This window comes from Nuphar pumila, chromosome 4, assembly GCF_984573655.1.
Source record: "Nuphar pumila chromosome 4, dmNupPumi1.hap1.1, whole genome shotgun sequence".
Classification (NCBI taxonomy): domain Eukaryota; kingdom Viridiplantae; phylum Streptophyta; class Magnoliopsida; order Nymphaeales; family Nymphaeaceae; genus Nuphar; species Nuphar pumila.
This window is the reverse complement of record NC_143252.1, coordinates 27,501,232-27,573,320: the sequence shown is the minus strand read 5'-3', so window position 1 is coordinate 27,573,320 and position 72,089 is coordinate 27,501,232. Positions and strand designations below refer to the sequence as shown.

General features: G+C 36.6%; 2 protein-coding genes across 2 annotated transcripts; one reads left to right on the top strand and one right to left on the bottom strand.

Annotated features, from left to right (window-relative positions):
• Positions 1-24,524: 24,524 nt before the first annotated feature.
• On the top strand, positions 24,525-25,569 carry LOC149839735 (transcription factor MYB48-like). Its single transcript, XM_090004212.1, has 2 exons — positions 24,525-24,595; positions 25,086-25,569. Exons 1-2 carry the CDS (start codon positions 24,540-24,542, stop codon positions 25,567-25,569), a joined length of 540 nt encoding a protein of 179 aa, XP_089860338.1. The 5' UTR covers positions 24,525-24,539.
• A 3,031-nt stretch (positions 25,570-28,600) lies between these two features.
• LOC149839734 (diaminopimelate epimerase family protein) lies at positions 28,601-68,443 on the bottom strand. Its single transcript, XM_090002786.1, has 9 exons — positions 68,022-68,443; positions 67,765-67,932; positions 64,930-65,000; positions 61,851-61,908; positions 34,053-34,232; positions 33,807-33,891; positions 32,217-32,276; positions 30,375-30,448; positions 28,601-29,031 (listed from the first exon to the last, which is right to left on the bottom strand). The coding sequence occupies exons 1-9, from the start codon at positions 68,292-68,294 to the stop codon at positions 28,915-28,917; spliced, it is 1,086 nt and encodes a 361-aa protein (XP_089858912.1). The 5' UTR covers positions 68,295-68,443; the 3' UTR covers positions 28,601-28,914.
• Between the last annotated feature and the right edge of the window lie 3,646 nt (positions 68,444-72,089).

The following is a 72,089-nucleotide window of genomic DNA, read 5'->3' as shown; positions in this document are numbered from 1 at the left end:
ACAGGCATGACTGCGCATGAGTAAAATCCATTTGAGAGAAAATCTGAACTGACACTTAGGTATGAGAGACAAAATAGAGGACTCGACTAATCAGCTTCATGTGTTTGGTCAAAAAACACGTGACTGGACTCGACTAACAGAGCACTCAGCTAACAGAAGGTAGAAGCAAGTCTCGGCTAACAGAAAAGCAGAGAAAACAAGTTCACGTGTTGGATCAATTTCACGTGATAGTACTCAACAAACATAAAGAGAAAACAACAAAGAATAATGTATTAAATCAACAGAAAATAGTTTCAGAACTCACGAAACAACAAAGAATAATGTATTGAATCAACAGAGAATAGTTTCAGAACCCACAAAACAACAAAGAATATTGTATTGAATCAGCAGAGAATAATGTATTGAATCAATAGGAAATAGTTTTAGAACCCACGAAACAACAGAGAATCTGTCACCGTGAAACAAAAAATAGTTTCAGAACCCACGGAACAATAGAGAATCTGTCACTGTGAAACAGAAAATAGTTTCAGAACCCATGAAACAACAGAGAATTTGTCACTGTGAAACAAAAAATAGTTTCAGAACCCACAAAACAGCAGAGAATTTGTCACCGTGAAACCGAGATCAAGCTTTTCAAGCAGAGAATCTGTCACCGTGAATCCGAGATCAAGCGTTTCACACCCAGACTTGGTTAGATCCATGCGCCTGTCGACTTTCACGTTGATGGGATGAAAACGAGGCAGCTCTTCACTCCCAGACGTCACGCTGCTCTGATACCATGTGAAAAGGGAGTCCTTGATCTCCACGCAGACCTGTCAATCGTGAGAGAGAGAAAGAGAAAGAGAGAGAGATTCCAGAGAAAGTGCGTCAGTCTTTTGTGGTTGCGCCCTTCATTCTATTTATGTTGAGTATAAAAAATACTAGGGTACAAAAATACCCCTTAACAACATGCTAATTTACATTATACATTGATTGGGTCTGGACCCGATCCAATATATAAATTGGGTCGGGTCCTGCATATACATAATGGCGACTTCTTTTCATCCCTTACCATGGACGTAGGCACAACTTGTTGAACCACATTAATCATGCATGCATCTTTATGTGAGTGTGATCATTATTTTGAGTTTTATAGTTTTTCATGGTATCGGAGCAGGCATGATTTACATTGTTGTCGTCCCTACTGAAGTTTTGTTAACATGCTCTCATGGTTCATTCAAACATATTTTCTTTATCAAGCATGGTTTCAAGTCTTTTGTTGACTCCCAGCCCAACTGTGCAATAGAATGTCTTCTCAAGTCTTGTGTCAATCAAATTAGATCAAATCTGCCAGGATTTAATTATCAAACATGTTGATGGTTTTGTCTCATCTTCAAATTAGCTGATTGTTCAAGGTGAGCAAGTTTCTCAAAATCCTAAATTTTTTATTTGGAAGAGAGTTGATCAATTGGCTCATAGTTGGATAAAGGCTATTATGTCTAAGCCTATTGTAGGACAAATTATAAGATTCACCACTGCGCATGATGTTTAACTTGGTTTGGAATGTTCCTACACATCTCAATCAAAATTGAGAGTTTTTCAATTGAAAAGAGAACTTCAAAACGTCAAGAAGGATGATAAACCTATGATTTATTATCTCAATCATGTCAAATTTGTGGCTGATTCTCTAAGTGCCATAAGTGAGGAAGTTAAAGATGAGGATCTTGTCTTGTTCACTCTCAACGGCCAACCGAATATGAGAGTTTTATCACCATAGTTTTCGCATTTCAAGACAAACTCCCAACGTTTGTCGAATTATTTGACATGCTTCTCACTCAAGAGAATTGTCTAGAGTTATTTGTCCCAAAAAAATCACATCAGATGGAATCCTCTTTAACTACTTTTTTTTAAAGAGGCAAGGGTCATGAAAACTATTTCTGAGGCCATGGAGGAAGAGGACGTGCAGGCTTTGGAAAGAATTTTAAAAACAACTTTCAAGCACAAAAATCTGGTTTCAATCAAGCATCCAACTCCAATCAATATAGGCGTGTGACTTGCCAATTTTGTGGGCACAAGCATTAAGTTTCTCTTAATATGATGCTTGGTAGCCTAACACTAGAGCAACAAATCACATGACTTTCGATGATCAAAGTATGGTTGACAAGAAAGAATACCAAGGAAATGAATTTGTCACTGTTGGGAATGATGCTAGTTTACCCATTGCTAATACTGGTAATGTGATCCTCAACTTAAATTTCAATTCCTTTCTTTTAAAGAATGTTTTACAGGTCCCTAATATTAAGAAGAAGATATTATACGTGGTCAAGTTTACTCATGATAACAACTCACCTTTGAGTTCTCGTCTCATTGATTCACTCTCAAAGATGTGCAGAAAGTAATCATTCTCAAACTAGGACCGAGTAAGGGCGGTTTATACATTTGGACTAAAGCACCACAGAAAGATGGCAGCAAGAAAAAGAAAACTTATGTTGCAGCCAAGAAAGTAACAGCGGACGTTTGGCATTATCGGTTAGGACATATTAAAAATATGGTGTTTGAAATACTTGGGAAAGACTATTTTATATTTTGAGAAAAAGCAAGGATCTATTTTTTGTTCTACATGCATTGTTGCTAAGATGCATAGATTATATTTTGATCTTGCTGATTTTTATGCTTCTCATTCTCTTGAATTAATTCATATTGATTTATGGGGACCATCTCGTTGTTTATGTAGATAAAGTTTTCGATATTATTTCTCTTGGTGGATGATTTCTCTAGATTTTCATGGATTTTCCTTTGGTTAGAAAATCTGAAATACAAAAATGTTTTGAAAATTTTAAAGCCATAGTTGAGAAATAACTTGATCATGAGACTAAAGTCTTTCACAATGACGGAGGTGGTGATTTTTAAGCTTTAGGTTTTTTGAATTTTTGATAAAAAATGGTATTAAGACAAGGTTGTCATGTCCTTGTACCCCACAACAAAATGGAGTGGTTGTAAGAAAGCATCGATATGTGGCTGAGACATGTATGAGTTTGATGATATATGCCTCTATAAAATCTAGTTTTTTGGTTGATGCCTTTTGTACGGCCGTTCATATTATAAATAGATTGCCAAGGGTCAACTTAAGTAACAAATCTTCTTTTGAGTTGATATTTGAAAGACCTCCTCATTATGATTATTTCAAAAAAATTTGCTGCACATGTTATCCTCATCTTCCATACAACAAAAATAAGTTATCCAAGTCCAGGCCTTGTGTTTTTTATATTATATGTCTCGTGTCATAAAAGTTATATTTGTTATGATCCTATATAAAAGAAAGTTTTCATTTCCAAGCATGATATTTTTTTATGAACAAAACATTTTATATGCTAGAACAAAAGAACCCACTACTACCATGGAAGTCAATGAATGGCTTTGTAAGCAAAACGTCAAAAATGACGTCTCCTATGCTCCCAACATGAATAAACTTATTTCATCTCAACCTATTGATATCCAATATCAAGTCCATGACACTGAAAATCAGACCCAAAACCTTTCAAATCAGATTGAACCCCACGTTGAAACTGATTCCCAAGACCATCCTATTTAACCAGAATTTGACATCGAACTTGGTCCTGTTGACCTCGTTAGTGCAACCGTTCCTGCTTAACCCACTACTCCCATGAATCACATGCTCAAAATTCTGGTGATGGCATAAGTACAGTGGTCGACATTTCCTCTCAATTCCCTGTTAGAACCCATCATATGATCAATCGATTACAAGATGGCACTTGAAGACTCAAAGCCCTTGCCAATAGCCTTTACCCTATACCTACTGCTCTCATTAGTGAATTAACTCAAGATGAGAAAGAACCATGCAACATTAAACAAGCCCTTCAATATCCAATATGGGTTCAAGCCATGAGAGATGAAATTGAGTCTCTTCATAAAGATCATACCTAGGTTTTAGTTCCACCAAATCAACATCACAATATCGTTGGATGCAAATGGATATATCATGCAAAATGCCATATTGAAGAGCAGCTATTTCATGCAAAAAGCAAAGGGCACCACCCTGGAATATACGCGACCACATTAGGTATGGTCCTTGATGTTTTCTATTAATTTTATTGTTGTTAGTGTTGTTGGCAAGCAGGATCATGCTTGCAGTTAAAGAGCCAAATGGAACTTACCCCCTCTAAAACCATATAATCCTTTGCTGGCTCCAGGTTGGGTTGACAAGAACTTGTACCATACCAAAAAACTACATTACAGAACTATAATTTTATAACCGATGTCCAACCAACTCTGGTCCAGATCCTCTCTCTCTCTCTCTCTCTCTCTCTCTCTCTCTATATATATATATATATATATATATATATATATATATATATATATATATCAATGGTCCCCTGGTAGTGGCATGGTCCAGCCAAATATAAGAAATTGAATTGGTTGGAAGATATGAACAACAAAGAACCAGGCTGGACCTGCCTTAGGACAGGCTTTGAGATGAGCACCTTCTGTAATACGTACTGATGCATGCAAACTTTTATCATTTCTTTTCTTCTTTATAACGCCTAACTTATCAGTTATTTGACAAAAATCCAACTAACATTTTGGTTATACCATTTGGCCGCTTGTTTTTATAAGTTATATTTCAAAGACACACTTTGTTAGCTTTATTTAGTAAAAAAGGGTGACCAAAGTGCCCAGATTTTGATTTGTTTAACAAAAGATTATAAGATCTTAGTTTCGGTCAAAAGAGCAAAAACATCATTTTATATCTCAGATGGCTATTTGAAATGTGTAATAACCCAAATTGTGGGTGGCTTTTGTAAATAGCTGATAGTTTGACGTCTTTTTGTCAATTACTCTTATAATACTACTGTAGTATGATGGTAACAGAAAAACCAAAATGAAAAGAAGTTGCAAAGAGGATTAGGAAACGAAAAGAAGCAATACATATCCAGATAGTGAGGCAAAATTTAAACATATCTTATAGACTTCTTAAGTTTTCTAATAAAAAGGAAAGCAAGTACTGTGTTATTTATTTTGCAATAAAATCTAAAAGGTTAGTTTGACAAGTTTGAAGGAAATAAAGGTCTTCATACCACTCAAAGAGTTGATAACAGTTAATCAAGATGTTAGCATAAAGATCTGGCTAGTATGTTATGGAGACAATTACATGCAACAAATTTTATTTTAAGTAAATACCCAATCGGTCCAAGTATTTTCTTATGTTTTTCACCTTTTGCAGATCATTACAAAATGAGCCATTGATTCAAGATCAACTCAACTGGTGGGCTAACCTGAGGGTTTGTCTAAACTATAGTTACAGGAAGCACCTCCCTAAGGGGGGAAGTGTGCTTCCCTGGAATCAATCTTCCAAAGCGGTAATTGTGGGGGAAACTTGGGGAAGGATGCCTCTCAAATCACTTTCGTCTCGCATCCTTTTCATTTATCACTTGTTTCCCTTCCGCTTCTCACTCGCTTCTCCCTTATTTTTTGTCTTTTTCATACTGTTTTTTTTTGCTTCCTACTCATTTCCTCCTCGCTTCCTTCATGTTTCTTTTTCTGCTTCCCACCCTTCCACAATGGCTTCTAAAATAATTTTCCCTTCACATTTTTTCTACTTTTTAACACTAGCTTTCTTGCTTCCCGGATTGATTTTGCATTCTGGAACTATGGTCTAAACTATCTCCTTCCAATTCAGTTTTTTTTTTTCAACACAAACATTTCTAGTGACATATAGAAGTAAATAACTTTGTACCCATTTCATTTTCATGCCTAACATGAACTTTTAAGTTAATTTTTCTAACATCGATGAGCATTGGATGGAAATCATGAATCACTAGCTGAAGAATTAATGGTGGAAATATCCACATGTTAGGTACTACTTTTTAAATTCAAGGTGATTTCTTAGTGGAAAACAATTCGTTATCCTTCTTAAAAATGTTTAAGCGTGCTCTTGTTGGTCTTAGTAATCTAGGTTTGAGATTGGTGGATTGAGAAAACAAATTGATACAAGTTGGTTATTCCACACAATGGAAGCGTGGCAGAACTTCAAACCACTATCTTTAAGATAACTTGCGTTTGCATGCACTACTAATTAAACAAATTAATTATTGAAGAAACTCACTATTTTGCTTCTTTTCCTTTTTTTCCCATTGATATGCCTATGATCTATAGTGTACAAGCCAGTTAAATCATTGTGGTCTCTTCTCAGCTTGCACATACAGATGCAATTAATTGTGAAATACAACCAGCAAACTGATTGGTAATTGGTTTCCACAGTAGTTAAATACACATGGAAATCTGCTGAAAATAAAACACAGAAGTCTTGCTAATTAGCTCTTCAAAATCGGACTTATAACCCCATGATTTCACTAATAAAAGAGGAAAATGAAAAAACCACACCAAAACTGAGGTTTTGAACTTGAATCTTACCAGATACTGTTTTTTAGGTATCTAAAATCCCATTAAGTGGGAAGAAAAAAAGAAATGATTCATACAGCCTAATAAAAAAGATCAGTAATTTCTTTAAAAACACAAGTAACAAATGATATATATATATATGGAAAAGAAAATTAACAGTATCTGTAGTTATAAATGATCGGATTAGCAATAAGAATACGGCTGAGGTTGAGATATTTCAACTATTAGCTTTTTTATACAAACGGGGGGCTTCGCTTGTCTGGCAGGAGCGGTTAGTGCACGTCACCTTGTGTTGGGACGTTGCAAGTTCGAACCCCAAATGGTATGGTTGTATAACTGGCAGGGGTCTGCCTAACCCCAGCTTTCTCTGTAAAAAAAAAACTATTAGCTCTTTTATCTTTATCACCAAATAAACATGTAAAAAAAAAAGATGTAAGCAGATTTGAATTTTTTTTTTCTACAGAGAAAGGTGGGGTTAGGCATGCAGACCCCTACCAGTTATACAACTATACCATTGGGATTGGAACTTGCAACGTCTCAACACTTGGTGACTCACACTAACTGCTCCTGCCAGACAAGCGGAGCCCCCCCCCCCCTGTTGGTAAGCAGATTTGGATATTTTGATACCGCCCCAGGCGCAGAGGCCTGCCCATACTGGCTCAACTTAAGGTCTGTCCATGTCGGTGTAAAACTCCGTGAGCTTACCCCTCGACCCCAGGGAGTCCCCAAGCTTTGGCTATGCGCAGGGGGTGATGCCCATGGGATTTGAACCTAGTTAGCCTAGTGCAGGCCTCCATCAATATGTCCATTACACTTCCTAGCACTACTGTCAGCTTCAACCTTGTGGCAAAGGATGCACACCCGGGGTATTGAAATCGTGACGCTTTTAAATCCTACCCACCTAGGCAGGTTTGCAGATTCCTTGGGGCTCACTAACTGGAACCGTACTGTTTACATTCTCGAGTAAAGTTTTAATAATCTGTAGGCTTTAGGTCTACAGTAAGCCTACATAACACTTTTTGGGCCTTGGTGCTTCTTGTACTTACTGATTAGTACTCCTCACTCTGAAAACTGAAGTACAAAAGAAGGGAAACTGCAGATCTATATGTTTTACCAATTTTTACTACATGTGGTTTTAATATTCTCAGAGTCTAGGCTACCTGTTGCTAACTCCAGTTGCAAAATCCATGGAAGTATGAAAAATGCTTTTTAAGGTGTTAGACTTCATCAATTGTCAAGCTATTTGAAGAAAAATGGCTTGATTCACACACTCTTGATTTTGCAATCAATCCAACACCACAGTTTCTTTTTGGATATATGTGAGAAGTAGGGATGGCAGTGGACTGGGGAAACGGGGCCTCACCCCGTTTGGATCGGGGATGGAGGACATGAAACGGGGATGGAGGTTAAAATCAAAACCCATGCAGGAATGGAGGTTAAAATCAACTTACGCTTTCCCCTGCCTCGCCCCATCCTCAATCCCCGCCTTGCCCCACCCGCCCCATCCTCGATCCTTCTTTAGAGATGGCAGTGGACCGAGGGGAAACAGGGCCCCGTCTCACCTTGCCCCGTTTGAACCGGGGATGGAGGTTAAAATCAAAACCCGTGCTGGGATGGAGGGTAGAATTTTGAGATGGGGCGGGGGTGGAGACCTTGTCCCAACCCCCACCCCGGTTCATTGCCATCCCTAGTGAGAAGGGTTGAATATATGGTGAATAGCAATACTACAATTTCATGGCAGAAATAGTGTATATATTTATACGTGAAATAGGCATCTATCTGGTCATCACTTTACAAAAAAGTTATTGAATGGAGGTAGTACTCCTATAGTTAGGGCTGGTAAACCAGCCAAACTTGGCTCATTCTTGTGGTGAGCTAAGTCTAGTTCAAGCTCATAATGAGTTCGAGCTAAAGGAGATGAGCTCAAACTGGTTTGTTTTAGAAAAAAATACATTGTTCTAGATCAGAAAGTGATAAGATTATGAAAAGATGCTTTGTTTAAGATTTTATCTCTAAATCTATTGCTAGCAAACCAAATACTTCAATCATTTGTTTTAACATTATAGCATATTATACAAAATACTTCTAAAATATATTTATTACTATTTAACAAGCTTATTAAACTGAGTCTTAGACCAAATACTTATAGTTCATGCTTGACTTGTCGAGCCTATTATACGATTTGGAACGAGCTCTTTACAAGATGAACACGAGCCAAGCCACGGGCAGCATGACTTCTTTCTTAGTCCTACCTATAATCCAATTCTCCAAACTGAAGACCAAGTTCTAAAGCAGTTTCACCTGCTCTTATCTTCTTTGAAGCCCAACCCCAGTACATACATTTTGGGATTTTCCAACACCATGTTTAATTCCATTAATAAATTGGGGAAAGATAAAGGAAAGAAGGGGAAAAAGCTAAAAAGGTGGAAATGAGATAAGTGGTGTGACCACAAGTTATTGTGCTCCACGTCACACGGCCATGTTCCTTGTCAACTCTTTCCCCTACACCCCTAAAAACAAATTTTCTCATGTCCATCCGTACATCTCATGGAATCTTTGCTGCCACAAATCTAACTGCTCGTGTTATCATGACGCCATTTTCCACTCTAATTAATGAAATGCCACAGGAAAATGCCACCCAATGCATAGTGCCAGGCATATAACATACAAAAGGATGATACCAATATTATACATTATCTTACTATGAGTTGTTTATTCATAAAATGGTTAGTTAAAGGGTTGCTTTTGCTAATTATACTAGATAATTGCTAGTTTAAGGAAAATGACATCATTACCAAATGTTGATCATGGGTTCATGAAAATTTTCCTCCATGAAAAAAAAAAGTTTTTTGTTTGAATTTCTGGTTTCTTTTTTACAATAATTGATGAGACTGATGCTCGGAGGCACACAACAAAAGCGCTTTCTTAATCTTAAAAGAGACAATTGCCCCACCGGGGTTGAATCCGGTGCACAGGGGTAGTGATCAACCTCACTTCTGGGATACAACCAAGCTTGCACCTCATGTTTAGTGCCAGTCTCTTCTTGCACTGTGTGGATAGGCCACCATGACACGATGACCCTTAAACAACTTCACAAGAGAATACAGAGAGATAAAGAGACAGAAAGTTGCAAATGGTCAGACATGTGGCAGCGGGAGTTTATATAGACCTAGTTTGCATGTATCCATAAAGGCCTATTAAGGTTCAAATGAGTTGCATGAACTCATTATGATCTAAACGGGTAGCATGCATTCATAATCGCCCAAACGAACACCCTCAATGGGCTTATGCGCCCACCAACTGGCAACTAATAACCACTAACATCTCAACATTCCTAGATACGTTGGGGCTAGGGGTATCAACGGGTCAGGTTTGATTCGGACACAAGTGGAACCAGACCTTGCCCCGATTTTTGGGTATGGTATTGGGTCCAGACCTGGGTCTAATAAGACCTATTATAAGAGAAACCATACATGAGCCAGACACGGGTCATACTCGATAAAATATATTTAACATACATTCAATAAATAAATCACAAAATAGGTTACTAAAATATAAAACCCCTAAAATCTAAATCATATATAAAAAAATATATAATTAAAATATAAAATACCTAAAATCTAAATCATATAAGAAAAATATATATTTAGCATGCATTTAATAAATAAATCATAAAATAGATAATTAAAATGCAAACCCTTAAAATATAAATCATATATAAAAAAAATATTTAGCATGCATTTAATAAATAAATAATTAAATAGATAATTATTATGTAAAACCCCTAAAATCTAAATCACATATAAAAAATATATTTAACATGCATTTAATAAATAAATCATAAAATAGGTAATTAAAATGTAAAATCCCTAAAATTTTAATCATATAAAAAAATATATTTAACATACATTAAATAAATAAATCATAAAATAGACAATTAAAATGTAAAACCCCTCAAATCTAAATCATATATGAAAAAAACATATTTAACATGCATTTAATAAATAAATAAAAAAGAGATAATTAAAATATAAAATCTCTAAAATCTAAATTATATATATATTTTAACATGCATTCACTAAATAAATCATAAAATAGGCAATTAAAATATAAAACCCCTAAATCTAAATTATATTTGAGAAAAAATATATTTTACATGCATTCAATAAATACAAAATTTGTCTTGTTGGTGAATACAACGTAATAGAGATAGATGGTCGAGAGAAAGGGCAAGAGAGGGGGTGACAAAGAGGTGGGGAGAGAGAGAGAGAGAGAGATAGTGCAAAAGCGAGGAGACGAGGGAGAGGGAAAGATGGGCCAGGGTGACAGCGAGAGGGCGGGGGCAGGGGGGAGAGAGTTTTTGTTTTTTACATCACTTTACTGGGGCATTTTTTTCTAGCTAGTAAAGACCTTTATTTTACTGGTGTGATCGAAAGTCATGAAAGAGAGAGAGAGAGAGTAGGTTTTTATTTTTGTTTTTTACATCACTTTACTAGCAATTTTTTTTTGTGCCAATAAAGAGTTTTATTTCACTATCATGATTGAAAGTTGTGCCAACAATAACATTATACTGAAACAAACTAATATTGCACCAATATAACATACATCTTTACTAGTGTGAGTTTATTTCACGCTAGTAAAGATGTTTACTTCACTAGCGTGAGCCTATTTCATGCCAGTAAACATGTTATACTGATGCAATGTATGTCACATCAGTATAACATACCTCTACACCAACATGAACATATTTCACGCCAATAAAGATGCTTCATTAATGGCACTATATAAGAGGTGCTCCAATGAAGATGCCTCATTATTGGCACTCCATAAGAGGCGTGCCAGTAAAACAAGTAATTTTTTATAGTGTCAGCATATTCACTTTGGTACCTACTTATTTAATTTCTTTCTTTTTATCTTAGTGACAAATTTCTTTAATTGGAAGATGAGAAAGAAGTTGTTCCAAAGTAAAATCTTTATTTTTATGTTTTAAAATACTACAGTAGTCTTTCTTATTTTTTCAATTATCGCATCCACTAGAAAAGACTCATCAAGGTTCATGCCTTCTACCTTAGGTTGATGAGCCAACAACTGTATTTAATCAACTTGAGGTAGAAGTTGTTTGTCATAAAAAAACTTGAAATTCATATATTTGCTAACAAGAGACTTATGGTTTTATGCATCTTTTATGTTATATTTATTCTGAAGAGCTTCTCAAAGATTTTGCGTAGTGTACTTCAAAGTAGAGATAAAATAGTGGGTTGGACAAGGTATTCAAAACGTGCCCTCAACATACAATCATCTTTTTTCCACTTGTCATGCTTCCTATTCTCAACAATGGTTTTTTCTTCTCTTTTTGGAGGGTAAGGTTCAATCAGCATGTACACCAGTTTGGCCATGGTTAGAAAGATCATAACTTTGTTCTGTTAGTGCTTAAAGTTGTCTTATCGAACTGAGGCAACTTTTTAATCTCTTGATTATCGATCTTCACAATGGACACCATGGATCTAGGATATTGCTTTTAAATTATTGGAATTTCTGTTATTTTTTTCTAAAAAAATCGATGGGATTGGTGCTTGAAGGCACGCAACAAAGGCACTTTCTTAAAAGTGACAGTTGCCCCATCGAGGTTAAACCTAGGTGTAGAGGGTAGTGATCAACCTCGCTTCTAAGATACAACCAAACTTGCACCTCATGTGCACTGTCAGTCTCTCCTTGCATAGAGTAGATAGGCCACCACGACACGATGGTCCTTAAATAGCTTAGCAAAAAAAATAGAGAGGGAGAAAAAAAAGAGATCTCAAGAATAGGGAGTTGCAAATAGTTTGACTTATGGAAGCTATGGTTTATATATACCCAGTTTGCATGGGTCCATAAAAAGCCATTAAGGTCCAAACGGGTTGCATGCACCCATTATGATCCAAACAGGTAGCACACACCCATAATAGCCCAGACGGACACCCTCAATGGGTTGCATGTGCCCACCAATGGACAGTTCACGCCCACTAATGTCCTGATATTTGATCATGCATATATTTTGCATTTTATTAATCTTATCTTATGTATAATTCAGTGAAAAAATGCTTTAAAAAACCAAATTTTATCGTTAGTTTTGAGAAACCGCATTGGAAGTGAAAATATCAAAAAAACATGTATTTCAAAGCCTGCCCTGCATTTTTAGTTTTTTTTATTAGTTTAGTATTTTCTTAATTGTAGTTTAGTTAGGTTAGGTTTAATTAAATAATTTTAGTTAGTTTAGGAATTCTCATTTTATAGAAACGTGTTTTTCTAAGCAGAGCCATTTTTGGAAATTATTGAAAATTCTTTGGACTAGTTTGAAAAAAATTGTTTTCACCTAATTACAGTAGTATATATAGGATATTTTCAGCAAGGGGAGATGTTTTTTCAAGCATTAAATTTCACGCCCTCTTGCTCCCTCTCTCTCTTCTCTCTCTCCCTTGATCTCTCTCTCTTTGTCGATTTCTTCCTCTACCTATTCTCCTCCTTTCCTTTGCTTCTTCTTTTTTCTCTTGCTTCTAACCCTTCTCGTCGTTGGCAACTTCTTCTTCTTCGTCGAGGAGGTGTGCATTCAACTGGGATAAACCATCTTCTTCTCTTATTCAATCCATCAGAAGCGAATTGTCCGGTTCGTTTCTTCTCCCACGTTTCACCGTACTTTAGTTTTACATAGCATAGAGCATATCATTGCATCGTATTTAGGTCGATAATTACATCATCTACATATTTAGTTAGTTTAGTTTTCTCGCATTTAAGAAAAATAATAAATAAATAAATAATGTTTTTGTTTAATCTAGTTTAGTTGTTTCTTGCTTTATGCATAAAATTATCTTGATTTAGGTCAATCGATAGTTTAACATAGGGTTTTATATTGTTTCTTGATTCTTGAATAGTTTAGGATTAGATTTAGTTTAGAATAATCTACAGCATGTTTTTTATTTGTTATTGTTTTTAGATCACGTATATAAAGTTTTTTTTAGCTGATCTAGCATCATGTATCGTTTTTCTGAAATTTCATTTCTTTTTTTTGACGTCAAGTAGTTTATTGTTTATTGTCAATCCTAGGTTAGTTTAGCTATTGTTAACTCATGTACGTGATGTTTTAGTTAGTTAGTTTACTTGTTTTAGTTTTTTTTTGTTTACTTAAATAAATTGCTTCAGTCGATCCGGTAGTTATAGTTTAGAATTTTTTTTTTTACAACATGATTAGTCGTTGGTTACTTGCAGCCTTTAATTTATTAGCAGTCAACGCCGTCTTTTGTTTTTTTTAGTTTTGTCAATTAGTGCAGCAACATTTTTTATTTTAGCTTTCTTTGCAGCAACGTTTTAGTTGTTTTCCAATCAACGTTTTTAGTTTTAGTTGTAAGTTTTTTTACTAGCTATATGTTTTCGTTAGAATTACATCTTAGTTTTTTTTTTCAGCCGAGTCCTTGTTTTTTATTGTTAATAGATTTTTTTTAATAGTTTAGGTTAGTTATTGCTTTATGTTGGTTAGTTCTATTAGGCTAACTGTGATTTCCGTACAACATAGCTAGTTTGTCATTCATTTTTGTTATTTAACTTGTTAAGTAGTTTAATTATTGAATTTGGTTAGCTTGATTCTCTGAATATTTTGTGTTAGTTAGTTTTAATATTACATAGTTGTTAATTCGTCTATTAATTAGCTAGTTTAGTAATGTGTTAGTTCTAATTGATATTTGATATTCATCTTTTTAGTAGTTAGTCATTAATTCATAATTTGTTAGAAATTAGTTTCTTGATTTGTTAGTTAGGTTGTTTTACTATTTTATCATTTAGTGGAACGAAGACCCCTACCATCATCTTGACGAGTTCCTCCATATATGCTCTATGGTGCAGATCAACAATTTTGGAGATGACACATTGAGGTTAACGGTGTTTCTGTCCTCCCTTAAAGACAAAACCAAGCATTGGCTGAAGGCCCTCGATACTGTTCAGATTACCACTTGGAAACACATGCAGCGTAAGTTCCTCAAGAAGTATTTTCTAATTGGTAAAATGAACCAATTTCATAAAGCCATTATCAATTTCTCTCAGATTGAGGAAGAACATTTTCACAGGAATTGGGAGAGGGTGAAAGATCTTCTCCAGAAGTGGCCCCACCACCAGGTACCCTATTGGCAACTAGTGCAGTACTTTTACGATGGCCTGATCGAGAAAGACAGGCAAATATTGATTCTTCATGTGGGGCACGTTCATGTCAAGAGCGAGGATGAGGCATGAGCCGTATTCGATACATTGAGCAAAAATATAATGCATCATGCCCTGTTTTTGTGACTTGATAGGACCACACATGTTCTTAGTGGTCATAAGAAGGGGGGGATTTTCGAAGTTGGGCCCGGACATGATTTGCAAATCAAAGTGGACCAGTTGACCAGAAAAGTAGATCAATTACTGGGCAACCCAGCTTCGCTAAATCCAGTACGAAAAGTGTGTAAGCTATGTGTTAGCTCTGCACACTTTATTTCTGAGTGTCTGACAGTACCACTCTACCCTAAATTCGTTGAGGAGCAAGTGAATGTTGTCAAGGTTTCGCCAGACTGGTGCATGACCCTTATGCACCTACCTATAACTCAAGATGGCAAAATCATTCTAACTTTGCATGAAGAAATCTACAAGAGCCACCCCCACATGACTTTCCAAACATAGCACAGACAGAGTAGCCTCCTACAAGGTTACTTGCGTCCCACATTTCTACATGCCCACCCCTAGCTTAGCTTGCCTTCTCTTTAGAAGCTCACATAAAGTCCATCTTTTCAAGAAAAGTTGTTTGGGGCCTTTTCTGACATTAAGGACAATCGCAGTTCTCACACACAGTCAATAGCGAAGCTGGAGACTCATATGAGACAGTTGGCTGAGGCCTTGAGGAAGCGAAGCGAGAAAAGTCTCCCAAGTCAGTTTGTCCTTAATCCGAAGGGTAAGAAACTCATATATCACGGCCTGCACCACACAGAGTCCCTCCAAGAGTAGGTCAACTTTGTTATGACCCTTCAGAGTAAGAAGGAAGTCCTCTCTACTCAGAAGAAGACTGAAGAGCCTAGTGTCACACCTATTGACAAGTCGATCTCCCCCACCAAGACCAAGGAGAACAAGCAGGGCCCACAGCCTGTGCCTTCTTCGTATATTCCCAGAGCCCTTTTTTCTAAGGCCTTGGCCAAACCGATTGATTTTGGCAAGCAGGAAGCACGCATGCACGAGATGCTTGATATGTTCAAGCAGGTTCACATAAACATCCCCTGCTTGACGCCATCCAATAGGTGACTGCCTATGTAAAGTTTCTCAAAGTACTTTGCACGCAGAAGAGAAAATCAAGGTCGTTGTTCAAGACAATCTTCTTGATTGAGCAGGTGAGCTTCGTATTTTGGCACCAAGCCCCACCTAAGCACAAAGATCTTGGGGAACCAATTATCTTGTGTGTTATAAAGAACATGACTATCGAGCATGCATTGCTCGATCTTAGGGCAAGCATGAACATATTGTCGGGTTTTCTATATGACACTTTTGGGATTAAGGATTTGAAGCCCACGATGTTTGCAGTTGACTGACAGGTCTACCAAGCGTCCACGAGGACTCTTGGAAGATGTGTTAGTCAAGGTTGAGGACTTTTACTTCCCTATCAATTTTCTTGTTCTGGAAATAGAGGGCACCAATGTCGCTCGCCAGATCCCCATCATTTTAGGCAGATCATTCTTGGCCACTTCCCATGCTCATATAGATTGTCATACTGGGAAGATGGAGGTTTCTTTTGGCAACAAGTGTTTGTGCTTACATCTCTTTGATCCTGCCAACAGAGTGACAGACATGACGACTGCTTCCAGGTGACAGACGCCACAGGGAAGCAATCCGATCTACAGTTGGATGTGTGTCTTGCTAGTCGTTCGGTTTACGACTCTCCTTCCTTTGAGAATAGCCTCCATGTGGAGACTAATCTCGTTCTTCCTAATAGTCTAGAGAGTCATCGTTGGGTCTAGACGAGTAGAGTTTGAGGAAACACATTACGCAGCGTCATAAATGACACTATTTTTCTTAGAACCTCTGATTGAGCATGACCTCACGTCCATTGACTTCATGGACGATGAAGGGTCACCAGAGATTTGTTTGGCTGAGGACGTAAAACCTAGCGCTTTATGGAAGGCAACCCATATTTGTGATGTACTATTAGTAGTCTTAGTAGTTTTTTATTTTTAGCTAATTTTTTTCTTTCGTGAGCGTGAATGATAGAGCATGTATGCATTGTATTTTTATATATTTTTATGAGTTGCACAACAGATAGACAGGTAGAACCTATGCAGAGCCACTCACATGTCGTATCAGGTAAGATTCCAGAGTGTGGATCAGGTGACTTCTACCCCTTCTCTCACATTTATTTTTGTTCTCATATGCATTCACTCAGTTTCATACAAGCACGGGGGAGTGCCACTGAGGACACTGTCATTCAAGCATGGGAAAGGGTGTAGTTTATACACCCAAACTTTTTTTGTCTTTGTACTTGTACTTTTGATGTTAACTCATAAAAATTGAGTTTTTAAAGAATGAGTTTAAACTTATATGAATGTTTTATAAAATCTAATGTTTTTAGAGAATTTTGAAGCCCCACAATTTTTTTTTTGACATTGATCTAGAAAAACATAGTTGTTTATATGGATTTCAAAGAAATGGTGATATATGCATGTTAGAAATTATTTTGAATCATAAGTATGAATATGCACAGTTTTATTTTTGAAAAACTAAGCAAATAAGCAACATTGCATTTAAGAGCTCAAAAGTGAAAAAGAGCATATGTTTAGTTGTTTGATCTCTTCGTATTCCCTAGTAGCTAGGCTAAGACATAAGTTGAAGTGTTTGATTCCCATGTTGAAAAGGATAACAAAGGAAATTACTCATTTGTCTAAGTTAATATTTGTGACTTATTTTGTTCGAGTAAGTAGCGTCTGAGGGGTGTTTATACATGATGCCCTAAAGCCATCTGACTCAAGAGTCACCAGCCCAAAAGCCTGTTACATGGACTTTATAGAGAGCCTCATAGATGTTGACATTGCACATTACAAGAAGAAAGCTATATGTAAACTATGAAAATTGAAGGTCTAGTGACTCGAGCAATTAAGTTTGAGAGATATTTTGTATCTGGTACCCTAAGGTCATCTGGCCTGAGAGTCACTGACCCAAAGCTCGCTATACGGGTCACAAAAACTAGAAATTTGATATAGTGCTCAACAAAAGAAAGAAAAAAAAGTGTGCAAAAAAAATTGAAAATCTAGAAAAAGAAAAGTGTAAAAGAAAAAGTTCATTGCTTAGAAGCAAATATTAAAAAAAAACTGTGTAGAAAACATATGAGTGAGGATTAGTAAATAATAACATGTACATATTTGATTTTTTGAGAATAAAGCATAAATAATTATAATATTTAAAAAAGTGAAAGAAAATGTTTTATTTTGTGGTGGCTTATAAAAGACTCTAATTATGTTTTGATAATGTAATGACATGCAATATTTGCAAAAATGAACTCCTTAGTTACCTAATGTTTCTTGAATTAAAATCTTTATGCATACATGACAGAGATGTTTGTGGGTAGCATCACTGCAAACCCTCACGAGACCTTACTCGTCCACTGGGGTAACCCAAGGGTTGAAAGGGCTTGTTGCATAAGCTAAATGCAATCGTGATTCCTACAAAAGTGAGTTAGGTTTTTTGTTCTAGTTAGTCTGTTATTTTTGCTTTTTGCTTTAGTTTGCTTGAGGACTAACAAATGATAAGCATGGAGGAATTTGATCATGCATATATTTTATATTTTATTCATCTTATTTTATGTGTGATCCAGTGAAAAATTTCTTTAAAACCTCATTTTTATTGTTAGTTTTGAGAAACTGTATTGAAAGTAAAAATATCATAAAATCATGTATTTCAAAGTTTGCCCTGCATTTTTAGTGTTTTTTATTAGTTTAGGATTTTCTTAATTATAGTTTAGTTAGGTTAGGTTTAATTAAATAATTTTAGTTAGTTTAGGAATTCTCATTTTAGAGAAACACATTTTCTAAGCAGCAACCTTTTTGGAAATTATTAAAAATTCTTTGGACTAGTTTGAAAAACATTGTTTTAACCTAATTACATTGGTATATATAGGATGTTTTCAGCAAGGGGAGACAGTTTTTCCAGCATTGAAGTTCACGCCCCCTTGCTCTTTCACTCTCTCTTCTCTCTCTCCCTTGCTTTCTATCCCTCTTTGTTGATTTCTTCCTCTACCTATTCTCTTCCTTCTTCTTCTTCTTCTTCTTCTTCTTCTTTTTCCTTTTGCTTCTAACCCTTCTCATTGTCGACAACTTCTTCATCGAGGAGGTGTGCATTCAGCTGAGATCAGTCATCTTCTTCTCTCATCCAATCCGTCAGAAGCGGATTGTCCGGTTCGTTTCTTCTCTTCTGTTTCACCATAGTTTAGTTTTGCATAGCATAGAGCATAGCATTGCATTGTATTTAGGTCGATCATTGTATCATATGCATATTTAGTTAGTTAGTTTTCTAGCATTTGAAAAAATAAAAAGAAAAGAATATTTTTGTTTAATCTAGTTTAGTTGTTTCTTAATTTATGCATAGAATAATCTTGATTTAGGTCAATCGATAGTTTAACATAGGGTTTTTATATCGTTTCTTGATTCTTGATTATTTTAGGATTAAATTTAGTTTAGAATAATTTACAGCACACTTTTTATTCGTTATTGTTTTTTAGATCATGTAAGTAAAGTTTTTTTTAGCCGATCTAGCTTTGTGTAGTTTTTTTCTGAAATTTTGTTTCTTTTTTTTTTATGTCAAGTAGTTTGTTGTTTATTGTCAATCCCATGTTAGTTTAGCTATTGTTAACTCATGTACGTGATGTTTTAGTTAGTCGGTTTACTTGTTTTAGTTTTTTTTTTTTACTTAAATAAATTGCTTTAGTCGATCCGATAGTTATAGTTTAGAATTTTTTTTTATAACGTGATTAGTCGTAGGTTACTTGCAGCCTTTCATTTATTAGCAGTCATCAACGTCCTTTGTTTTTTTTAGTTTTGTCAATTAGTGCAGCAACATTTTTATTTTAGCTTTCTTTGCAGCAGCATTTTAGTTGTTTTCCAATCAACGTTTTTATTTTTAGTTGTAGTTTTTTTTACCAGCTATATGTTTTCATTAGAATTACATCTTAGTTTTTTTTTTCAGTCAAATCCTTGTTTTTTATTGTTAATAGATTTTTTGTTTAATAGTTTAGGTTAGTTATTGCTTTATGTTGGTTAGTTCTATTAGGCGAGTTATGATTTTCGTACAGCATAGCTAGTTTGTCATTCATTTTTGTTATTTAATTTGTTAAGTAGTTTAATTATTGAATTCAGTTAGCTTGATTCTCTGAATATGTTTTGTGTTAGTTAGTTTTAAGATTACATAAAGTTGTTAATTCGTCTGTTAATTAGTTAGTTTAGTAATCTATTAGTTCTAATTGATATTTGATATTCAACTTTTTATTAGTTAGTCATTAATTCATAGTTTGTTAGAAATTAGTTTTTTGATTTGTTAGTTAGGTTGTTTTACGATTTTGTCATTTAGTGTTAGGTTGTTATTAATTTGTTCATAGATATTACATGTTATTAATTTTTTTCTAGTTAGTTTTCTTGCTTTTGGTGCTTTTTTTTGTTTAGTGGTTATTAGAGTTTTGTTTAGTTCTATTCGTGCTGCTGTGTTTTATTTTTTATTCATGCAGGGAAGTGTTTGAATGTGCGGTGAGCACCATTTTGAGCTCTTGAAGTGCCCTTTAAGATCCCTAAAAGGTCCCCTCGAAAGGCCCTTCAAGCTCTCAGAAAGGCCCTCATAGAGCCCTTAATCAAACTATGCAAAAGTGCTCAAACTAGAAGAAGATCAAGAGGACAAAAGACTTTTTCTCTTTTTTTAGCTTAAGAATTATTTTATTCATTTAATTGGGTTTGTAATAAGGTCTCTTATTCATTTGTTTAAGGTCCTCTGCAAAGGGTTGTACTCTATTCCTTATTTAATCAATTAATTAATTTTTCTTTTTGACAATAAATAATAGTTAATTAATTGTGTGCTTGAATACAAAGTATTTTTCATTTCCTGAGTTCGACCCAAATTTTACCACTAGTGTGAACCAGTTTTTATTATTTGATGTACGGTTTGCACAAATATTTTTATTGAAAATATATTTTTAAAATGCTTTATTGAAAAAGTTGCATCAATGTTCCTGGACACGTTGGAGCTAGCCATTAAGCCTAGGTGTCACCCTTCAATAAGGTTGCAAACGACCTTTGACCATCTTATTCAACCATCAAAATGTTTAGAAAAATGAATCTTATTAAATGAGATTATGAGGTACAAATTTGACTGAGTCTACAGTCCAAAATCCAATGGCCAAGGTTTAAAGTTAAATTTACAATCCCAAGATCCAAGCCCCTTAACGATCTTGCCCTCTAATCGAGCTCTTCACATTTTAAACTTAATGTGTTTTTCAGGCATAATCAATATAGGACTAAATATTTTTCATAAAGTAGGCTTTTCCCTCCAAAATGCTTTCTCAAAAAGCTATGCAAAGAATGAGATATTTGGACAAAGACTTTAGTTTTAAAAATGGTATAATTTGTAGCCAAATACTAACACCTTTATAATTTGGCATTTGTTAATGAGCACCTATCCCAATTGGTTAAGACATTTGACGACATGACGGATTGGGAAGAGGCGTTGTTGGGTGATCAGCCCGGATACTTTACAAAGTACTCGGGGCACACAAGATACAGAAAGTTGCTATACATGCAGTAATTTTCTGTGTTCTGTAAAAAATGTCTTAACGCATGAAGCGCGAAGCATTATGAAGCAAAAGAGGAAACAAGTAGGAAGATATTATTGAATTTGAGTATGAAGTGACAAAAAAAAGTGAAACCTGCATTTTTTACTTTAGCATGTATTTAAGCTATCTGCCCCAAAAAATACCCAACATATTTATGAAAATTTTAATTTTATATTGGAGAAAATGAGCTTCCCATACAATTTAAGAAGCGTGAAAGAAGCACATGGTTTCCTGCTTCTAAAGCGAGTTTTCTAGAAAACCAGCTTTAGAGTTTTTTTAGAAGCTTTTGATGACTATGGGGAAAAACAACACGCAGATTACACTTTGATAAATGCATCGAATGCAGTTTGGCAATTTGCCAAACCTCATGGCAGCTTTGGAAATACAGGCAACACTAATTTTGGAGAAAAAATATGTTGTTTTCTTTCACCACAAATTCCAATAGAAAATGAGAGACAACTTTACTATTATATTAGAAAGGTTGTTTGCTTATAAAATTGCAAAACCAAATGGTCCAAGGACCACGTTTTTTTTAGTTATGATCCAGACCATGTTAGTTTATGACTGTGTAGTTACTAAAGTACCACAATGTCATGCATGAAACCATTTTAGCAGTTCTAACGACTCATGCCAGTGCCAAAACTAGCAATTATTTGCTGAGAGAGAGCTACGATTAGAGCAATTTATAATGCCAATCAAACTTTTTCATTTTTTCAAATACACACCCAAACTTTTTAAACATGGGCTAAGCAAATAGCCCAGGAGGCAGCTGCAATTAAACATAAACTTAATTAATATAACCTATTTTTTGCCTCTCTTGAGCTCATGCTTGTCTTGATTTATTCATTTCAAACACCCAAACTTATTGACAAATTAAATCAATAAAACTTGTTGATTTATTCTTTGACACTCAACAATGATCGACATATTTGAAAGCATATATAGTGATTGGGTCTAATTACTTATCAAGTTATTTGGGCTCTCAAAAATGTCACGTATCACCACATTTTTTAAAGGGAGAAAACACAGTATATCATCATTGATTCTACACTCTGTAATGTTTTCTTGATTTTTTTATACCACCCATACCATGTGATCGAATACTAATTGTAAGATACATTGACTCTGTGTTGACGAGAAGAAAATACAGTATACCATAGATTATATATCATCATCATCCAACAAATCTATCCGACTATCATAGTTCGTTAAAGCGAAGGCTCCCTCATCGATTCTACATCATCGTCGTTCATGATAAGAACAAGTTTTCAGATGATCAACTGCAGCACTCACAAATAATTTGTGGACTTTTGGTTTCCTATCTCATCCATATTATAAGATGTGCTTATCAAAAAAACTTGTCATCAATGATTTTTCGCTAACAATGATCTTCTCACCGTCGATGCTTTGACCTACAAAAATAGCTATAATTTCTCACTTGTTTGAGACCAAAAAAAATTTATAGTTTTTGTGAAACCCTATCTTTACCTTTATACTATGGTCGTACGAAAATCCGCAAATTTGAAAAAGAATTTTGCTTCATCTCATGCAAAACTATGTGATTTTCGCAAATCTTTCAAGAATTCTACGAACATTTCAGAAATTTCACAACCATGCAAAACCCTTGATAAAATTTGCAATCTAATCGCCTATATATATATATATAAAAGTAAATTTGCATACTTAAACGGAATCTCATATCACTTAAAGTCGATGGCATGCGAAAGCTCATGAATTATATAAACTTTTCATGAATTTTGCATCGAAAGTAGACTTTCACAACAACCAATATGAAACTCTTGACTAAATTCACATTCTAATCGTGTATATATACATGTAAATTTGCACATTAAAACAGAACTTCGCATGTGAAAGTTTGTGAATTTCACATCGACAAGCAGACTTTCACAACCACCAACACGAAACTCTTGATAAAATTTGCAAGGATTTTTTTGCAAGTGTCACGATTTTTATACTATTTATGCAAAATATATTATTTCTATGAAAATAACGTGTGATTTTTTTTTAGTGACATTTAGCGAGATTGGAAGAGTGTTGCACAGGTTCGTGTTTACTATATTAGATAGGTGGTCAGATCATCAATCAGATCTTTGAGATTGATCAGCTGGGTTGGTTGCATGAAAATCAGGGAGTTTTGTGAGTGCTAAGAGTAAAAAGGTCGTAAAAAAGTCAGGAACCTGCAAAATTGATCATTAGACTGATTTTGGCAAATTGTGAGATTTTATGGGAAACTAGTCAAATTTGTTATACAGTACCATCATTTTTTATTTTTGAAATCACTGGTATGCATAGAGATAGGGAGAAGATGGCTATTATGTTTCACGATAATGTGATTTGGAAAAATTAATTTTCTGTTTAGCAATCTTGAGGAGAAAATCGGTGTTATGTTTAGCAATGTTCAAAAAACACTAATATGTTCAACGACTCAAAAAAAAAAACTGCTTACCAACATGTATGGCAAGTATGTTTTGGAGGCAGCAATTAGTACCTTGCCTGGTACTCAGCTCGATCGCTGGATCATGCCTTTAAAAGCAAAAAAGAAAAAAACTTATATTGAGTATGAAGAAAAAAAATTGAACCTATGTTTTCATGGGGGTAACATTGTAATTTTAACTTTATAATCATCATCAAAATCTAAGCTTCAACACTTAAACTAACGGTGGTAAGAGGGAGAAATGGCGCCTTTTGCTTAAAAGGTGACAAAAGTATGGGAGATACTTGAAAAGTGTGAAAAATTGTAGTGGTCTTCATTAATTTCAATTATAGTGGTAGAGAGAGAAATGGGCATTTGCTTAAAATTGACAAAAGTTGGGAGCTACTTGAAAAGTGTGAAAAATTACAGTGGCCTTCGTTAATTTCAATTAACAGTTTGGAGGAATCTGAAAACCACAAATACTATTAATATGCAGTCTTGAGACACTGGCTCATAGTAGTAGGGTTTTGCTATAGGAAGAGGGAGAAGGATGGTGGTTCATGAAGGGGCTCAATCCCGCAAGGGTCCATGGACCGAGCAAGAAGACCTCCAACTGGTCTGCTTCGTGGGGCTCTTTGGAGAGAGACGCTGGGATTTCATAGCAAAAGTATCAGGTTTGAGGGGAGGAGGGGTGACTCATACTGCTAGGTAGACTTAGATTTGGAGGTGTAGCTCATGGTGGTGGGGGTGTCAGGGTTTAACCCCTCTTGAATTTTTGCTGTAGGTCTGAACAGGACAGGCAAGAGTTGCAGGCTACGCTGGGTTAACTACCTAAGGCCTGACCTCAAACGTGGACGGATGACTCCTCAGGAGGAACTCCTGGTTCTTGAACTCCATGCTCGTTGGGGCAACAGGTAATAAATAAATAAAGCCTTTCTTTTGCTATTATAGTACTTGCATATATACCCCAACTTGAGATAGGCAGAGTTTGCTTATCGACTCCAGGATGCATCAGAGTCTAAGGTGGGTCCCACCACCAAGATCCAGTTGGTTTAATGCACTGAAGCAACCTGGTCTTAGTCTAAGGTGGGTCTCATGGTTATGTGAAATCACGGTTCAGCTTGGCTGAGTCCATGCATTACCTCAAATTCAGTGTCCTATATATGATTTCCAAATGATACCATGCATGATTCCATACTTTGTTTCACAGCTTTCTCTTTATTGACTTGATGCATCACAGAGTCATACTTATCCAGGACTTCGGCAATAGTCATATATATATATATATATATATATATATATATATATATAAACATGGCCATTGTTATTCAGACAATGACTAGAATCATCACTCTTTGAGTGATTTTTTTTCTCAAGAATGGTTGTAACAGAAATCACTTGTAGGTGGTCAAGAATTGCAAGGAAATTGCCAGGCCGCACAGATAATGAGATCAAGAACTACTGGAGGACACATATGAGGAAGAAGGCTCAAGAAAGTAATGAGAATTCGGCTTTGTTTTCAACAACATCATCTTCATCTTTGTCGTTGACGCTGACTTCGTTGTCATCAGATCAGCAGCCGGTGAGGTCCATGCTAGAAGCTGAGGCCTCCAACCCTGAAAATTCAATATGTGAAGAAGGAACTGCTTGTGAGATGAATCAAAGAGATGCTGCAAGTGGAGGAGAGCAAGCAGAGGCCAGCAGGGGGAGCTTCATGGAGCAGATGAAGGAAATTGCGGCCTTGGAGATGCTCAGTTTTCCAGTTTACGAAGGCGGTGAAGGAAGCATGCTTCCTTGTACTTCAATGGCTTCTCCTTTGTGGGAGAACTCTTGTGACTCACTGTGGAAAATAGATGAAGAATTTTCTGCTGGGGACCCTTTTGTTTAGGGCCCAACATGGGACAGATTCTTGGTGGCTTGCTCAAGACTACCAACTAGAATGAACTCCAACGTCCACATGTGCATGTTCATGCACATCAGCGAACCGTCCTCTCTCTCTCTCTCTCTCTCTCTCTCTCTCTGTTCTTGTAAATTAGTATGTCAAATGTGATTGTATTTTTTTCATCAATTTCAAATGGATATAATGAGTGTGCCAACCACCTAAATTTCAAATGGATATAATGAGTGTCTAACCACCTAAATTTCAAATGGATATAATGAGTGTCTAACCACCTAGAAAACCACAAAAAGCTATATCAGAAAGCGGCACCATTGAGCAGTGCTTTTGTGGGGGAATTTTCTGGACATTATTATTCCTTGCCTTTTGGAACATGAGGCTCATTGCAGGCGATGGATGCATGACATGGGGATAAAGACAGGAAAGATTAGAACGCCTTCATTTTGAGGGTTAATGACCATGGGCACCAATAGAACATTATTTTGATAAGAAATTTTTTTATAACAGTTCAAATAAGGAGAGAGAGAGAACCCACAAGGGCTTCCACTCATCTAATAGGGGTGACTTGTGAATGTCACCAAGTTGACGGTACGTCACAAGTTTGAAACCCATGAGTGGCATCCCTTGCCGCAAGGTCGAAGCTAGCTAGATGCTAGGTGTAATGATCCCCACAAGGGTTTTTCCAACTGGAGGGCAGCCAATGTGCTGTCGGTGGTGGAGGGTTTTTCCCTTGGATTATAAAAAAAGGAGAGAGAGAGAGTACCAATCACCATTGTTCGATCTAGAATGACTAAATTATCACAGTTTCATGCACCCTATTGGAAGTCCTGATCCACTCCATGGTAAGGCAAAAAACCCTACAGAAAAGCACAACCAATTATTCATAACGGCCACCATCAAGTTCACAGGCTTTTTTATAGTTAAGATGTATTCAATTAGTCCAACAGTACTCCTTTGTAAATTTTAATTGACTGATATGAAGCCTTATAAATCAGTAAATTTTAATGTTGGGCTTAGTTCTAGGAGTCAAAACCTGCCGAGAGAAAAGACAACCATTTGAACAAACCTATAGCACCGCCAAGTACCATGATAAATAGGGCCAGTCAGGGTCGACCCACACCCGCCCATATAACTAATAACCAGGTTCGGGTTCAGGTTTTGTCGGGTCACAAAAACAGAATCCCAAACCCAAACCCACATAATTTTAGAAATTTCTTTTTAGTTTTATATATATATATATATATATATATATATATATATGCATGCATTACTCAAGTCGGGGTCGGGTACCTGGCAAAACTCATGACCCAAACTTGCAAGTCGAATATTATTCGGGTTTGCACTTCTTATGCCCCATACCCGGGAATTCAGGTTTGGGTCGGGTTGGGTACCCGAAACAAACTGAACTCGTTGACAGCCATCATGCGCAAGCTTGCGTGCACCACACACACACCAGCAGCCAAGAGGAGGATACTTGCATCACAAGGGACAAGGACAAAAGGACAGAGGATGCAAAGTTCGACTTGCAAATTTGAAAAAAAAATAAAAAATGGGACACGAGGATACCGCACTTTTAATGTTTTAACCAATAAAAATTATTTTTTGATACCTCAATACGTAGATGGATGTGTGGTAATACAATAAAAGATAAGATTCGGAACGAGGAGATACATAAGAAGGTAGGTGTTGCACCCATTGAAAATAAGATGCGAGAGAATCGTTTACGGTGGTTTGGACATATTCGGCGAAGGCCTAATGATGCTCCAGTTAGAAGGTTGGAGAAATGGAAAAATATATTAGTTAAAAGAGGTCGGGGTAGGCCTAGGAAGACTTGGATGGAAATGATAGGAAAGGATATGAATGCTTTGAACCTCACCGAGGACATGGCATTGGATAGAAATGATTGGAGGAAAAGGATTCATGTGGAAGACCCAAAATGAATTTCTTTTTTGGTTAATATCGCTGACCCCAATTGTTTTGGGATGAAGGCGTAGTAGTTGTTGTTGTTGTTGTACCTCAATACGTAAAATGTTTTTTTTATTGAAATATTATAAAAAACAATAACAAATATTAAAAATATTAAAATAATGCCCATATGAATCTGTGCTCGCTGTGTCCCTGTGATATAGAAGGAGAGGGCTCTTGGTGCTCAAAATAGTATGGCCAAATGGAATTGAAAGGAATTGAAATGCAGGATAAAGAGACTTTGCAACAATTTCATACGCCTCCTGAGTATTAAAAAAAGAAAAAGAGCCTTCCACCTGGGTTTACATTAAAATATTAACAACTCAAATAACATAAGTCCTATTAACTGAAGAGTTCATCGAACTGTGCACCCTGCTAGATGAGTTGTGATCCTAAACAAGCTCCAAAAGACCAAGGTTTTTCTGATATAGGTAGTAAAGAAAAAGACGGGTGTGTGGTGGTACAGCAAAGCTCACATAAGTCAGAAAAAAGGTGAGGAAAGGAAAAGGAGGCCCCAAAAGTTAAGGCTCAACAATGATGAGAAAGAAAATGGAACGCTTCTCAATCCAAGTCTCAGCAATGATGAGAAAGAAAGTGGAATGCTTCTCAATCCAATTCCCTGTTACTTTTTTAGTTCAATATATAATTCTGTGAATTTTCTATTCATTAGCTAAAAAAAGTAATAAAAAAGTGGTATGGTTCAGTGAATCTTTGATAATTCAACCTTCTAACAAATGTCTTGGTGGTCCTCCTTTTGATATATCCAAGCTGTGGCATTCAAACTCAAATGATTCCTTGGCTAAGGCACTAAACTCACACCAACACCATCTGGTCCAGCCTACCTAATAAATAGTGTTCTATCCAGCAAATTCAACTAAGAGCCTCAAGATTCCTAGATTTCATGCTATTGTATAATCAAGCCCAATGCATATGCTCTGCCGACCAAATGGTGTTCCAGTCTACTATTTCCGACATGAACCGTATATCTACAGATCATCATGCAACCTCATGAAAGTTTGTTACACATGATACAAAGACAACCGATCAAAGTGATCAGTCAATGGACCAGACAGACAAATTTTCATCATTTCAGCTATGAACACTATAACCCCCAAACATGTCAGAAGTCTAAGGAGTATCTGAATCCAAAAGTTTACCACAAGGTTTAGGTTCCCACCATAGATTTGCAGGAGGACCAATCACCTACAGAAATATGTTATAATGGATGATGTCACCGAAAAGCAAGATTAGTCAGACTTAGGACCACAAAAGAAGGCTTAAATGCCTGACTCCACGTACAAAATGATGAAAAAATACAAAATTTCACAGGCAACCCACCCAAAGAGATAACTTTAAGATGTATTCAACTAATCACAGCAGAACAGACCCATAAAATACAGCTCCTGCAGGGCCAGTCATATAAACATGATTATCCGCCTCCCCCCACTCTATCTCCAATGGACCACCCGGCAACTCCACCATGCATTCCTGTTGAACATTATGGTGAACAATTATACAACTGCAAAACACTATAAAACAAGACTAAAAGCAACATTTAGAGTAAGAAAACTCTTTCAGTTTGGATATATATATATATATATATATGAGAATGGGGATTGTTCTTCCTATTTTTTTGTTAGGTCACGTTAGGACCTTCCAAAATTCATAGTTTTCGGTGTTTTATGCTAGATCTGAAATGTTAGATGTGTTTATCATTGTTTATTCAATAGAAAACATGCTTCTGATTAAGCATCTTCATGTGCAGATGTGTATTTTGATGTAAAAAAATCAATGGTTGATATTGTACTAAAATTTGATGATAAAGTAACATCAAATCAATTTGAAACAAAGCATGATTCTTAATAAATAAGCAATGATAAACACATCTAAGGGTTCAGATATAGCATAAAACACCTAAAACTATGATTTTTAGAGGACCCTAATATGACCTAACGAAAAAAGGGGCAGCACAATCCCCACTCTCTCTCTCTCTACACATATATATAGGGTGCTTCTATGGTGGTACATACTTGATTTACATAAATGTAAGCTTCAAATGCAAAATATAACCTTTGGATCATGTTTAACATGTTCTATTTACTATTTCAATGTGTTAAAGTTGACTGAAATATGATATTTTATACCATTTCTAGATCACCCTTATTTTCATGAATTGTGAGCCATTGATTTTCACTGTCTCAAAAATCAAATCTCATGATATATTAGACATGCTAAAACCTTCTAACATAGTATATAAATCATGCTAAACACATATGGTTAGATCTACCATTTGGTGGCTAGATCCATACAAACAAGAGTGTGTACCACCATATGGTATCATGATACAGAACCACCTTATATTATTTCCCATATATATATATATATATATATATATATATATATATATATATATATATGTGGGTGCTTCTATGACACTGTACCACCATAACTTGCGGTGGTACACACTTGAATTACATAGATCTAAGCTCCAAACACAAAATCTAACTTTTGGATGATGTTTAGCATGTGCTATTTACAATTTTCATGTGTTAAAGTTGACTTAAATAGGTGTGTTATACCATTTCTAAACCACCCCTATTTTCATGAATTGTGAGCCATTGATTTTTCACCGTCTCATAAATGAACCTGATGGTGTATTAAACATGATAGAACCCTCTTAACATATTAAATACACCATACTAAACACATCTCTACGGTTAGATTTACCATTTGGTGGTTAGATCCATACAAACAAGTATGTACTACCATAAGGTACTATGGTACAGAACCACCATATATATATATATATATATATATATATATATACTTACCCTTTTTGAGTGACCCAAAAGGACAGCTGCAACAACAACTGCACAAGCTCCAGTCCCACAGGCGAGTGTTGCCCCTGCAATTAAAATTGAATAGCCAGATGCAGACCTTTCAATTGAACAAGAGTACACAGCCCAATATATAATAAACAAAAGCTTTTAAAGGGTGGGACACTAAGATCTACAACACTACTGAAAGGTGCAAGGTACAGTATTGCTCAAACAAGTAGAAGCCTATCAAATTTACATCCATCACAACAGAAAATCCTTGTTGTATGAGGCTATGTGCTGACAAAAGTTAAAATGGAGAAAAAAATTCATGATATCATTTAACTTTTTCTTCTCAGGTTTTCTACTAAGAAAATAAAAAACATAAAAATTTAAAACAGAGAAGATGGGAAAAATAGGGAAAGGAAATTTGCAACGCTCAAGCAAGTTGTTTTTGGAGTTCCACAAATACTTCTTAGAGTAAATAAATAATGTTTTCAATTGTACAAATTTTTGCTTTTCTTTGAGTTAGTATTTTACAATATTATAGAAATAGATGCCGTTGTAGAAGGTGGAAGTCAGAATGATGTGCCATGGAGCAGCTTGTGTGCTGCTCCCAACAAAAGAAAGTCAATGGACCATCTCAGGAGTCAGCATGTTTGAAAATTTCCGGATTCAAATTTCAAACATAGTCACTTCTAATTTTCATCAAAGGATAATCCACAAGAGGATTTATACACAGAGTTAGTTACAATCCATGGACACAATAGTACCCCACACCAATTCAGATGATAGAATCAAGATCAACAAGAAAAACTCAAAAATGAAGATTTATCAATAAGAAAAAGGTAATGATAACTTGAAAATATTATTGCCAAAGAAGACAAGGTTGTGGAAAGATAATAATGGTCCAAATGTCCATAATTTTAGCACAAAGAAACCAAAGTATAAGGATACCCTGGATATGGTCCCTAGGAGAAAATCCAAACAAATAACATGAGTGACCACATATATAAGAAGATGCTTCATTACAAGAACACCACAATTGGATATCGGTCAAATCCAGATATTTGCCAGATTCAGTAGCAAAAAATCAAAAATCATATCCACATCTGATTATAATCAGATATGGTTTTGGCTTACTAAATGCAACTAAACGGAATCGAATTCGGTCGGATATCGAATAAAATCCAGTTCAATGACATCCCTATGTAATGAAGTGATGACCAACAAAATGTAGATTCACAAGCAGATCACGAACATAATGCACAAAAGCACTCAAATAAGCTACTAAAGGAACACACACAAAGGGCCACTAAGGGCAGCAAAGATAATCACAAGTACACACAAACAGTCTTAAAAAATATTAATGTTATTAATGAATTAATGCACAAAATGCATACCTCACAAGGGGAGAGAGACCATACACAACGATGGGCTCTAACTAGCAATTAGACTACTCATAACGGCTAGTAATTCCTAGCTACAAAATGCAAAAATAAAATTAAACAAAAAAATAATTACAAAAAGAAGTATGTACATGCATATATATATATATATATATATATATAGAGAGAGAGAGAGAGACATTCTTACACCCTACAAACCATGCAAGAGGGCTCCAGAAATCAAAGAGACATAGGATATTATCACAAAGGCTACAAGTCAACCAAACTCTTAAAACAACAAATTTCCTATGTTCTTTGAATAAACAAATTCACTAGCTTGAATTATCATAGGGTGCTGGCATAAAGTTAATTCTTTTACTTAATACATTAAATACAAAGTTGAGTTGGTTGAATGACTACAGTAGAAAAGGTACTTTGGATGGAATGAATATAGAGATTCTTAACATACCAGCACCACGTTCCCACACACGCATCTTCAGGTGTGTACGGGACAGGATTTGAACAAACTCTGCAACACCAAAAAAGGAAATCAGAGTCACAAAGCATCTTATGCAATATAAGGTTGTTCAAAATTTTAAATCTAAGACAGAAATAAGATCCACTTCAATAATACCAATTCTCAAAATTAGAGGCATGCTTACATGTTTCTTGAGATAAAAATAAATAAAAGGGGAAGTGGATGGGGAGGAAATAGCAGAGTCAGCCTTCCAACCACCACCGATAATCCCCACTTGTTCCGTCCATTTTTCAATATGAAGACATAGAAGTAGCTATATCCACCACGGCATTCAATTTGTAGAACATGATTAGTGTTTTAAGTAGATGGTTCAATTACATACAATATCTTTTGTAGTTAAACTTACATCATTTTTCAAGGGCATATTACTTTTATTGACCACCCTTATGTTTCTGATAGAATATTAACATAGATTTCAGTGTTTCTCAAAAACATATGACAAGTGTTTGCACTCAATTTCCTTCCACTTTGTTCAAGCACATGTTAACAAAGTCAGTTGTGGCTAGAGTCTTCTTCTCTTAATATGAATATTAAACCTTGCTCAACATAAATAGGAACTGACATTGGCATCAGTTATTCCTAGGGAGAAACTTCAAAGCATATTTCCCAGAAGATCTCCATAATTTTAAAAGGAAAATCCAAAAAGAAAGAGCGGGGAGGCAGATTGGCAGAAAATGAGAACTGATGTTCTTTGCAAATATGAATACATAGAAAAACCTTTATGATATAGGAAGGAAAAAAGAATTAGGAAACTTTTTACTTGAATTGGAAAGTTGTAAAATAAGTGATGCAATACACAAAAATGGCTGATGTTTTCCAAAACTGTGTCAGTCACCTCTTCTACCTCCAGCTAAGAATGTCCCTATTTGGGGACGGAGTTAACCCAGTGCTTGTACAGGAGGCAAACAACAGTCAATATTGCAATAATTATCAAACTGGGACAAACAAACCCTTATAAGAATTTCATGGATGTAGACTGGTCACATTTTCAGGGTCTTTTGGAAATATGAAATCAAATCTTTCAATCATTAGTTTTATAGAGTTTCAGGGGCTTCTTTGGAGTACATAAATCCTATGGTTGTCAGGGATTTAAGAATCTGTCAAAAGTTAGAAATTTAGGAAAAATTACTGGAAAAAAAAAAGATAAGAAAATCAGATGTAACATGGATCCCCACGGTCACATTATATTAGTCAAGTTATAGACTCTTGAAATGCTACCTTAAATGATCTCCATGAAAATGGTTATTCTTCTAGCATCAAAGTGTTGCTATTATGTTGTATGAAAAGAGTTCACCTTATCAGTGGCTGTCAAGTGCCAGTCATCTTTGTTTTATATACTCTTTTCATACAACATAATAGCAATACATTGACGCTAGAAGAATAACCATTTGCATGGACAGCATTAAAGGTAGCTTTTCATATCTCTATACTATTCTGTGAAAGCAAAATAATCAGAATAACAGAAAGAACTAAATACTTGCTTGAACTCAGCAACGAGATTGTTGACAGGTATAAACTAACCCGTGTTTGTTCGTGATGGAAACATTTCATGGTGCTCAAACTTTGGACCAATATCTTCCAACTTTAAGTCATCAACCTGTAATGCCTGTTCAAAACCATGATAAGATGTAAAGATTCCATTCCAAACATTATCTGAAACTAGATTAGAAGACACCTTTATCACTCATCTGAACTCAGAAACCAGAAACCCTTTTACAACTCATCTTAACTGAGAACCAATAATGGAAATTACATTCTTGGAACTACCTGACATTGCTTTGTGCCAAATGTTACACAATGGGGATTCCCCATGCTTACACAGGTCACATTCCACGTGTTTCCATCAACAACCAGTTCAGCATTGACAACAGTGTCATCCTTTCCCCCTGGCAATTTGGTGGGGATATTTGGCGCTTTGAGCACTGGCTGACCCATATCAACTCTAACCTGTAAACGCAGCACCAGATGAGTAGACTTCAGGTCAAGGTTGCCAGACTAGGAAGTGGAAGCGGGAAACGATACGGGAAGCAAAAACAAGAAACAATGCATTTTAAAATGTATAGGAAGTGAAGTGAGAAATAAAAAAAAAGCAATATAAGAATTGGATTGGAATCAAAATGGAAAGGAAATAAAAACTAAAATAAAAGTGACTATTCTTAAATTTCATGATTTTTTAGGGTAAGAATTAAATTTTTAGCAAAATCTAAAAATAATGGCTGCCAAATTAGAGAAAGCACATGGAAGTGAGTTAGAAGTGTGAGAAGAAACACATAAAAAACATGAAAAGTAGAGTGAGAGAACATATAAGAATAGATGAAACATGTGAAAAGCATAGGAGAAGCATGGGAGAATCGAGATTCTCATCAAGTTTCGGAAGCAAGGAGTATCGCACTTCCGAAGCGAGTTTCTGGGAAGCGGGCTTCCCACCTATCTGAGAAGCTTACAGTAACTCTGCTCCAGGTAAGGACCACATTATCCTATATTAAACCATAGAAACCGGAGGGCCTCACACACACATGCTAGAATCAAAGAACATTATTGAAGTCCAAAGAATCTAAAAGAGACTTCTCAAAATAACATCAGATATGCTGAAAATAAAGGTGCCAGGATGTAATATTCCAATACTGGTGAAAAATATTTAATTTGATAAATTCGTGAAAAATAGTTAAATTCAGGTAAAATTTAGGCGAAATTCAGGAGAGAAATTGAGCTAAGGTATCATTAGATCCGTTTCAGAACGTAGATCTCGTAGAAGATCTGTTTTATCAAAATTGGATAACGATTGGTTCAAAAAATGCATTTTTCTAAAATCGCACGCCTCTATTTTTAAGTCTTTTTCAGTTTGGATCGGACTCGACCCACTTCGTTGGACCCATGTTAATATGGATTTGGACCCAATCTAGGATCCATATTGACTAGGATCCGGTCCGGGTTGAGATCCAATTGAATTGGATATGGATATGGATTTGGATAATGAATCCAATCTGGATCCATAATCCATCCATGTCATTTTAAAACTAAAATGAATTTAAAGTTTTAAAAACATCCATGTGGTTGTCTAGAAGGGGATGTCCCCCTTAAAATATTCTATAAGAATAAAATAAATAAAAATATAAATATAAATTATAAAAAAAAATCTAGAAGGATAAGGGTTGTTAGAGGTAGAACTCTACCCATAAAGGACAAGAAGGGGATGCCACCCCCCTCTAGACCCTTTCTTAATTATAAAAAGAGGTTGGAACCCCTTGTGAGGAATCACGTACCTTCAGCCTGAACCTCGTACACTGCAAAAGAAAGAGAAGGATTGGAAGGAGGGGAGGCGCCAGTGGATATCACGATGCACACACACACAAAACTATTGTGCCCTACTTCAGTGTTATATAAACAATACAAATTGGATCGGGTCTGTCGGCCCAAATCCAATAATACCAACCTGCAAATATAAAACAAGAAAGACATTATGGGTCTAGAACCAGACCCGTACATTTCATTCTCAATACTCCCCTTCAAGTTGTGCATGGTCTTGCACCATGGACAACTTGTTCTTCAAGAACCAAAAGCGCATACTGGTAAGGCCCTTAGTGAATAAATCTGCCACTTGATCAGTTGTAGGAACATAAGCAGGATCAACTTCTCTATCTTCTATTTTTTTGTCGAATGAAGTGTTGATCGATCTCTATATGCTTTGTGCGACTATGGTGAATGGGATTAAACGCAATATGTATGGCACTCTGATTATCACAGGAGAGAGTGGTGGGTAGAGTAGATTCTCCGACTTAAGTCAAAAGATGTCTCAGCCTTGTGACCTCTATTGTAGCAGCTGCCATAAATCGATACTCAGCTTCTATACTGGATCGTGCAACTGCACGTTGTTTCTTACTACTCCACGCTATCAAGTTCCCATCAAGAAAGACACAATAGCCAGAAACCGACCTCCTGTCATCTAGATCTCTAACCCAATCTGCATGTGTATACATACATTCAATTGATGTTGTTCTCCTTTGGACTTGGACTGATGATAAACCAGACCATCTCCAAGAGTTCCTTTTAAGTATTGAAGAATTCTCTTGACAGCATTCATATGCTCTGTTCGTGGGTCATGCATGAATTGAGAGACTTGATTCACTGCATATACAATGTCTGGTCTAGTAAAGGTGAGATATTGGAGCATACCCACAAGGCTCTGATATTGTTTGGAATCTTCATATGCTTCCCCATCCTGAGAACCAAGTTTATGACTGAGCACGCTAGGAGTGGATAGGGGTTTACAATCCTTCATGTCGGCCTTATCCAATAGGTCTAAAGTATATTTGTGTTGAGTTAATGAAAGGTTTTCATCTTGTCAATCCACCTCAACCCCCAAGAAATAACGTAAAACCCCCAAATCTTTCATTTTAAACCGGTGACTCAGTAAAATCTTGGTAGCTTGTATATGTTTATCAGAGTTCTCAGTAATAATGATATTGTCTACATATATAAGAATCAAGGTGCGTACCTGACAATCTTGAAAAATAAAAAGCGAATGATCAAGATGAGATCTAACGAATCCATGTCTCTGAACTTCAACAGAGAAACTATCAAACTATGAGTGGGAGGACTGTTTTAGCCCATAGTGTTAGAATACATATCGGATATAGATCCAGTAGGATCCATATAGTCCACGTGAATGTTATATTGTAATGTAATATACATTACTAACATAGGGTAGTTTTGTCATTGTAAAAGATTTGTAAAACCTACTTAAACTTAATGATGTTTAGTGCAGCCTGTGAAAAAGCATACAGGAAGGTTGCCGATTCCAACAAGAAGAATGCTCTCTCTCTCTCTCTCTCTCTCTCTCTCTCTCTCTCTCTCTCTCTCTCTCTCCATTCCTTCTCGGTTTTCAAGGCAAATACTGCAATCCAGAGGCAGTTTTATCATGGTATCAGAGCGGTACAGGTCCTGGGCATGAAGAATATCTGTCAAGCCCGTGCTCCATCAACGTGAAAGGTGGGCAGGTCACGTGATCTTAACCCATCCTTTTTTTTCCTTTCTGTTATTTATATTCCTTTAAGTGACAATCTGTCGTAGATCTGAAAGTTTTCCAGATCTACTATTCTATTCTCGCAGATCTGAAATCACCTTTCTTCTATTCTCTCACAGATCTGAAATCCCTTCAGATCTGCTATTCTATCTCTGTTGTCGCAGATCTAAAATACTTTCAGATATGTTATCATCTCTCTATCGTAGCTTTTAGTTATTTTGTCTATCGCAAATCTGAAATCTTTTCAGATCTGCTATCAGCCCTTTCTATTCCCTCGCAGATCTGAAATCCCTTCGGATCTGCTATTCTATCTTTGTCGCATATCTGAAATACTTTCAAATCTACTATCGTCTCGCTGTCGCAGCTTTTAGTGATTATTTTGTCTGTCGTAGATCTGAAACCTTTTCAGATCTGCTATCAGCCCTTTCAGCCCCATAAAGCAAAGTTCAAAAACTGTTGCTAGTCTAAAATTTGTCTATCACGCCTACCTATTCTCATTTATCTTAATTCTCTTTCAGTCTTTCATTTATGTTTCAGCCACACTTGTTTTATTCTATTTCATTTTCAGCCACCAGTTTCTTTCGGCTGTCAAACAGTATATCAATGGATTCTTCAGGTAATTCGGGTCTTTCTTCCAACTTCCTGGGACAGCTTGTCTCAGAAAAACTAACTACCGACAATTATCTGACTTGAAAAGGGAAAATTACTCTTTTTATTCGAAGTCAAGACCTTTCAGGTCACTTGGATGGCTCCACTCCGATGCCTCCAGAATTTATCACCACTGAAGTCAAAGAGGATGAAGGATTGTCGAATATTATTCGCAATCCTGCATTTGTTACTTGGATGAAGCGCGATCAGACCCTTGTCACGTACATTACTTCCATATTGTCACAAGAAGTATTGATTTTTATTCCTGATGATTACACATTTAAAGTTTTGTGGGAGAACTTAGCTCAGACCTACTCTCAGATATCAGAGGCTAAAGTGGTGTTTCTTAAACGCGAATTTCAGATGTTAAGAAAGGGGGCAATGAGCATTATTGAATTCTTAAATCAAGTCAAAAGCATCACAGATTAATTAGCCACGGTTGGATATTCAGTGTTAGATAAAGAAAAGGTGCATCAGACACTGAATGCCTTGGCATCAGAGTATCATGTTCTTGTGACCTCTTTATTATGCCTGGCTACGTTACTCAGCTTTGAGGAATTACGTGCCAAACTTTTTCAGTACGAGATGACTCTTAAAAGCATGACTGATACTTTAGCATGAAAATCATCTTCACAAGAGGTTCTTGCCACAAGAATGATGGCTGATCGTGCCCGTGAAGGACGTGGCAGAGGCAGGGGAACTCCCATCCAGGGTAGACGTGGGTTACTACCTACACAAAATTCCATGGTCAGTTTTTCAAAGAATGTTCTCACATGCTATCAGTGTAATAAACGAGGTCACATCAAAGCCAACTACTGGTTCAACCCACAAAACCGGAATAGAGCTCAAAACAATAGAAATGTTGCTACATCAGGAACTGCAGGTACATTTCGAGTTAGTGATGATGCTAAGGATCTTCTCTTATCTGTAATGGCAAACTTGAATCCGACACAAAATGATGATGGAATATGGTATGTTGACTCTGGGGTAGCAACTCATGTCACTGGCAATGCAGGTAAGTTCTCTACTTTGGTTCCCTATTCTAGTAAATCTAATATTGTAACTGGAGATGGGACTCACCACCCTATTTCAAACATAGGCAATGTTCTCATTCCTTTGTCCAAGTCATCTATTTCTTTATCTGATGTTGTCCATGCACCAAATTTAAAGAAAAATATTGTCTTTGTTTCTAAACTTGTCGACTCTACCAATTCATTTGTGGAATTTACTCCTACTTCTGTCTTTGTCAAGGATCTTCAAACGAAGGAGATGTTCGCTAAAGGAAAACGACGTAGAAACATGTATGTCTTCAATGAAGATCCAGCCTCCAGTTCCTTGAAACCCAAGTCTGATTATGCCTCCAAAAACGTCCTAAGTATGTCCAAATGTAATAAGCCAGATCTTTGGCATTCTCGTCTTGGTCATTGTAGTCAAGTCATTATTGAAAAGTTAGTGTCTAATGGTTTTCTTTCAGAGTATGTTTCACCATAAATTGAAGGATAAAATGTGTCACAGTTGTCAAGTTTGCAAGAGTCATGTACTTCCTTTTCATCAAGTAAATAAAAGAGTCTCTAAGCCTTTTGAGATAATATATTCTGATGTTTGGGGTCCAGCTCCCAATCCTTTCTCTTCTGAAAGTAAATATTATGTATCGTTTATTGACAATTTCTCTCGTTTTACTTGGATATTCTTTATGAAACACAAATCAGAGGTCTTTTGTATCTTCCGACACTTTCATGCCCATATTAAAAATCAATTCTCCCAAAGTATCCAAATTCTCCAATGTGATGGAGGTGGTGAGTATTCCTCCAAAGAATTTTTAGATTTTCTCCAAGATAATGGGATACATCGTAGAGTTTCTTGCCCGTACACTCCACAACAAAATGAAATTGTTGAACGTAAACACAGACATATTGTGGAAAGTGCAATAAGTATGATGCATGGTAGTAACTTGCCCATAAGTCTTTGGACAGAAGCCTTTCACACTGCCACTCATGTGATAAATCGCCTTCCTATGCCTATCCTTGAAAATCAATCTCCCTATTATGTTCTCTTTGGTTTGCACCCTGATTATGATGAGTTTCAAGTTTTTGGAAGCACATGTTATGTACATATTAACAAATCCATGAGAACTAAATTTCAGAACAAAGCCTCTATATGCCAATTTGTAGGTTTTGCAGATGAACACAAGGGGTACAGGTGCTATGACCCTGCCAATAAGAAGGTCAGAATTTCAAGAAATGTTATTTTTGATGAAAATAGCTTCCTGGAGAATAAAGCCAACCATAGTCATGAACATGGTGAGACAGCAGATAGTTGGTATGATCCATGGCTCAGTGCTGAACTTATTTCACATGTTGTTGAACATACCACTTTGGACCCTACAAGCATACATGATGAGACGGCTTCAGATAAGGTATCGAAAACACAATGTTTGAGATACAAAGAAAATGTCTATACCAAAAGACCCAGAGAGCAAACAGATGCACCTGTTGGAGAACACATGGCATTATCCAGTAACAGAAAGGCGCCAAGAAGATCAAGCATGATAAGGCATCCTATTGAAAAATGGGTGAGTTATGATAACTTCTCTATGGAATTTCAGATCTTTCTATCCAAGATTGAAAAACATGAGGAACCACTTGGGTTTTGTCAAGCTGTTCAATCTAACAAATGGATTGAAGCGATGAATGAGGAGATAGAGGCACTTCATGAGTGTCGAACATGGGAGATAGTTGGTCGTCCCCTAGATAAAAATGTAGTTGGCTCGAAATAGGTGTATAAGATTAAGTATAAACCTGATGGTAGTATTGAACGATACAAGGCATGTCTTGTTGCCAAAGGTTTCACCCAAGAATATGGTCAAGATTACGATGAGACCTTCAGCCCAGTGGTGAAAATGGGAACCATTCGTATTATCCTTGGTCTGGCTATTGAACATAGGTGGAATCTTAGTCAGCTTGATGTCAAAAATGCATTTCTTCATAGGGATTTGAAGGAAGAGGTCTACATGGAGCAGCCTCAAGGTTATGCAGGAGACCCAAAAGAATATGTGTAAATTAACCAGAGCATTATATGGTTTAAAGCAAGCCTCCAGGTCCTGGTTTGAAAGCTTCTCCTTAAAAATTCAGAACCACGGTTTCATTCATTCCCAACTAGATCATTCTTTATTCATATACAGGGATGGAACCATTGTGGTTTTCTTACTTATATATGTCGATGATATAGTGATCACTAGTAATGCTCCAGACCATATTCAACAAATTAAAGTTTTACAAAGTATGCGATTCAAGATGAAAGACCTTAGAGAACTAAGATATTTCCTTGGTATAGAGGTGGACAGGCAAGATGGAAAAATGTCATTAACTCAACACAAATACACTCTTGATATTCTGGCCAAAGCAGGAATGACAGATTGCAAACCTGTGCCTACACCCAGTGTTGTCAATCAAAAACTCAACATTTGTGATGGTGAGTTGTATCCTGATGCAAGCAAGTATCGAAGTTTAGTGGGCATGTTACAATATCTTACCTTTACTAAACCAGACATTGTATATTATGTGAATCAAGTATCTCAGTTCATGCATGAACCAAAGACTGGTCACATGGATGCCATCAAACGTATTCTTCGCTATCTAAAAGGCACAGTGGGTGATGGACTCATTTATGCTCAATCTTCATGGAGAACACCGAAACATGACATATTGACCTATACAGATGCGGACTGGGCAGGGGATCCAGATGAAAGGAGGTCTGTTTCAGGATACTGTATTTTCATTGGAAACAATCTTCTCTCATGGAGTAGCAAAAAACATAAAGTTGTGGCAAGATCTAGCACAGAGGCAGAATATAGATCTATGGCAGCTACCACAGCAGAAGTAACCTGGATTAGGCATCTACTTACAGAGATGGGAGAGAGTATCCCAAGTTCAACCCTTATGTGCGATAATAGAAGTGTTATACAAATTATGTTCAATCCTGTTCATCACAGTCGGACCAAACATATTGAGATTGACCAACATTTCATCAGACAAGAAATAGCAGACAAAGAGATTGAACTGGTTTATGTGTCTTCAGAAGACCAAGTTGTTGATATGTTCACAAAGGGTCTCACAAATAACCAGTTTTGGTATCTAAAGAACAAGTTGCACATGTTTTAATCCCATGTACAACTTGAGGGAAGGTGTTAGAATACAGATCGGATATGGATCCAGTAGGATCCATATAGTCCACGTGAATGTTATATTGTAATGTAATATACATTACTAACATAGGGTAGTTTTGTCATTGTAAAACATTTGTAAAACCTACTTAAACTTAATGATGTTTAGTGCAGCTTGTGAAAAAGCATACAGGACGGCTGTTGATTCCAACAAGAAGAACGTGCTTCTCTCTCTCTCTCTCTCTCTCTCTCTCTCTCTCTCTCTCTCTCTCTCTCTCTCTCTCTCTCTCTCCTTCTCGGTTTTCAAGGCAAATACTGCAATCCAAAGGCAGTTTTTGTTAAAATATGATGTATATTTATATATATATATATATATATATATAGATTACGACACATATACATATATATGATATATATATGTCTACGTGTCTATCTATATATATAAATATATATATATTTATTTTGTAAAACCCCACAGGGGTATTTCTGTCATTTCACCTGTACACGCATATCATTGATATGCTTTTTCTTTTCTTTCTTTTTCCTTTATTCTTTTTCCTTTTTTTATTTTTTACTTTTTTCTTTTTAACATTTGAGAGGGGTCCACATAGAGTCGTTGGACCCCTCCAACGGTCATAAATATGACCGTTGGAGGGGCTCCAACGACTCTATGGGAGCCCCTCCTTGGGTCCCTTGCTGTGTATAAATAAGGGGTACAGCCCCATGTATTTACTAAGCTTCTGGTGAAGCATTCTATGAAGTGAAGAATATTTTTTTACCTCTCTTTGTGCTTGACCACTTTTGTGGTTTATTTTGCCCCTTTGTGGCCTCTTGTATATGTGCGTGCTTCCGTGCTTTCGCTTGAAGACTTTGCCCCTTTTTCATTTGGCACTTCATTACATGGTATCAAAGCAAGGTTAAGAAGGCTTCATCGGATTCTACCTTGACAAGTAATACCTCTCCTCTCTCTTGTCTTATTAATTTGTTTTTCTAAATGGCCAACAAAGATGCAAAAATCGATCTATCATTCAAATTGGATGGGACCAATTACCGCATGTGGGTCGCCGCTATGGAGAATAATCTCAAAGGTAAAAAGCTTTGGGGTTATGTATGTGGAACCATTCCGGAACCACAATTGAAGTTAACTAAATTTGAAGGAAATGAGGAAAAAGCTTTGAATGAAGAAGAAAAGGAAAAAGCTATTCTTGATTATTCTTCTAAAATGGAAGATTGGGAAAGTGAACATGCTAAAATTTTAGCATGGTTCATGAATAATGTCGAGTTGAAGATTTGTGCAAACCTTGCAAAATTCAAAAAGGCTAATGAAGCATGGTTTTTTATGAAAGGCATGTACACCCAAAGAGACCTTGCTAGGCATTTTTTTCTACAAGAAAAGGTAAGAGCTACCAAGCAAGGTGATATGAGCATTAGGGACTACTATAGTGCCCTATCCTCTTTGTGGGATGAACTTGTCCTTCTCGAACCACAATGGGAAGGAAGTGTTATTGCTATGAGACAAGAGCAAATGGAAAAAGAGAGGTTTTTTCAATTTATTCATGGGCTTCGTCCCGAATTTGAACAACTTAGAGGATCTCTACTTCATAGGGCCTCTACCCCTCTAAGTGATATTTTGGCCGATTTATGTCAAGAAGAAACCCGTTTGGCCTTGAAGAGAGATGTTGATGAAGTGCATGCCGTGTCTAGACCCGGCAACAATGTAAGAACATATAAACCACCACATTTTTGGAAGAATAATGGTGGTGGAGGAAGAAAAATTATTTGTCATAATTGTAATGAACCGGGCCATATTCGTCCCGATTGCTCTAGATTCAAGAAGAAGGTGGCTTTCGTAGGGGAAACTCCTCCAATCATCAATGAAGATTCAAAGAAGAATGGTGACATAAAGGAGTCCATTGCTCATCTAACCGAAACTCTTCAACAATTTATAAAGATGAGCGCCTCTACATCATCATCCTCACCTTCCACTTCCAGTGCCGCCATCTCCTCTTTTCCAGGTATGACCTCTTGGATTCTTGACTCGGGTGCCTCTTTCCATATGACTCCAAATGCATCACTTTTATCAAAACCAAGTCTCAATAAATTTAAATCATATGTATCCACCGCCGATGGAACATCTTTAAATGTTGAAGGTATTGGAAACCTTGAGAAAACTTATGACCAAAACAAAGAATTTTTTGTTCCCAAAATCCGAATTATTCCAAAACTTAATTTGAATCTTTTTTCCGTCTCTCAAATTACCGATTTTGAATATAATGTCTCGTTTTCACCAACCCATTGCTATGTGCAGGATCTCCGGTCCAGGAAGCGGATTGGGCAAGGCCATAGAAGAGGGGACCTTTACTATATGGATTTTTTGTCTTTGGCATCCAAATCATTTTGTAATCACGTTCAATCCAAAGATATTGAGACTTGGCATAAGAGACTTGAACACCCTAGTATTTCCAAGTTGTACCTTTTTCCGTTTTTTGAAAAATTTTGTAATACAAATACATTTATATGCAATGATTGTATTCTTGGGAAAATTCACTCTCTTCCATATTCTCATAGCAATTTTGTGTCAAAAAGGCCTTTTGAACTTGTGCATTCCGATGTATGGGGATCGGCACCCGTTATGTCCAAGGGGGGCTTCTCTTACTATGTTTCTTTTATTGATGATTTTACTAGATACACATGGGTTTACATTATCAAGAATAAATCCGATGTCTTCATTAATTTTAAAGAGTTTCACGTTCTTGTTCAAAATCAATTCCAACACAATATAGCCATTTTTAGGTCCGACTCAGGAGGAGAGTACATGTCTAAAGATTTTCAAAATTATTTTAAAACAAATGGAATTTTGCACCAACGATCTTGTCCTAAAACTCCGCAACAAAATGGTCTTGCGGAAAGGAAACATAGACATTTAATCGAAACCACAAGAACTCTTCTTGTGTCTAAAAATGTTCCTAAAATCTTTTGGGCCGAAACTCTTCTTACCGCAACATATCTTGTGAATCGTATGCCCTCCTCTTCTTTAAAAAATGTTTCGCCCTTTGAAAAACTTTTTAAAATTACTCCTGATTTTAATAGACTAAGAATCTTTGGATGCAAATGTTTTGTACTTAGTCTAGGACAAGATAAGTTGTCACCAAAAGCTATTGAATGTGTGTTCATTGGCTATGGTGAGAATCAAAAAGGCTATAGATGCTATGATATTCGAAACAATAAATTATATGTGTCGAGAAATGTAAACTTTATTGAAAATCAAAATGGTTTCGATATCCACACATCTAAGGAAGACATCGATTATTCTTTTATATTCGACTTAGCTCCTAGGATTGAGTCTCCTGAGGCAATCACTTGTGATACTAGTTGTGATGGAATTTTACATTATAATGATATACCACAACATGAGAATACTTCCCAAAATGAAAACCTTAATGATATAAATGTATATACCCGACGGATAGGAAATGAACATCAACCTGCCATTGACAGATACTCTCAAGACTTCTCTTTAGAAGAATCTATTGATAACAATCCACCTAGGAGATCTTCTCGTACTAGTAGGCCACCACAAAAATTTGTGTCTTATGAATCTTTTTCGCCGAATTATAGGGCATGTCTCATGTTAATACATTCGTATCATAAACCTACCTCATTCAAGGAAGCTAAAGATCACCCACATTGGATTGAAGCTATGAAAATCGAATTAGAGGCTCTTAACAAGGCCCAAACCTGGAGCATTATTCCTCAACCTTTAGGAAAAAAAGCAATTGGGTGTAGATGGGTATATAAGGTCAAAACCAAATGTGATGGGTCTCTTGAAAGATACAAAGCTCGTTTGGTTGCAAAAGGCTACGCCCAAGAATATGGGATTGATTATGAAGAAACCTTTGCTCCTGTAGCCAGAATGACTAGTGTACGAGCCCTTATTGCTTTAGCATCCATCAAACAATGGCCAATATATCAACTTGATGTTAAAAATGTGTTTTTAAATGGAACTCTGTGTGAAGAAGTCCTTATGGACCCTCCGCCGGGTCTCGAAATTGGGAAAGGTAATATTCTAAAATTAAACAAAGCTCTCTATGGTTTAAAACAAGCACCAAAAGCTTGGTATGATCTTTTTAGCAAAGTAGTTCTTGATAATGGTTTCTCCTCATATTACACAGATATTGCTTTGTTTGTTAAAACTTCTAATGAATACATAACAATTTTGTTATTATATGTTGATGACATGATTATCACAAGTAATGATAAGAAAGGTATTGATCTTATTAAAAATATTCTTAAGAAAAATTTTGATATGTCTGATCTGGGTTTTCTAAGGTATTTCTTAGGAATTGAAGTTGCATACTCCCCCAAGGGGTATGTCCTATCTCAAATGAAGCTTGCCTCTGACATTATTGCTAAGTCTGGGTTGACAGATGACAAAAGGGTGGAGACTCCAGAAGTAATAAATGCCAAGATGAGAGCCAATGATGGCACTCCTTTAGCAGACCCCATGCCTTATCGTCAATTAATTGGATCCTTAACATATTTATCTATCACCAAGCCTGACATTTCACATGCAGTTCATAGTGCAAGACAATTTCAGGTTGCTCCTACCACTACTCACATGGCAGCAGTAATGAGGATTATCAGATACTTAAAAAATTCCATAACTAAGGGAGTATTCTTCTCCTCTTCTTCACCTCTTACTTTACTTGCGTATACTGACTCTGATTAGGGGGGTAACCCCGATGATCGTATTTCTACCACAGGTTATTGTGTGTTTCTTGGGGAGTCGCTTATCTCCTGGAGGTGTAAGAAGCAGCGTAAAGTTTCTCTCTCGTCTACCGAAGCAGAATATCGTGCGATGGCCACTACCACAACTGAGATTATATGGTTAAGAAGCTTACTTAAAGATATGGGTGTCTCATTCTCAACTCCTTCAAAGTTGTGTTGTGACAACAAGAGCTCCATCTATATTGCTAGCAATCACACTTTTCATGAACGAACGAAGCATATTGAGATGGACTGTCATTATGTTCGAGATGAGTTCCTACGCGGCACCATTCAACTCCCATATGTTCCTACCGAATATCAGTTGGCGGACTTCTTCACCAAAGCCTTGCCTTCGCCTCGCTTCTACTTCCTCCTTAGCAAACTCTCGGTGATTTCACCATGTGTTTGAGGGAGGGTGTTAAAATATGATGTATTTATATATATATATATATATATATATATATATATATATATAGATTACGACACATATACATATATATGATATATATATATGTCTACGTGTCTATCTATATATATAAATATATATATATATATATATATATATTTATTTTGTAAAACCCCACAAGGGTATTTCTGTCATTTCACCTGTACACGCATATCATTGATATGTTTTTTCTTTTCTTTCTTTTTCCTTTATTCTTTTTCCTTTTTTTATTTTTTACTTTTTTCTTTTTAACATTTGAGAGGGGTCCACATAGAGTCGTTGGACCCCTCCAACGGTCATAAATATGACCGTTGGAGGGGCTCCAACGACTCTATGGGAGCCCCTCCTTGGGTCCCTTGCTGTGTATAAATAAGGGGCACAGCCCCATGTATTTACTAAGCTTCTGGTGAAGCATTCTATGAAGTGAAGAATATTTTTTTACCTCTCTTTGTGCTTGACCACTTTTGTGGTTTATTTTGCCCCTTTGTGGCCTCTTGTGTATGTGCGTGCTTCCGTGCTTTCGCTTGAAGACTTTGCCCCTTTTTCATTTGGCACTTCATTACAGTTTTATCACATAGATGGCTCTTCGTAGCTTGCAAACATGTGTATTGGGGCTATCCAAAGGCAGTTTTATCACATAGATGGCTCTTCGTAGCTGCAAACATGTGTATCGAGGCTATGTTCTGTATAACAAGCGGGTTGCTCCATATACACCTCTTCTTTGAGACTGTCATGCAAAAAAACATTTTGACATTAAGTTGGTTTAGAGTTCATCCATACTGAACTGATAAGGACAGAACTAATCGAATAGTTCACATCTTAATCACAGGACTAAAGGTTTCGTCGTAATATTGCCTGTATTCTTGAGTGAACCCTTTCGCTACTAGCCTCGCCTTATAGCGTTCAATGGATCCATCGGGTTTATACTTGATTTTATAGACCCATCTAGATCCTACAACATTCTTGGTCGATGGTCTGGGAACAATCTCCCAAGTCCCACACTCATGTAAAGCTTGAGTTTCCTCATTCATGGCCTCAACCCATTTGATTGACATAGATGCTTGTGAGAAACTGATAGGTTCATCATGCTTTTCAATCTGAGAGATGAACAGTTGTAAGTCTGTAGAGAAGTTATCATAACTTACCCATCTTTCAATAGGATGATGAATCCTCTCAAGCCTCCTGGGTTGCACAATGGGTCGTTGCTGAACATTGTTTTTGTTTCACCGCACATAGGTAATCCCTTGAAACTTTGTAACATCTGAAACTACAGGCATATTAATATCTTGTGTGTTTGCCGACCTTTCCTCTTCTTGGCGTATATTTGTACTATCTCGTTCTGCGGATGGTGTATGACATGAGGATACATCATGTGTCGTCATTTGATCAAGCACCTCAATAGCAAGTCATGGCTGATAACTTTGAGCATCCTTACTGTGTCCCTCTACGCTTCCTGAATCATCAATATTAGTCTCGTCAAACACGACATTCTATGAAACTCTGATGAGGTTGGTAATGGGATCATAACACCGATATCCTCTATACTGATCAGTGTATCCAACAAACCTGCACCTGCATGCCATGTTATGAAACTTATGACATTGAAAACTATCAATGTGAACATAGCATATGCAGCCAAACACGCGCAATTCATTGTAGTCAGGATGAACCCCAAAGAGTGTAAAATAAGGAGACTGATTTGCTAGCAATTTTATCGGCAGTCGATTTATGACATAGACAGTTGAATGAAAGGCTTCCGTCCATAAATTTAAAGGAATATGAGTGTCATGTAACATACTCATCGCACTTTCTATAATATGCCTGTGTTTTCTTTCTGCCACACCATTTTGTTGTGGTGTGTGTGAACAAGATATTCTACGATCTATCCCATTATCTTAGAGAAATTCAATAAATTCCTTTGATAGGTACTATCCTCCACCGTGACAATGAAAATTTTGAATTTTAGTTGAAAATTTGTTGCCAACTAAGGCACAAAACAAGGAGAAAAGCTTGAAAACTTCAGATTTATGTTGCATAAAATAAATATAAGTGTTTCTAGAGTAACTGTATGAAAGTAACATAGTAACGACTGACCGATAAAAAAGTTTGTGGGGCAGGTCCCCAGACATCAGAATAAACAATTTCAAAAGGCACAGAAGCTCTTTGATTTATTGAATGAAATGGAAGAATATGACTCTTACATAATTGACAACTAGAACAAAGATGAAGATCAACCTCAACATTCATACTAGACTGCGAAACAAATCCTCTGGACGCAAGTTTCTCAATAAATGAATGATTACAATGACTAAGACGATGACGCCAAATCTCTGGCTTATTATATTGAGATAAACTGAAGCATTTTTTGAATGACACTGGATGAACATGCTGAGAATTTATTGATGCACCACGAACTGGAGAAGACTCCTTGAAGACATAGAATTAGTATCATCGACAAGTTTAGAAACAGAAACAATATTTTTAACGATGCTAGGAGAATGGTAAACATCTAATAAAGGTAATGAGGAACCGAGGAGTGAAGTGAAATATTTCCAATATGAGAGATAGGACGAAGAGTACCATCTCCAGTTTTAATACTAAATTTACCACGATAAGGTATGGGTTTCGAAATCTTACCAACATCACCTGTCACATATGCAGCAGCCTCGTGGTCAATATACCAAGTCCCTTGCTCAGTTTGTTTGAAGCTTAATTCTAAAAGAGCAGAAATCAGAAGATTCTTCACATTTTCTTTTTCAGCATCTTTAGGACCGTCCCCTGCTAGTCCTCTAGTAGAAGGCCCGACACCATTAGATTTTTCTTTGTTTTGCGGATTATGCCAACAATTCGCTTTAATGTGCCCTCTTTTATTGCACTGAAAACATGTCGGTATATTTCTAGAGTATTGATTCCCTGGATATGAATTGAGTGACATGTTGGGTGTGGGAAGTAGCCCACGACCTCCTTGGTTGACTCTTCCATATCCACGTCCACCTCTAAAACCCACACGTCCTCGCCCTGACGCTACTCCTGTGACAAGAACTTCATGATTGTTGGAGTTCAGAGTTGCTTCCTCACTTCTAATGGTGACTTCATATTGCAGAAGCTTAGCCCGTAGATCTTCAAAACTGGGCAATGAAGGGAGGCAAAGAAGAGAGGTGACTAACATGTGGTAGTTAGATCCCAAACCATTCAATGCTTGTTGAACCTTTTCTTTGTCAGGAATTACGCAACCCACCATAGCTAGTTGATTTGTGATGCTCTTGACTTTGTTCATGTACGTTGTAACCGATAAACCCTCTTTCTTTAAGAGCTGAAATTCTCTCTTTAAATGCAAAATGCTAGCTTCTGAAATCTGCGAATAGGTCTGAGCCAATATTTGCTACAACTTTACGACTGAACACTCATCTGGAATAGCCATTAATACCTCTTGGGAAAGAGTAGAAGTAATGTAGGTCACAACCGCCTGATCTTTTCTTTTTCATGTTGCAAACTCTAAATTTCTAACTAATTTGCTGGAAACCTCCCCCTTAGCATCTCGCTCTTCCCGCAGAACAAATTCTGGTGGCACATGAATTGTTCCATCAAGATGTCCAGAGAGGTCCAAGCTCTTAATAAAAGGCAAAATTTGCCGCTTCTAGGTCAAGTAGTTTGAGTTGTTTAATTTCTCATATATGAGTTGTCCAAGGAAATTGGAAGGAAGGGAAGGAGAATCCATGTGGAATGATAACAAGAAAACACACTGACCAGCAGTCTGATTTTAGCAATATAAAACTTTTTTTTCTACGAAAATTATATTGCTGTAAACAGTCCAGAGAAATTTTGAATCGGAACTTTAAATAGGGTTTAGAAGGGACAAACGTGAAGATGAGAAAAAAGAAAAAAATCATGTTAAAACAAAGAACTCGATCAGGTCAGATTTCACTTTGAGGCATTGAAATCTTATTCAGATTTGATTCAATGGTCTGAACAAAAAGAAATAATCCAACAAAGATTTTGAAGAATAAAAATGGACTTGAAGAAAAGGGGAATTAGAGAGAAACACAAATCTAATCTTATAAGATCAGATTTCGATTTAATCCTGCTAAAGAAAGAGAATCAGTCTGTCACAACCATATTCAATTTGGTCTGGCTTGAAACGAAAGCATTAGCGTCAAAGAGGAGAAGAGGAGAAGAGAAACAGAGAGGAGAAACACAAATTTGATCTTATTGATAACGTGTTTTTTTATTTTCAAGGAAACAGATTTGGTCTGACGTGATCAGATTTAATATTGAGGAAGAAGAAAGCAGAATCTTAAGGAAGAAAGAAAGTTAAGTAAAGGTTTTAAGGAAGAAAAGAGATTCAACCCAATATTGAGAGATCATTTTTTTTTTGACAGAAGAGGATGAAATCTGATCTAACGAGATCAGATTTAGAATAGAGGAAGGGAAGAAGGGAATCCTGACCTGGAATTTAGGACCCCACCCTGCTCTGATACCATGTGAGGAATCATGTACCTTCAGCCTGAACCTCGTACACTGCACTGCAGAAGAGAGAGAAGGATTGGAAGGAGGAGAGGCGGCAATGGATATCATGATGCACACACACAAAACTATCGTGCCCTACTTCAATGTTATATAAACAATACAAATTGGATCGGGTCTGTCAGCCCAGATCCAATAATACCAACCTGCAAATATAAAACAAGACATTATGGGTCTAGAACCAGACCCATACATTTCATTCTCAATACCCCTCTTTCTCTAGAACTTGATTTCTAGAGAAAGAGAAAGAGAAAAAAAAGAAAAAAGGAGAAGAGGGAAAATCGTGAGAGGAAGAGAAAAGAAAAGAGAGAAGAAGAAGAAATATTCGACGATTTTTTCTCCTTTCTCTAGCTTTTTGTAAGATCCAATCAAGGTACGGGTTTTTCTCTAAATCTATATGGGAAGGGAGTAGTGTAGGTTGATTCAAGCATGGGTTTAGAGAGAAATAAAGAAATCTGATCATAAATATATATAGATATATATATTCAGAATTGCCAATTTCATTAATCTGATCAGATATCCATGTACTTTTTAGTTTGCCAATTTCATGTTCATGAATCTGATACATGTATCTTTTTAGTTGTCGATTTCATGAGCATGAATCAGCCCTATGTATTTTCGTCTATCGATTTCATGAGCATGCTTCATATATATGCATTTTTAGTTGTTGATTTCAGACCTATGTATTTCAATCTGTCGATTTCATGAGCATGCTTCATGTTTGAATCTGATATATATATATATGACTGTCGATCAGGTATGAATTTGTTATATATATCTATATTTTCAGACTGGTGATCAAGGTATGAATTTGATATACATATATACATATATATGACTGTCGATCAGGTATGAATTTGTTATATATATATATATATTTTCAGACTGGTGATCAAGGTATGAATTTGATATACATATATTTCAGATCATGTCATGAATCTGATTTATACATATATCAGATCATGTGTTGATATATATATATATATTAGATCATGTATTGAGTCTGATATATATATTTCAGATCATGGGTTTGAATATGATTTATATATACATCACATCATGAGTTTGAATCTGATTTATATATACATCAGATCATGAGTTTGCATCTGTTTGATATATATATATATATATATATATATATATATATATATATATATATATATATCAGATCATGTATTTTGAATCTGATTTATATATATTTCTGACCATGTGTTGAATCAGATATATATAGTTTTCAGTTTGTCGATATTGTGGTAGAATCTGATCATGCATATGTAATTTTTCAGTTAACTAATCATGTGGATGAACTTGTGCATAACATATGCATTTTTTTTTTCAGTTAGCTGACCATGTACATGAAGTTGATTATATGTAGGTAGTTTGTAGTCATCTGATTATATATATATATATATATATATATATATATATATATATATATATATATATATATGTGTGTGTCTGTCGAATCTGATCAGAATATATACATATATTGTTGACTTTCCTGTTAGCCGATCATGTCCATGAAGCTAATCATATGTTATTTGCAGTCAATTGATCATGTACATGAATCTGATTGGAATGTATATATATTTATTTCAATCAGTTGTTCATGTACATGAAGTTGATAATGATATATATATATATATATATATATTTATTTATTTATTTGTCAACTGATCATGTACATGAATCTGGCCAGAATATATATATAGTTTTGTCAGTTGATCATGTACATGAATCTGACCAGAATATGTACATATTTCTACAGCGGATCATGTACATGAAATTGACCAGAATATATATATAACTGTAAGTCGATCAGGTCTGATCATAAACATGTTTACAATCTACCGATCAGATTTGATCATAAATTAATAGATATCATGTTTGATCTAGTCATAAGTCGATTGTTAGTATAAATATGATCTTAAACAAATCAGTTTGCAGTTTCTTAGCATTTGCATGATTGTTGGTCATATGCATAAATCTGATCTTATGTAGATCGTTTGCATGTTTACTAGATCATATGCGTAAATTTGATCATGAATAGTGTGGTCTATAAGCTTTTTATATGCATGTGTATATGCTTGGTTAAATGTGCGTTCTTTTTGTGTGTGAATGTGCATTGTGAACATAAATTATAAAATTGTGTGTGTTTTATGTTCACTAAAATTTTGCAATGGCATGAATCACTTTTCGAGATTATGTTAGTGGTTATGTGTGAATCATTGCGGGTCTATGTAGGCTCGGAGTGTGTTTTGCACATGTGTTATTGAAACTGTTATGCATTGCAAAATGATTTTTGAAAATTATTGTTTTTAAAATAATTATATTATTGAATTGTTAGGATAAGGGCTCGAAATTGTTATTGCATGTGGATTTGCAAAACGATTCTTGTGTAAAGAACTTGAAATTGATTTAAATTGTAAAATATACCAAAATAGTGTAATTATATGCTCTTCCTTGATGTCCCTTCTACAATGTGGGAATCTTGAATAACGGTCATGGGAGATTGTAACAATACTAAAACTCAGTATGCAATTGTGAGCCCAAAACCTGATGTGATGTTCACATTCCTGACCATGATTTTAGAAAACTTTCAGCCACTTTGCCTAGGGGTGGTGGTGTTGACTCAGCTGTAGTTATTGGTATACCAAGAAAGTGGCGTCAATGGCAAACGATTTTCATTGATGTTCTGGCATTAGGTGAGGATTTCTTATATCGGTCGAAGAACAAGTGTGGAACACAGTCATTAAAATACAAATTGTGTTTAAGCTATAACTGGGAACTACCTTGAACCTCAAGAATTTTGCATGTTTGAGTATTCGGAGGTTTAAGGAAAAGTATAAATTAAATTTGTGTGCATTTAATAGGGTCATGCATGCAAAAGCAACTATGATAAATAACTTAAGAAGTTATTCATACATGTGCATTGAATCATGCATCTTTTACTGTTCAGCATTAGTTGCATGCATTTCTGAATATTTGATTAGGCATGATATCGTTGAATGCTTGAATGGTAAGTTATTTTTGGTAAATTATAGATTGTGATTTTCTCTTAAATTTATGCATGAGTTAATTTATATTATTTACTTTTCTGTTGGATTTTTAAAGGAATTCGTACAAAGACTTTGGTTCTTACTCGTTTTCTAAAATTGTTTTTCAAGCACAGAGGCTCAGTGATGCATAGGACTGGTTGGCTAGAGGACTTGAGGCTTATGACTTTGTGCTTGGGTTCTGACTTGTGTGTAAGAGTTAGATAGGGTCAATTTTATATTTTGGACTTTTGACTTATTAGTTTAATTAATGAAGTTCAATTTACTATTTTCAATGCATGGAATGGTTTATGGAATGGTTATTTTAAATTTGTGATGTACCCCAGATCCTTGATAGGTTCTTTACAATTGTTTTAAAAAAAAAATTCACTACTTTTTCAAGGGTCAGGTGAGGTCGTTACAAGCTCTCTCTCTCTCTCTCTCTCTCTCTCTCTCTCTCTCTCTCTCTCTCTCTCTCTCTCTCTCTCTCTAGATACATGTATATGACTTATGTGATAATCACTAGATTTATTGATTGGGGATTGTTTAATTAAAGTGAGAAGGATTCTTGTGTGCTAGAAAGTAGATAGCCTGGTAGTTGTCACCCCACTGTTAAGTTATATGTATAACTTCATACATAGTTATATATATTCAAGATATATGTGACCATAATGAATAATGTAATTTTGGGTTGCCCACCAGGGGCATTTTTATTTATTTTTCTTTTTAATTTTTGTATTTTTTATTTCTTTATGTAAAGGCATTGTTGTATATGCCTCCACGTAGTCGTTGGGTCATAAATATAATTGTTGGGAGTACTCCCAACAGTCATAAATATGATTGTTGAGAGCCTCTCAACGTCTATTTTGGAGGCTCCCTCTTGGCCTCTTGCCTATAAATAAGGGCTTAAGGCCCTTTGTATTCAAAGCTTCTTTGAATATCCTTGATGAATAAATTCATTATTTTTAAGTGTTGTCTCTCTTTTGATATTGTATGCACACTTGTGCTTGTGTAAGTCTTAATGCTTTTTGGATTTTATCATAATGGACTTGTGCATGTGCACTTTGTGATTGCATTCTTCATAAGCCCTTAGTGGTTTATCTGCTTTGGACCATGTTGTAATGAAATGGTTGTCTTTCACAAAAGCACGAGAAATCTTCAAAAGAGTATCTATTGGAGACACTTTAAGCAAAACCCATAAAAGGGTAAAAATGAAATAACACACTAAAATAATAAATCTTTATTTCTTCACAAGAAATGCTTAAGAAGCATTAATGTACATGAGAGGGGATCACCCCTATTTATACAAGAGAAAAGAGAGTAGAGGAGAGCTCTTGAAAAGCTCTCCCTTGGAGTCATTGGATCTAGTGCAACGGTTCTAATTATAGTTGTTGGACTAGATCCAACGACTATAAATCTAGTCAGGTTCTAATTGAAACTTGACTAGATAATTAATTCTAGTTCAAAATGAACTAGATAAAAAAGGAAAAAGAAAGAAAGAAAGAAAAAAAAAATATATATATATTATTATTATATTATTATTTTATTAACATATATTATATATATATATATTATATGTTACATTTTAACACTCCCTCAAACTTACGGTACAATGAGCAAAAGTTTGTTCAAGTGAGTAAAATCTAGGAGCGGCAAGAGGTTTGGTGAAGAAGTCTGTTAATTGATATTTTAATGTAACATATGGCAGATCAATGGTTTCATGTAAGTATTTCTCTCTGACATAGTGACAGTCCATCTCAATATGTTTGGTGCATTCATGAAATATCCGGTTATTAGCAATATAGATTGCACTCTTGTTGTCACATCACATTCTTGAAGCTCGTGTTGCTTCAACTTCCATGTTATCAAGCAGACGTCTGAGCCAACTACTTCCATCGTCGTGGTGGCCATGGCTCTATATTTAGCTTCGCTGGAGAAGAGAGACCTTCTGGTGCTTTTTGCATCTCCACGAAATTAAGCATTCAATTAAGAAAACACAAAAACTAGTGGTTGAGTGTTTATTATTGGGATTACCTCCCCAATCAGCATCAATATAGGCAATTAAATCTAATAATGATGAAAAAGACAAGAAAATGCCTCGTAAAAGAGAGGACTTTATATATCTAATAATACGCAAAACTGCTCCCATGTGAACATGTAAAACCCAGGAAAAAAACCTTTAGGGTCAAACCCAGGTCGGGTCCGGATCCGACCCGGGTACTCAGCCCCCCCCCCCCCCCCCCGATCTCTTTTTAAGAGAGGGCGCGGGTTAGGGTTCTCAGACAGAAGAACCCTAACCCTCCACCATAGCCGCTTGCCCTCATCCCTCTTCGTTGTCTCTCCTCTCCCGTCCGAGCTCCGGCAACCGTGCCAGGCACTTGAGTCCGACCGGCACTCTGGTCCACGATCTGAGTCCATGTCCATGGATCCATCCTGCAGTCTCCCATATTGCGTGTCTGGTGGACCTAGTTCAGCTCTGATCTATGATCTGGGTCCATGTCTTTGGATCTAACCTGCAATCACCTCTACTGCGTGTCTGTGGATCCGACTCAGTTTCGTGCCACAATTCGAGTCCACATCTTTGGATCCAACCCATAGTCTACCCTATTGTGTGTTTGGTGGATCAGGGTTAGCTCTGGTCCACGATCCAAGTCCACATCCTTGGATCCGACCCGCAGTCTCCCATACTCCATGTCTAGTGGATCAGGTTCAGCTCTTATCCACGATCCGGATCCACGTCTTTGGATCAAACCCGAAATCTCCCCTACTGCGCATCTGGTGGGCTCGAGTGCACCCCTTCTACCAAACCTTGGGTGCTACTATGATGTGATACACTAACGCTTTGCAAAACCCATGCCGCCTATGTCACGTGGGTATGGATATGGGTACGGAGGGTGCGACACCACACTTTCAAAAAATGTGCATGTGGAGACACGGCTATATATATATATATATATATATATATATATATATATATATATATATATATATATATATATATATATATATGTGTGTGTGTGTGTGTGTGTGTGTGTGTAAGAAATGGTTTTACGGGCTTCAATCCAAGATCCATGTTTGTAAATATAAAAAATTAATTTTAGTGATGTTTTAATAAATGTGAGAGGTAGACTGATATTTTTGATAAAGGAAAGGTTTCGATGATATTTTCAATAAAGGGGAGGAAAGGTAAAATGATAATATTTTAAAAATAAAAAGGGGAGGTGGGGTATAAAAAAAAGAGGGAGGGAAGAGAATGAACCTCTCTCTCTCTCTCTCTCTCTCTCTCTGGGTCTGAAACCAAAAGAGAAAGAGGAGCCTGAAATAGGAGAAGAGGCGGAAGAGGTACTTCACATCGCCTCTCTCTCACACCTTTCTTTCTCTTTCCTCCTCTTCTTCTTTTGGGTCTTTTTTGGGTTGGATCTTTGTTGGGAAATGAGACCAAAGAGGGGGGAACAAGACCAGAGAGAGGGGGAACGAGAACAGAGAGGGAGACGAGAGGGGGAATAGAGAGAGAGGGGGGGTTGTGTGTTATCGTGGTGAGGGCGGGAACAAAATGGCCCCACCCCTTTTGACCTTCCTTTGACCAAGGTCAAAAACCTTAAAAATAAGAGTTTTGGGTCGGGTATGGGTTGGATTCAACCCAAGACATACCTGAACTGAGTCCAGTTCCAGCACCCGTGTCTTGCTGTGTCAACACGAGTATGGCGAGTCCTATGGCGTGTCTGTGTGACAGCATGTAGCACTAGCTTGGCTGGAAAACAATGGGATAGCATTGTTAGTGATGAATGGTGTCGCTCAAAGGGGACATGTTAATCAGTCAACACCAAGCACAAAACCAACTCATCCATCTATGTTCAGGGAACTCATCCAAAAGGGAAACTTTTGCCGGTGTTCAGCTATGATAAGAACAGATATGAGTAGAAGGCTTACGATACAACTGGAACAATGTCAAACCTGCCAGTTTCTGGTCTTATATAGCTGGAAAGAAGAGGAGCATACTATGGTCTTAAAAACTTAAGTGTATAGGTTATTGCCCCACCACACCCCAAATCATAGTTACGGTAAGCACTTAGGTCATGTTTATTTTGGTCACAGCTGTGATTCTTCAGCCTGTGAAAGCTAGTTACAGGTTCACAGTGACAATCATAATCACAGAATCAACTTTCACATGTTTGTGCTGCCTTATGAAAGTTCTGTGATTGTGATTGTGATTGTGATTTGTAATCACAACTTGAGAAAATCTCTCTTTCACAGGGCATTGCAAATGTGTCCTTAGAGTAAAAGTAGGAACCCCGATTCTCAATGCTGAGAATCTCGATTCCCAGTCATGGGCATCCTGATTCCCAATCATGACATTATTTGGATGTTAATAACTTGATCCATTTCTAAATGTTAGTTAATATGACACTATTTGGATGTTAAAGTTTTTTGTAAGATTTTGAGATAATATGAACAACTTTGTCATTACTTCATAAGTTTGTCGTTTATATGAAAGGAATAAAGGATTTTCTACTTTATATTGGCATTGAATATCATTTTAGAGGTATAGACCTATAAATTAAATGCTTTCTTAGCCTTAGCATATTCTTTATTGTTCGAAAGTATCATACAGTAGCTAACTTATGTTGTTAGGCTTGGTTGAAGTTTCTTAAATTTGTAATATATGTAATAAAATATGCAGAAACTGCTGCACAAATTCTTTTATTATTTCAATATTTGGTATCTAAGGTAAGCTTGTTAAGGTGTTGCTATTTAATGTTCTGTACTTGTATTGAATGTTTTCTTAATCGCTTCCCACTTTTTGAATCCTCTAAAGACTTGAAATGGCCACTTTACAATTTTGATTCTTGTACTGCTTCCCGTTTTCAAAACCCACTCTGGCAATTTTTTTTCCTAAGTGGATCACAAGGAAGTGAATCTTTCAGGATGGCCCTTTCCTTGGTTGACATGTTTTTTAAGTTGCAGCCTGTCACTTGTATCTAACTCTAGATCGTGGGTCCATGTTCAATATGCTAGATAATCATTGACCTGGCATGCAGTTTTATATAGTTTTGTCTAGATTTTTGGTGGGCTGCAATCATACTGGCAGTCCAGCAGTAATGCACTGGATCCCATCAGATCTCCCTAGTTAATCATGCGTGGTGGGAGGTTTACTGGGATGGGTGATCCATATTTTTTGGTGAATCGAAGATTTAACAGGAACATTGTAAATTTCACCTTTAAAGAGTCTGTGCTTGAAAGCAGTACATCCCTGATAAACAATTGGTATTGATTCAGCAACAAAATAGACTTGGTCTTCAAAAGACAAGGACATGGACTCCTATAAGTCTTGATGAAGTCAACTGCAATAAGTATTTCCAATATGACATATCATATCCTGACTGATTCAGCAGCAAAATAAACTTGGACTATGAAAGGCAAGGACATAGACTCTAAGTCAATGAAGTCAACTCCAATAAGTTTTCCCGATATGACATGTCCCACCCACATATTCCCAGTAGAATGTCTTTAGTTAGGACTTGAAAGGACATAGATTTACCAATATTGTCTTGGGTCAAAAACTAACTTCAAACAAGTCTTGCTTGTACAACCATTTATGGATACAAAATGAGTCCTGCAGCCTCAGACCTATGTAGTCAAAAGCTCTGACTAGGCACTGACTAGTCTGCCTAGTCGGTCAGACTAAGAAAAACGCCTAGGCTTTGCAATTCCTAGGTGAGTACCTTAAAAGGTACCAATTTTGCCAACTAGAAAAGTGCCTAGTCGGCGACTAAGCTGCCTCCGCCTAGGCACGAGGGCAGTTTAGCCATTTATTATTCTTATATATATTGTTATTTTATATATGCGTGTGTGTGTGTTTGCTACTTTGCTTTGGGGATTTTTTTTGTGAAACATTGAAAGCATGCACAGTTAATTTGAATTGATTATGTTTTCTATGTGTGTTTGTTTCTGATTATTTTTTCTATAAAATCCTGAAAGCATGTTTAGTATTATGAATTATGTAATATGTTATTTTTATATATGTTATTGGGCTTCTATGAAAGGGTGAAAGCATATTTTGTTGATTATATTGAATGTGTTATGAATAATTGAAATATATATATATATATGTGTGTGTGTGTGTGTACAATTATATATATGTATATTCTGGTTATGTATATTAATATATTTTGTGAAAGCATGTGTAATTGTGTACTTGTGTAATAAAAACATCTTATTAGTAAAAGAATTAAATATATTTATGTATATTTTGTATACTTTTTTACATTTTAATTGGGGTACCGACTAGTCTGACTAGTCCTGCCTAGTCCTTGACTAGTCTTTTTAAGGGTCTACCGACTAGGCACCGCCTAACTCTTTTGACTACATAGCCTCAGACTGAATTAACCAATCATATATGAGCTTTTGATGTATTGGACATCAACTCAACCACGGAAAGCTCCACATTCCAAGTAAAAACTGCACCAATGGCAAGAACTATCATAAAGTGAAAAATATCACAGTTAGCACCCACACAAGATGGTGATGCACAGGTAAGACAGACTAAGCAATAACTTTCATACGGGTAATCAACTAGGCACATTTACTCATTTGTGTTATTTTGCAACACAGCGGCAGTCATGGCTAAGAAGGGTAAAGGGTGCTGTTTGCTTACCTTTCTTGTCCAGGAAACAAAAGAATGTTTTTGACAACAAGATGCAGAGTTCTAAGAAAAGTTGACCATATATTTCCTAATGAATAGATCAGAAACACAAAAGGATTAACAGATCTAAATACTTTGTGGACCAAAAAATTCTTTGTTAGTCACGAGAGCAGGAACATAGAATAAACCATCTATGGATTCTCTTTCCAGAAGGGCCAAGGAAGTTGAAAGCTCAAACAATAAGACTAAAGCAGAATGATTCTCCAAATCAACAGAATAAATAAAGGATTCACGAACAAAAATGAGAAAAATGCAAACCTGTCCATCATCTTTTATCTTTGGGATAATCAAACCAGCACCAGTCTGAATGGTAAAACTGTACAGCAAGAGAAATAAGAAACAAACATATTCAATGAAATAAGTGAATATATCTTAAAAAGCTACACATGTAAATTTTGAAACCATAAGACCAGCCATTTATTCTAGAAATTCATAGTGTTGCACATCAAGTAGGAAGATTAATACTGAGACAGTATCAGCCTAAAAAATTAATGCAGAAGACGTTCAACAAAACTGGCAGTAGATCAAAATATACTTAAATTCCGCAAAATCAACTACACTAAAAAAGCAGCAACACGTTCTTCAATCTGCCAAACAGAAGTTGACATAGACAACTAAAGGGATCCTATGTCATACTATCATGGTTTCACAATGATAAGGCATATATGCGCACAGGCATAAAGCTCGCATGCACACATGCAATACACACACAACACACAGACGCGACTACACACATACACACACATTAGCGGAAAGAAAGCTAGAGATCTCGTCGAGCACATGTATTAAAGATAAAGATCAGAGTGTATTGGTGAAAGATACACGGATGCAGCATTTTTTTAACTTATTAAATAAACCACTTGGCAAAAGTGGGCCAAGCTAAAGAGTCTAATTAGAGAATGATTGACGCTGAAGAAGTTGAATTAATAATAGCAAAGATCAGAAGAACTAAGGCACCAGGCAACGATGTTTCTTAAAAAAAATTGTACTTCTACTGTTTATGGATAAGGATTACATGGTAAGCTAAATTACTCAGCAACAGTTTAATCATTAAAAATAAAAACCCAATCACTTAAAGACTGGAAGATGAACTCCTTGGTCTCTATATATAACAAGAAGGATCAGTAACTATCATGTCATCAATCCCATGGGCCACATTATGACATATAAGAACATATCTAACTTTTATATCTTCTTTGTACTTGGCACAAAATTTATCACTTGCGACACATTTTACCTAGATTGTATGACTCTTTTAGCCACCTTGTATGTATTTAGATATCAACTTTTCTGTCCTTTGTCATATTTTTAAATATTACTTTCATATCCTTGGCAAACTTTTTAACTTCTTCACTCTACTTTATTTTTCAATTTCATGTTCATTCTTTATAGGTATTGGTCATATGATTCTTACTCTTTACTCGCCCCCTTCATCTTAGTCAAAAGTCATCAATATGCTTCATATTAGATTCATTCTTAAATGTTATAAGGCATTTAGTGTTTTTCCTTCTTTTTTTCTCTGTGATTGCTATTGCAATATCCAAAGAAACTACAAATTGAACAATACAATTACCAAGAAAAGAACGCATACAAGATCAAGAGTTGAAAGATGACAGCATGACATAAATAAGGGATTCATTTAGGGAGAGGACACACACACAAACCCTGTTGGCATCCCTAATGGCATTAAAAAAAAAAAGAACCCGATTGAAAAATGGAAATAAAAAGTAAGGGCACGAAACAAGAAGTCTAGAAATACTCAGCAAGCATAGCTACTATACTGAAATACATTTATCATAAAAACCTAAAAACCAAAGTCAAAAGGTTTGGTCATGTCATAACCACAAAAAAATTGGGTAGCATGACCGGAGACATGAAAAGAACTATCAATCCTAATGCTGAGCCAGCAAAGAACTGTTTCCAAAACTAAACTGTGAAATTATTGTTTTGAATCAATCATGCTAGTACCAGAAAAAATCTATACAACAATTCACAATAACTGGTAAATCCACCATGAAATATTTGATTTGCCCAGTCATTCAAAATATAACCTTCATAATCTCAAAATAAATTGCTTTGGAATAAACAGAGGCATTCGCAAAATGCCCACTTCAGAAACTTGTATGCATAAACCATGAGAGATTTCATACATAAATTACAAGTTAGTATGGTTCACATCAATCCACAAGTTCAGGTACTCCTATTATGGTTGTTTCTAATGTAAAGTTCAAGCAAATAGGGTAGACAAATGTGCAGAAAACTTGAAATGTTTTCAAGCATGGGACAGCCATTAGATCCATTCAGATAGGTATTTCAAATTAAAATTTATCTAGAAATCAGATTGCCTTGACACAGTATTTCTAATTTCATGTTTCAAACTTCCAAGTTGCAACACAAAAGTATCTTCCAATGCTTTTTTGCCTCTTTAATTCTCTTGAAAATAAAGACATTTATTTTCCAAAGCACAGGAATTAGTAAACAAACTTCCCATATTCTTAGAAGCTCTAGTCCTTGATAGCAAGACTTTCAAAGGAAGATTGGTTAGTATCTAATCTTCATTGGTAGAATTTTCATATAAGACACATAAACCATCATTCAATCAACAGCATTAACTTGCATCACATGATACACAAAAGGACCATGATGATCAGAAAGGGGTTGAAAGGGCAAGGAACCCCTTAGGCACTAAAGGACACATGAGCACAAACAAATTATGCACATGAAATCCATAAAGCCACCTACCCTGATACATTTCCAGCTCCAGTTTGGTTCCCAGACCCCAGCAAAGGGTCGTCCAATAAAGGAAGACGCAGGTAAATTGTTTGTTAATTCAATGGAAGGAAATACATAAAAAATATGATTTTCTGTAAAATATTAAAATCTGTTGATTTTCAGACTACAAAATGCTAAAATTTTTGCTATCACCAACAAATGAATGAATATGCCATAACCATCTCATTTTCGTATAAGCACCAACCCATAGAAGATACAAATCAGCTTGAACAGTCCAAGATACTGCAGAACCTTCCAATATGGCTACTCAAAAGAGTCCCTCAAACCAACACATGAATGAAAAGAATTTGAATATATGATCTTAAAAAACATTTGACAAAAGTAACCAGATATATTTAACCAATCGATTCATCCACACGTCGCAACCAAGAAACTTCAATGAACCTGGAGAATGACTAATGCAATAAAAGGATAACATTTGCCCTACAAGTAGTGAAACATAATACAGTTCAGGCGATGGGAAAATAATACAAGCTACAGAAATGGTCCAAATGGTCTATCATGCAGAAAATTTACATATGTAGAGGTGTCCCCATGATATCACCTTCGAGTTCCAGCCAAATTTTCAAGTTCTGCAATGAATCGAGCAAAACAACGAATGCCATTCCCGCACATCTGTTTTAACACAAAAGTGAGAAAGGAAATAAAGTATTGAACAAGAAGAGAGTAACTAGCCATGAAATGCATACCCACATCCACAAAAACAAGGTATGGCATCAAAATTTTATCAAAAGAATTTATGCTTTCTCAAATTAAGAAACTATTTAATTACACACGTGATCATAGTGTATGAAAAACAAAGAACCAGTGACAACAATGATGATGAACCATCGACAAACAGAAAATAGAAGTAGCAGATGAAGCTGCACACTAGAATGATTTACAGAACCAACAGAGACAGACTTCCCGTCACACATCAAAGCAGTTGAAACATCCAAGCAGTGAACATACCCACCACATGCTGCCTCACCATAGAGATGTCTATTTAACAACATCTAGACTAGATATTAGAAATGAGAAGAATAGAATTAGCATGCTAAATCACCCAGATAAAATTATTGAACCTAGGTGAAAAGAAAACCAGTACAACAAAAAGGAAGTTTCAATCTTTTGTGCCATCCTTGAAATGTGTTTCTTTATCAAGCTACTAAATCAGATCATGAAAACTTTTACAAGGAGGCAAGGCTGACACGACTGCAGAAAGACCATCAAGTTGCATACTGAATCATTGGCATATGATACAGTTAATGTTGCCTTTTTGAAGAAGAAGGATATTTCCTAAAGCAACCTATCCTAAATTCATGGTTCAAAACCTGTTAATGTTTGAACCCTAGTTCACTCTTGGTTCTAACAAAGGAGAGAAAGAAATAGGAGGAAAGGGAGAAAGATGCAACCGAAAGGGAAATACTTTGATTCAAGGGGAAGCTTGTTTCCAATAGGGTTGGGCATCGGGCCGGGCTGGGGCAGCCCGCGGGCCAGCCCGGCCCAGCCTGCCATGAGCCGGGGCTTGGGCCTATAAATTAGGCCCAAGCTCGGCCTGAACCAGGCTTTTGGCCCGACCTGGCCCAAACCGAGCTGACACGGGCCGGCTTGGCCAGTGTATATATATTATATACATTATATATAACATAATATATAATACATTATATATATAACATAATATAGAATACATTATATATAACATAATATACATAATTATTATACATTATATTTTATATATAATATATATTATATAATAGGCCCGGCCCAGCCTGACCCAGCCCGATTAAGCGGGCCAGGGTTTTCCCAACAGGCCGGGCTGGCCAGATGCCCACCCCTAGCTTCCAATACCCAAGAGGCTGAAATTTGTTAAAATTCAATAATCCTTTTCTTTACAAAGGAAACTATTTATTGAGATGCGCTTCAACAGAAGGGATCCAGACCTATAACTATCCAATCCATCATCCTACTAAAGTACAAGCCATGTACATATCCGAACCCTGAACATAGGAGTGAGGTTGTAACAATTCCCGCCCCCTTAAAAAGCACCTTGTCTTCAAGATGTAGCGTTAAAAAGGACCTTGTAGATGCAATGTGGCATGGCATCATCCAAAATATGTTTCAAGTGCACTATCTTGTTTGTGATTTTGCCTTTGATGAAATGAGGTCAGAGGTGGAAAATATGTAGTGAGAGCAGGGGAGATACTCAGTTCACCTCTGAAAATGGATTTTCCAACACGAGGCCAAGTTCAGATCCAACATACATAGATCTTATTTTGGGTTCAGTTGCAACTAACAGAATAGATCCAACCCATTTGCATCCCCCAATTTAACCTGTCAACTACATGCAAGTTAAACAAATGAAACTGAATATAAGATTTATGTTATGCAGATAAGATGGTGGCGAAGTTTGGAGCTCCAAGGGAGGAGATGAGAATAAATCATGTATGGCAAACTTAAAGGCAGGACAAAGCATCAACTAATTAGCTTTTGGTAGTTATTCCCAAGGGTGAAACGTTTCTGAGATTTGTGGATGCAACCAATAATAAAGAAGCACCAATTCATCATTTAAGTGACTTGTTTTCCTTGCTGAGGTAGGTGAAATTTTTATTAAAAAAGAAATAGAATTCTAAATGGTGAGGAACTGCATATTATGTGGAAGTTGAAGCATCTATCTCATGGGAGCTGAATCCCATTCCGGGAAACAGAAATTTCAGTTACTCAGATTCATTAACCATCAAATTCATATTTCACAAAAAAGCAAGAGATGGCATTCTTGTACATTAGTTAAGAGAGAGATCCCCATTTTGCTTTATGGAATGTAGATGTTATAGATCAAAACAAGATACCAGTCATCTGTACTCGATCTTCAATTCCATAAGCCATATGTGCTTAAGGACATTGTAAACAATGTGGACAACCTATGTCACACTGTTGAATGCTTGACCCTTGAGAAGATTGGTCACTTGATATTTCCCGCAAATGGCCCTAAATAAAGCAAAAATAGGTTATTTGAGTCTTCTGCCCACGCAATCTTCAGCGCACCTCTGAGAAACTGATAGCATCTTCCCGAATTCCATTACAGCAATTCAGAGCCGACAGAACTCTTTATAAGTTATAATTGCAATCCTAATTTCCCCTTTCACTTCCCTCCTTCTGGCTCGTTCATATCCTGAACTCGATTTTTGTTATCAACCGCAATCTCTGAGAGTTAGTATGAGTAAAATCAGAGAAGAAAAGCAACACTTCCAGGCAACCTCCGGTCTCCAACTCAATCAATAAAAAAAAACCAACAGTTTCAATGGCCAAAATTTTCCCCTCGAAAACGATATGAACCAAACGGAACCCCAAAAAAACGCCAGAAAAAGGGAACAAAAGCTAGGATTTTTCCAAGAATCACCTCAGGCTCGCTCCCATCCGAATTAAAGATCCTCATGGAGTAGTCTGCTCCTGCAAACCCAGGCATCGCGAAGATCACGCCGTCGGCGCCGATGCCGAAGTTCCGGTCACAGAGCCTCACTGCCTGCTCCGGAGTGACCTTGGGCTCCAAGGAGTCACGATTGTCGACCTGGCCGCCATTTCCGCGCCAATAAAACAGAAGTAAACAAGCAGCAAAAAAATGTCAAAGCAAAGCGAGATCAGAGAACGCGGTGATACCATGATAAAATCATTGCCGAGACCGTGGTACTTTACGAAATGCAGCAGTTTGTCTTTCTTCTGCTCCGCGAGCGGGTGGGAAGCGACCGCCTCGGCGGACGGCCTGGCGGAGAGCATCGAGGCAGACACCGCTAGCCGAGTGCTCCTCGGGAGGGGAAGCGGATTTCGGGTGGAGGTGCGCAGCCGAACGGCGGAAGGAGAGAGGCGGAGTTGTCGTGGCGGCGGCGGTGGTGAGGGAGAGGAGATGGGGAAGAGGGAGATGGCCGCCGCCATGGGGTGCGTGTGGGTTCGTTGGTCGTGGTTCGGCCGCGCGGCTGAGTTTGTGCAAGTGAGCGAGCGAATTTTTCCAACTATTCAAAGGAGGGACGACGTTTGCGGCTGCTGACGACGGCCTTGACTATGATGGTCCGCCGGTGCTCGTTGCTTGGCCCTGCATCTCAGGTACCGTTTTAGTCTTTGAAGTGGGGCCCATCTCCTTCCACAAGAAATGTGTCACAGGGATACTCCAATTTTACTTCCGCGTCGTGTCTGAAAGTGTACTATACTTGGTGAAAAATTACTGTAAGTACGGGTATCTATTGTCCATTTCCTTAGAGAGCGCATCAGGTCAGCCTTAGCTCTAACGTTGTACCGTCAGAGTTGCCTTGGATGCCGCTCATTTATGTTTGATCAACGGCAGCCAAAATACCATCAAGTTTGTTTCTGTTTCAGTTCATTTTTTAAAGTACAGATGCTGCTCATCTAAAACTTGAATGGTCCTCAAAAAACACCCATCTAAGAAACAGCCTATCCATTCATGGCGTTCTGGTTGTCGTTCATCTCATAAATAAATGGCATCCAAAGCAGTTTTGACGATATAGTGTTAGAGCTGCCTCTGACAGTATAAGCTCTCGTTTTATTATAACCAAATCTATGCTTTTCTAACAATACTACTAAGGATGAGGGCATTTTGCGTGAGACACATTTTTTGTTACTTATATCCCATGACATACCTTAGTGTTTAAGATACAAGTAATATGTATCATAGTTCAATTTTGACAAACACATATAGGTGTGAGACACATCGGTCTTGTGTAACGCATAGCTAGGTAAATGTGAGCCCCATCTTTTTTGGGCTTGTTTTTGAGTCGTCAGTCTTGTGTGACACTCAGTTTGTCTGAAGAAATGTGAGCCCCATCTGTTTTAGGCTTGATGGATTCAGCTGAATTGGAGGAGGAGGATGTGTGGTGACATGTAATTTGTTAGAATAAACGTGGGCACTATCCTTTTTTGGGCTGATCACAATGTGCATGGGAGTCAACCCATGCATATTGGATGATATGCATGGGAGTGATCTATCCATGCATATCAGGTATGGCTTAATCATCCACGCATGGATAATGCATTCTTGCATGAATAGTTAAGTCATACCCGATATGCATGGATTAGCTCTCATGTATATCATGATAACGCAGAAACGGTTGGCAAGTATACCCGGAATGCATGGGTTGACTCTCATGCATATCGTGATACTCCCCCTCAAGTTGGTGGGTGTAGGTCAGTAACCTGCAACTTGCTAATGAGAAAATGAAATTTGCCCCTCCTGCGGGCTTTACTGAAGATGTCAGCGAGTTGCAGGTGAGTGGGCACATGATTGGTGGAGATGATGCATGTTTGAACTTTTTTCGGATTAAGTGACAGTCCAGTTTCCATGTGCTTGGTATGTTCATGAAACACAGGATTGACTGCAATGTAGAGAGCTGCCTGATTGTTACAATACAGCTTCATTGGTTGGTTATGAACCTATCCAAAATCATCCAAAAGGCCATGTAGCCATACTAATTCATAAGTGGTTGTCATCATAAAGCAATATTTAGCTTCAACAGTCGATCGGGAGACTGTGTGTTGCTTCTTTGTCTTCCAAGATATGAGGCTTTGGCCTAAGAGGGTGAGATACCCAGTAACTGATCATTGGGTCATGAGGATGATCGCCCAATCAGAGTCGCAATAAGCAGTGAGTTGTAGTTCACTATTGAATGATAACAAAATTCCTTTGTTGAGCGATTACTTTAGATAACAGAGAACCCTTATGGCTGTGTCATAATGGGGTACTTGAGGTTCTTGCATGAATTGACTAAGGATGTGTACTGGGTAAACTATATTTGATCGAGTGACTGTTAGATAGATGACGCTACCAACAAGTAGGTTCATCGAAGTAAGTAGGTTCATTGAAGTGGTGTCCTTCATTTGCGGTGAGCCTTAGTTTTTTATTCATGGGAAATTTCGCAGGTTTGGCCCCAAGGAGACCGGCATCATTGAGTATATCAAGCCAGCACCCCTGATCCCCATGATCTGCACCCAACAAAAGATTTGTTATCCAATCCCGAACCCAACTCGCATACCACTCGTCAATCCAAATGTTGTTACCGTTCTTTACTTTTATGACTTTATAATGTGTAACCTTTTTTATCAAGGGACTGCATATATAGCTTCATACGTTAAGATAATATACATCATCTTTCCAAATACATTCTCTAAAGCTATTTTCTTAGGGCTTAATGGATTCAACATGGATGATGATGCGTGGAAGGGGATGCATGTCATCGATCAACGAGAGGGGTTTCCTACTGCCAAATAAGCAAAGCACAGTTGCACACCGTCAAAATAGGAGATCCCTCTAGGTAGGGTTGTCAACGGGTCGGGATTACTCGGACCCAACCCGAACCAAACCCTATAGGGTCTGAGTATGGTGATAAATAATAAGACCCAATTAAGTCCTCGGTCAGGACCTGAAAGCCTGATTAATACATGGACTAGGGTATAGTTTATAAAATTTTATACCAGACTTGGACCCAACTCGAGATCCAATTAAGACATGTAATTTTTTAATGTAAAAATCATACAAAATGTGGTTTTATCTAGTATGGTCTGAGTCTGGTTCATGTAGTTTTTATCGATTCCAAGTATGGTTTTTCTTATAGTGGACCCAATTAAACTTGGGTTCAGACCCGATACCATAGCCGAAAACCAAGTCCAAGTCTGGTTCCACTTGGGTCCAAACCAAACCTAACCCGTTGACACTATAACACCCCAAAATTTTAACCCAAAAAATCAAGAATTTTTTTTAATATATTTAAAATTAACAACAAAATTTATTTGCTAAAAAAAATGATTAAAAGATTGAGCAGGTTACAGATCTATCAAACTATACACCGAATTAAATTAAATTTATTAATTACATAAATAATTTAATTCACTCTCATAAGTTTAAAATAACATTAGAGTCAAATTTAATATCAAAATTAACAAAATCATATTCAATCAAAAGTGCCCAGGAAAGGAAGAAATTTTACTCTCAACTCGCCGCAACATCCCGCCATCGCAAGGCATCCTCAATCCATATAATTTTGGGGTCAGACTCATCAAGTCCTAGTAGAAGGTACTAAACCAACACAAGTAAACTTAAACCAATATGCATGATACGTGCTCCATTCACTTTTAAACATACAGTTAAGCAAATGATTCATTTGAACATGCTTTAAATCACAATTTTACAGTACAAAGAAATTTAAGCATATACTAATTCTCTGCATTTTCACAAATGCATAACACGAATAATTTCAGAAACAATTATTAACTTTATGTATAAGAAAATAGTTAATGCATATACTTATCAATGCAGAACAATAGTTCTTTCATGCATGAGTGATTTTAACTTCCATTATTTAAGTTTTCTTTTTAAATTATGCATGTTATGACTAAGTTAATGCACATACACTTATTGTTTCACTTTTTAGCCCTGCGGGTACTAACACAGGCTTAACCTGGATCAGTGTCATGGCTCATGAGGGGTATTTTTAAACAAGTTGTAGCTTAACTCTAGCCGAAAACCTTTCACCAATTTTGAGTGAGGGACGACCTTGTCGAGAAAGAGCTCTCAATACCTCTAACCTTATATATTATACTTCACTCATGAGTTCTTTATCTGTCACCCTGCGACTACTGTGAAGGTTTTTTTTATCTTCAAGGTTGGGGAGAAGTAACATTTCATGCTTAAAACTTGTTCCACAAAGCCTATAATATTGCTTA

Bases quoted from the DNA above. Each gene is read 5' to 3' on its own strand.
- LOC149839735 (XM_090004212.1), top strand. From the start codon at position 24,540: ATGACTCCTCAGGAGGAACTCCTGGTTCTTGAACTCCATGCTCGTTGG. The intron at 24,596-25,085 runs GTAATAAATAAA...AATCACTTGTAG, and splicing joins CATGCTCGTTGGGGCAACAG to GTGGTCAAGAATTGCAAGGA.
- LOC149839734 (XM_090002786.1), bottom strand. From the start codon at position 68,294: ATGGCGGCGGCCATCTCCCTCTTCCCCATCTCCTCTCCCTCACCACCG. The intron at 67,933-68,021 runs GTATCACCGCGT...AATGGCGGCCAG, and splicing joins TCGGCAATGATTTTATCATG to GTCGACAATCGTGACTCCTT. The intron at 65,001-67,764 runs GTGATTCTTGGA...GTGTTAAAACAG, and splicing joins CGGATGGGAGCGAGCCTGAG to ATGTGCGGGAATGGCATTCG.